This window comes from Tursiops truncatus, chromosome 17, assembly GCF_011762595.2.
Source record: "Tursiops truncatus isolate mTurTru1 chromosome 17, mTurTru1.mat.Y, whole genome shotgun sequence".
In the NCBI taxonomy this organism is placed as follows: Eukaryota; Metazoa; Chordata; class Mammalia; order Artiodactyla; family Delphinidae; genus Tursiops; species Tursiops truncatus.
This window is the reverse complement of record NC_047050.1, coordinates 21,112,799-21,184,887: the sequence shown is the minus strand read 5'-3', so window position 1 is coordinate 21,184,887 and position 72,089 is coordinate 21,112,799.

Here is a 72,089-nt window from a genome sequence, read left to right as displayed (position 1 = left end):
TGGTGGTGCACACATCTCTTAGCCAAGATGGATTCCAGTGTGAAGGATTCTGGGAGGGTAGTCATCTCCTTTCTCCTTCTGGCCCCTCCCAAATTCTCCCAGTTAGTTTTCAGTGGCAGCACCATGTTCCTTATTGGGACTGTCAACTACAAATTGGCATTGGTCCTCCAGTAGTTAGATACTTTCAGGGTAAATTTTATGAACTCAGTTTTTACATCATTCCATACTTAGTAAACACTAAAACCATTAACTAAGATACATGTTTCTTGTGACTAGCAGTAACCTTCACATGACTAGAAGAAACCTTCTACAAAAAAATATGTGCTTGACTGCATATATTCCCCCTACACCAAGATCACACATATACTGACCTTCCACCCTGCCTCTCTGGAGCAGTTTCTCAGAGGTATCTGGGATACTGTCTCTGGGGCTGCAGTCCTCATTTTGTCCAAAATAAAACTTAACTCACAGGTCTCATGTTGTGCATTTTTTTTTTTTTGTCAACAGTTATGGCGACCACGAAGGGACCTAGAGTGGACTTCTCTCCTTCACCTGAACTCTACAAGGAACAAGAACCTTGGTACTAGCAGAGGCCCCTTGCACCCAACTGCCTCCTCAGAGAGTCCAGACAAATTTGGTTAAGTTTCTCCTGGTTCTCGGATCTCTCATATTAGTTGATGATCCTGAGTTTTATTTGGTGGTATAGCAGGTACCTGCCTCCTTCCAGTTGAAAGATACTCAGGAGGGGCCTGGTTGAAAGATACCAGGGAAGTACTCACCCAGTGGAAAGATACTGAGTGAGGCTTGGTTGAAAGATACCGGGGAATACCCGGTGAAAGATACTGAGAGGTCCTGGTTGAAAGACACCAGGGTTTGCTCAGTTGTAGGTGACTGAGTGGTCTGCACTGAGTGGTTAAAGTAAGAGGCTGATCTGATGCTTTTCCTCAATTTGGCTGCCTTAATAGAATTTGTCGGGATAAAAGTGAAGATATTACATGAGAGCTTTGCTCCGAAGAAAAGGGACAAGACTCCTCCCAGCTTTCTCAGGTGACTGATAAATTTACGTGAGTGGTGGAGGCAGAGTCCTCATATTGTGCAATGGTCCCGTAGGGAAACCCATTCATTAATTAAAACACTTGCTCGTCCAGGGGTCGTGGATAAGAATTGGCCATTCAGCGATCCGAGCACCTGTGGTGGTCTTAGACTACCGAAGGGAGAAACTGACACATAAGAAGGCTGAAATGACTCTAGTGTGATGCCTAGAGGAGTTAAGCTCACAAGCAGCACACTGGCCTGCCACACAATTTCACTAGTAAATTTTATCCCTGACAAATTCAACTTTAAAATGGGAAATAGAGCCTCTCAAACACAGAAACAAGGGGCATCAGAAAGCCAGACTCTGTCTAAAATTCCAGTCAGGTTCACGTACGTACAAAAACTCATACCAGCAAGTACCTAATCGGGGAAATTATACTAAAGGAGATCTCAACCTAAAATGACCAAATTGGGGTTCTTTTTATATTCCAAAATTGATATTTTTGCACACACAGTTAAAAAAAAAAATCTGACCGTAATATCAAACAGACTGAATGGAATGCTTACTTTGATTGGTATCTAGAAGCTTCTAAAACAGGAAATGATAGAGTAAATTCTTTGCAGGAAACCAGTAATTAATTACTTGAAACTATATTAGACAAACTTTTCAAAACCATTGAAAAGAAAGAAAAAGGGGTATCTATGAAAATTATGAACCTTCATTTGTACCAATTAAGTACACAATGCCAGTCAAAGGTTAACCAATGCCCATTTAATTCCCAACCAGTAGAGAAACCTAGCTTGAAAAAAGCAAACAATCTCTTTAGAAATCTGACCTTAAGGGAATAAGTCCTACTAGGAGAACCTGATTTTCTTTCCCTGTGCCTTGAGACTAGAGCTCTCAGGAACACTTATCTTATTTAGACCATCTCTAATTATTGATATTGAGAAGGGAAAAAAAAAAAAAAGCTGCAACAAGCCTTTTAAAATAGTTTCTTATTCCAACTGTCATTTATAAACTAGTGAATTTGTATTATGATATCTGATTTGTGACTAAGTTTAGAAAATGCAGCTAGATCTTTTGTTGTGTCTGTCTGGATATAAGTATGTTTCAGTATGTGTCTTTGTCTTTGGATAATATTGCTGTGGTTAATTTGTAAATGAGCTCTATTTAATTGGCTTAAAGAAAAGTAAGTGCTTACAAATTAAACAATTCTAAATACAAGAGAAGTTAAGCTAAATAAATTTCAGTTTCACATGAACTGGGAAATATTCAGTATTAAATTAATATCTGGTAATAATGTTTAAGTTTGTTGATCTAATTAATGTAGACATGTTTTTAGAGTCATCAACATTAGGTATAATACTTTTATTGTGCCTAGGTATAATATAAGCTAAATACAATCTTTTTATATCAGTTACAAATTTGTCAGCAAGGAAAGTAACTTGACGTGTAGAAACTTTTAAGGAAAGAAAATGTAAATGAGATAAGAGCGTTCGGATAAACTCTATAAGAATAATTATGTTTTAGGAATGTCCATCTAAGATAGTCTCTCCAGATTCTGGTAACTTGAAATTCTAAAGTTGTGCTAAATAGTTAAGTGATGGAAGCTTATTGAATAGCTAGTTCATTCCCAAATAAAATAAGATACTGAAACATTAATTACTGAACTTTGGCTTCCTTTTTACAGAGAAACAAAAGATATTTAGGACTATTAATGAATATTTTTGGTGCCACATTCTCTAAAGAAAGCAAACGGTTTTTTAAAAAAATATCACTGGTGGACTTCCCTGGTGGCACAGTGGTTGAGAGTCCGCCTGCCGACGCAGGGGACACGGGTTCATGCCCCGATCCGGGAAGATCCCACATGCCGTGGAGCGGCTGGGCCCGTGAGCCATGGCCGTTGAGACTGTGCGTCCGGAGCCTGTGCTCTGCAACGGGAGAAAAGGGTTGTGGAAAGTGGACACCAAGAAAAGAGTTTTGTGCATGGTCAGGACTGACTAAGTTTAAAATAAATTTAATTGAATAAATGAATTTTAAAAGTAAGAGGGTGCAAAACTTGAATTTGGCTTCTCTCTCTCTTAAGAGGACAAGATTTCTTAAAATGTTGAACTGCCTGTGATAACAGATTTCAAGTTTCTTTACCTTTTAAGTGATCTGTTCTGTATTTGCTGTTGAAATCTTTTATTGTTACCTTGGCTAAGTGAATAACAATTGTTTCACAGTGACCTATGATCCTATCTGACTCAGTGTTTTAAACCCTTTTGATATTTTTAACCAAACTTCCTAAATCAAATTCTAATGAAGTCCTTTTGACCTCTAGCTAGCTTTGGGATGCTTCAAAGTGCCACTGAAATATCCCAAAGAGAGATATAAACTAGGTTCATTTGGTACATTAAGTTACATGAGGAATATTGTCAATTGAGTAATAAATCTTCTTAGGTTTTAGTGTATGGTAAATGTTATTAATACAGATATTCTAGAAGTTACATGGAGTTCCTAAAATTCTGATATGTCCTGGTAAAATGTTATCAGTCATAATTCTAGGTATTTTCTTAAAGTGTTGTATGTCAGAGCAGTAACCAAGTTTCTTTGTCGATTGCATTGTAATCAGATTTTGAATGTGCCTTCTTAAGTCTTTTGTCATTATGGACACTTATGGTTTCATCCTAATGCCTTTGTAAAAATGCTTCCTCTTCAAGAAGATTTATAAAAAGGACTTTTGGATAAATGCAAGTTTCTGACTTTCAGACTGTAATGCCAAACTGGGTAAGAATTAAAGAATCCTAATGAGAAAACTGATGGTTTCATAAACTGTTAACAAAAAAGAGTTAGGTATATAAGACTGAGTGAACTGGTGAATATGATTACACTTTTTATGGTTTCTATCTGAAAAAATTGCTAGTTTAAATCTGTGTTTTCGCGGTGTAAATAAAACCTTCCCCTCAAACTAATTATGACTTACAGTAATTTGATAAATTATACCTTTATAAGCAGGATTGAAACATTTATCTTTTCTCTCGATCTGCTCCCTCTAGAGATTTGAAACTCTTAGGTTCTCAGCAGCTTTAATAGATAAATTAGGAAGGCACTCACTAACAGGTACAGGAATCTCAAGGTATTTTGGGAACCTTGAAAAGGGAGGAATTCACCTACATCTGTTAGGCAAAATCTGCGGTAAGCCCTTGGCATGATTTTCCTGGCCCTGAGAGGTCTTTTAAAAGTCTTGTCTGAGACGCCTTATAAAAGTTTCAGCAAGCAAAAAGCCTAGATGATCAATTATAGTTATATCAATCACCAGGCCAAGTTTACTGACACCAGATTTATTTTGCAAACAAATTAGTCTTAATTTGGTTATATTTCGTAGAAGTGAGGGTAATTTTAGAGAAAAAGATGTTTCAATGAATGTTAAATCCCGGTTTTGTTAATGGAGGTCTGTATTTACTAACTTCCCAGCTAGTTCCTTGCTATTACATTATATTACTGCAAAGTTAAATTGAATTATTAAAAGGACAATCTAAATTTATTCCTGAAGCTTATCTCAGCAATCTATCTTTGGATGAAGATTAGATGCCTCACAACCTGCAAGCAAGGGACTATGTATATTGGAAAAGACATCATTTAAAGGATTCACTACAACCTAGATGGAAAGGCCCTCACCAGGTATCTTAACTTGCTCATGTGTAGTAAAATTAAAGGGAACTCACTCTTAGATTCATATTTCCCATTTAAAAGGGTCCCTGCACTTGACTGGTCTGTGGAGAGGACTGCTGACCTCAAACTCACCTTAAAACTACGCTCATGGGCTTCCCTGGTGGCGCAGTGGTTGAGAGTCCTCCTGCCAATGCAGGGGACACGGGTTCGTGCCCCGGTCCGAGAAGATTCCACATGCCGCGGGGCAGCTGGGCCCGTGAGTCATGGCCGCTGAGCCTGCGCATCCGGAGCCTGTGCTCCGCAACACGAGAGGCCACAGCAGTGAGAGGCCCGCATATCGCCAAAAAAAAAAAACAAAAAAACTACGCCCAAACAAAGGAAACTACACTCACACCGGGATGAGAAGATGACATCAGAAGTAGACAGCTTACCAAGATGCTGGACCTGACTCGTATGGTCATTTATGTTTACTTGACTTCTTGGACCTCTGCATATAAATCAAATATTTTTCTATCATGGACACGATCCTATGCTAGTTTTAAAAATCAATCCAATTGTTGGGTATGTGGCCAATTACCTGTGTCTAGTACTTCTGGATTACCTTGGTGGACTTCTCCTCTCCAAGGTTTTAATTGGATGGCCCTTAGGAAATTTATTTTAGAAGAACGAAATTATAGTCCTGTTCAGGGGATCCCCTCACCTAGACAATTAATAATACCTGCTCTAATCCTGGCCATAAAAACTGAATTTTCCTCTAAAGTTACTCAAGCTCAATAGAGCAACAAGCAAAATTTCAGCCAAGGAATAAAACCCCCCACAATTACGGGATGGATTTATTTGGTTAACATCAGGCTATGGTCATTTAAGCTTTAAGGTACCCCTTTATCTTGGGAACAATTAAATTACACTAAGGATAACCAGCCTAGTAACTAGGAAATTAGGCTGGGAGCCTTATGGACAAAGTCAATATATCATTTCCCTGAAAGATAAGGACTGGTACAGAACAGACTAAGTCAGATGACCTGAGGATATACTGGACTGCACCTAATGGAATTTCTTGGCTTAAATATTTACTTATAGCTCTATTAATGTTATTAGTTTTATTATTTGTATTTTGCTTGTTTTACAAGATTATCATTTCTTGTATTGCCAAATGTGTGACTGAGCTGCCGATGAAAATAATGATGACTAAGTGACTTGAAGCAGTTGATCAAATATATAATTCTGTATGAGACCAATGATTACGATAGTGTAACTCTAGATATGGGAAGATGCAACAAGAGGGAAATTTTTCCTGGACTATAACAGACTAGGAATACAGGTGGTCCAGAGACCTTTGTTGATAAGATCTAGCCCAGTAATAGCACACTGAGTTGCCTATCAGCGAAATCTTTGCCAGACCTAGGAATGAGCCTTCTTAGCACCATGAGACGAAATGGTCATGAAATGCCTCCCAAAGCATGGTCGAATTTATGGCCATGAGAGGGCCTTGTCAACTTCAAATTGACATTTTCCATTGGCACTTGCCATCTACCTCTACAAGGTTTAAATCATGTGCTGCTGCAGCTGCTGACTTTCAACACCCCCCAAAAGGAGTTCAGGCGGAGAGCAGAAATGAGGCACTCTATGCTCTGGGGAAAACTGGCAGAACAGGTCTTCAGATAGTTAGATATTTTCAGGAGCCGATTTTATGAGCCCAATTCTTGTATCTCCTCGTATCTAGAAAAGCACTAAAATCCTTCATGGTGACGACTGCTCCTCGTGACTAGCAGTAACCTTCACAAGAATAGCAGAAAACTTCTACAAAAAATATGTGTTTCATTGCATGTATTCCCCCTTCACCAAAATCACATATATATTGACCTTCCTCCCTGCCTCTTTGGAGCAGTTTCTCAGAGCTATCTGGGATGCTATCTCCCGGGCTGTCCTCATTTTGCTCCAAATAAAACTTAACTCATAACTCTTATGTTGTGCTTCCTTTTTCTTAAGTCGACAGGACCTCCACTTGTGAGACAGCTCATGCAAGTGGTTATCATTGTGCCCGTGGTTTTGGTCAATGGTTCTCTAACAGAAAGAGAAAAGTATTCATAAAAAGATTAAAGAAGTTGTCTGAGGTTTGGTGAAAGGGTGACCTACGTGTCCCCAGGATTTGAGCACAGCTATTCTTATTTCTTCTTCAATAACCTGAGATTTCTCAAGTTCATTGAAAATTACTTGAACCTGTGACTAAAGTTAACTAGTTAACTTGCCTAATTGTCTAACTTAGCTCTTCAATTTATGGAAGTATTTCTATGTTTGCTTGCAAAAGGATTGGGCACTTTGCCTCTAGGAAGTATTTTTCTCTGGGCTTCTAATAATTATATCTGAATCTGCATTGCTTCTGTGGGGACTAGGGTGGAAAGTAGAGGGTGAGACCACAATTTCCTGTTAGGGTTTCAGAATTCCATACTGGAATTTCTGCTATCTACTGGGAAAAAAAATTAAAAAATAAAATTAAAACACATAATGTAAGAGCTGTGAGTCAAGTTTTTCAGTATCTTACTGATGACTATAGCCTGGGACCCAGGCTCTCAGATAGCCCTGAGAATCTGTTCCAAAGAGGTAGGGGAGGAGCTAGTATATATATTATATATGTGCAGTCAAGACTTTGGTGAAAGGTTACCACTAGTAAAGATTGTCACATATCTCAACTAATGATTTTAATGCTTTTCTATGTATAGGAAGATGCAAGAATCTGGAGTCATTGAAATTCTTTCTTATATATGCATTTTAACTCTCTTGTGGCCCATATATCAAAAACACAGACTGCTTCATCCTGAATTTCTTTCAGGGTGTACTTGTAGGTCAGCAACTGCAGTGGCTAATAACTCAATCCTTGTAGAACAGGAACAGTGAAAATATTCCTTGTTTACAATGCCCCCTGCTAGTCATATATTTAACCAAGGTTTGGAAAGTATTTCATAACCAATTTGTACTACTGTGCTAGGAAGGCTTATTCCTAGGTCAGGCGACCATTCTCTTGATAGAACTCTCCATGTGCTATTTCTGGATTAGGGCCTGTTAATACTTAAACATTCTCTGGATCGTCTGTCCTACTAGTCTATCGTGATTCAGGAAGTGTTTTCCCTTGTTGCTTCTTCCTATATCTAGAGTTGCACTATTACAATTGATTTTATATAGAACTATATATGTGATCAATTGCCTCAAGACATTTAACCATCATTACTTTGTCAGAGTCTGGGTTGCACACTGGATAGTATAAAAAAAAATTATACAATATACAGGATATAAATAATATAGCTAATAACATTAATAAGGTCATAGTAAATATTTAAGCCAAAAACATCCATTAAGTAAGTACTTACAAATATAAGTTCTGTATGTAAATAACCTCCAGCTGGGGTATTATCTGGAGGCTGGCTTTCTGATATTGCTCATATCTTGTTTCCTTGCTTGAGGAAATCTATTTCTATTTTAAAGTTGAATTTGTTGGAATACATTTTACTAATGAAATTGCATGGTGGACCAATGTGTTGCTTGTGAGCTTAACTCCTTTAGGAGTCATTCTAGAGTCATTTCAGCTCTTTTACATGTCTTGGTTTCTCCTTCTGACAGTCAAAAACCACCCTAGATGCTTAGAGAACTGAGTAACCAACTTTTATATGTGGTCCCCAAATGAACACATTTCTAAAATAATGAATGTGTTTCCCTATGGAACAGTTACACAGTATGAGGACTCTTGTCTCCACCAATCCTGTAAATTTCTTAGAAAGCCATAACTGCCTGGGAGGAGCCTTGTCCTTTTGTTTCAGAGTAGAGTGCTCATGTGATAGCTTCACTTTCATCGTGCCAAATTGTTTTAAGGTAGCCGAATTGAGGAAAGATGTTAGATCAGCCTCCTACCTAATCACCCAAAGTCTCCTCAGTATCTTTAAACTAAGAAAAATCCTCCCAGTGTTTTTCAACTGGAGGTAACGACAATGTCTCTCAACTAAGCAAATAAAGGTGCCTCATCTCCAACCTAAGTTCAAGGATAACCTACTCCTCACAATGAAGAGTTTAATGACCTCTGAATAAACTCAAGATCTTCAACCAAGAGTGAGACATATGGTACCAGGAGAGACTCATCCAATTTATCTGGACTCATTGAGGAGGAAGAGAAAAGGGGTCCCTGTTGTTACCAAAGCTCTGAATCCTTGTAGAGTTCAGGCAAAGGAGAGAAGTCTGCTCTGGGTTCCTTTGTGGTTGCCAAAGTTGTAGACTGGAAAACACACACACACACACACACACACACACATACACACACACACACACACACACACACAAGCACAATGTAAGAGCTATGAGTTGAGTTGAGTTTATTCAGTGTCTTACTGAGGACTATAGCCCAGGAGACCGTCACTCAGATAGCTCTAAAACAGCATCTCCAACCTTTTTGGCACCAGGGACCAGTTTTGTGGAAGACATTCTTCCACGGGCCGGGTAGGGGGAATGGTTTCAGGATGATTCCAGTACATTACATTTATTGTGTGCACTTTATTTCTATTATTATTACATTGTAATATATAATGAAATAATTATACAACTCACCATAATGCAGAAACCGTGAGAGCTCTGAGCTTGTTTTCCTGCAACCAGATGGTCCCATCTGGGGGTAATGGGAAACAGTGACACCCGAAGTGTGTTGCTTATGTCCAGTTATTCCATAAGATGCAGGTTAATTGTCACTTGCCACTGCCACATAGGGTTTTGATATGAGTCTGCAAGCAATTGCTTTATTTTGGTCTCTGTGCAGTCAAACCTCTCTGCTAATGATAATCTGTATTTGCAGCCACTCCCTAGTGCTAGCATTACTGCCTCAGCTCTACCTCAGATCATCAGGCATTAGATTCTCATAAGGAGCACACAACATATATCCCTCACATTCACAGTTCACAGTAGGTCTTGCACTCCTATGAGAATCTAATGCTGTCTCTGATCTGACAGGAATCGGAACTCAGATGGTACGGTGAGTGATGCGGAGCGGCTGTAAATACAGATGAAGCTTCGCTCACTCACTTGCCTCTCACCTCCTGCTGTGCGGCCCAGTTCCTGACAGGTCACAAGCCAGTACCAGTACATGGCCCAGGGGTTGGAGATTCCTGCTCTAAAAAACTGTTTCAAAGAGATAGAGGAGGTGCTAATATATATATATATATATATATATATATATATATATATATATATATATATGTATATATGTATATGTGTATATATATACGTATATATATATATACACACACACACACACACATATATATATATATATATATATATATATATATATATATATATATATATATATATATATATGCCTTCAAGGTTTTGGTGAAAGATTACTGCTAGTCACAAGGATCAGATATCTCAACTCATGATTTTAGTGCTTTTTTATGTATGGGAAGATGCAAGAATTTGGGGTCATTGAAATTCTTTCTTATATATGCATTTTAACTATCTAGGGTTCTGTATATCCAAAACACAGAATACTTCATCCTGAATTCCTTTTGGGGTGTACTTGTTGGTGAGCAACTGCAGTGGCTAATGCCTTAATCCTTGTAGAACGATAATGGCAGGCAACATTCTTTGCTTACACTGCATACGAATCAGCACCAATAATTTTCAAACTTTCTCTAAAACATATGTGAGTGCTTGCACACACACACAGGTCTCAACTTTTCTTTGCCTTTAAAACTAATGTAGGACACTAATTTATTTGTCTTGCACAGTCACACATAACTGCAGGCAAGATCAACCCTGCCCTATTTTTCCCCTTCAGATTTCAGAGTCCTTTCCACCTTCAAATTGTTCATGCCATTTAAGATAGGGGTTAAAATGCTGGAACAACATCCCTTAAGAGCATAGACCTAGCAGAAACTTTCCCAGTTTACTTATGATAAAAAGGAAGAACTTGCTCCAAGGGACTTGATCAACCACTCTATTGTTTGACATATTTAAACTTAATGCCCTTTTGCTGCAGTTTAGCTTGTGTCTTCTAGTCTTTGCTTGAGGGCAAATTGCAAACATCTGGTTAGTGTTTTAGAGTAGGAAGATTTGATGTTGTTGGAGGTTGGATAGTAAAATGAGAAATTCTTCATCTAGGTGTCAATATATTTTCAAAGACGGCGTTGGATGTATTGTTGTAACTTGTCTAAAAGGTTTAACTAGAAATTTAGAAACATAATTGTTCTCTATTGTGGATTTTATAACTAATTATTTAATTAATTCTTTTAAGCAAATTTCACAGCAAAAGAATTTCCTCAAGGAACAGCAATAAGAGAGAAGAGCAGGGTAGGCAATGGAGGACGAAAAGCAAGAGGTGGAGGGGTGGGACCAAACATTGGGTCATTAGTAGACAAAGATAAATAAGAGGATGCCTACTGAATAAGCTTCTGGAGATGGCAGTTTAATAATAATCTACATTTTAACAGAATTAGCATATATAAATAAATTGAAAAAAATTTAATAGTAAAAAAGAGCCAGCTTTGTTCAAGCTCTATTTTAGCTAATGTGTAATTCTCTTTTATAATTCTTGGATTCCTAGTGCTTGCTTTTCAATTAGGTTCCTTTTGTAGAATCATGGTGGTCTTGCAAAAACACAAATGAACAAGCAAACAAGATCTACAATTCTTGCCTCTTTAGGTAAATATGTATATATGATACATATTTATAAACTATATTTGTATTTATAAACTATATTTATCTGATAAATATAGTTTCATAGACTCCAGTCACATAAATATATGTAAATGTAAACTTTTGAATATAAACTGTGGGAAATATATGATATGATATGTTTTTTAATTTCTTCAGCAGATGGGAAGTTCTAAAGGAAATACATGTGAACCTATTTTAAACTACGCTTTGATTTGAATTCTCTGGGGTGAAAGAAGTTTAGGTAGGTCCATATCAAATCAAACTATGCAAATGGGTATTTAAAATTATTTCTTTGGCTTTGATATTTCTATCAACCTGAAAGTGGGGTAGGATATTAGAAATATAAAATAAAATATTGTTAAAACTTTGTAGTAAGAATAGTCAATTTGGCAGCAAAATTGGATATGGATATCTTTCATATCAAGACATATGGTATGACAAAGAGATTTTCTGCTCTGTAAATATGTTTATATATAAAAATATATGCATGGAAAAATTTTAGTGTTATGTAAATTTCCTTGGAACCTAAATCCATTGTTTCTGGTGGCATAATATATTGGGTGATACCAATCTACAAGGAAACAAAATCAAACCAAATGGAAAGAAAGACAATTACTAATAGATGATAGGGATTTGAGCTAAGGAGATGGTTTAGGAGAAGGGCACAATTCAGATGTGAGTATCTTGACTTCCTCCTCAAGCCTTTTTTGCTTTTTCATTAAAGTACAGTTGCTTTACAAAGTTGTATTAGTGTCAGATGTACAGCAAAGTGATTCAGTTTTATATTTATATGTATATATATATTTCAGATTATTTTCCATTATAAGTTATTATGAGATATTGAATCTAGCTCCCTGTGCTGTACAGTAAATCCTTGTTGCTCATCTATTTTATGTATAGAAGTTCATAAATATCTATTAATCCCATACTCCTAATTTATCCTCCCCCTTACTCTTTTGGAAACCGTAAGTTTGCTTTCCATATCTGTGAATCTATTTCTGTTTTGTATATAGATTCATTTGTATCATTTTTTTAGATTCCACATATAAGTGATATATTTTCTTTCTCTGACTTACTTCACTTAGTATGATAATCTCTAGATCCATCTATGTTGCTGCAAATGGCAATATTTTGTTCTTTTAATGGCTGAGTAATATTCCATTGTATATATGTACCACATCTTTATCCATTCATCTGTTGATGGGAACTTGGGTTCTTTCAATTTCTTGGCTATTGTGAATAGTGCTGCTATGAACATTGGGGTTCAAGTATCTTTTCGAATTAGAGTTTTCATCTTTTCCACATATATGCCCAGTAGTGGGATTGCTGGATCATATGGTAGGTCAATTTTTAGTTTTTTAAGGAACCTCCATACTGTTTTCCATAGTGGCTGCACAAATTTACATTCCCATCAACAGTGTAGGAGGGCTCCCTTTTCTCCATACCCTCTCCAGCATTTATTATTTGTAGACTATTTGATGATAGCCATTCTGACAGGTGTGAGGTGATACTTCATTGTGGTTTTGAGTTGCATTTCTCTAATAACTAGCAATGTTGAGCATCTTTCAAGTGCCTGTTGGCCAACTGTATGTCTCCTTTGGAGAAATGTCTATATAGGTCTTTTGCCCATTTTTTGATTGGGTTGTTTATTTTTTTGATATTGAGTTGTATGAGCTATTTATATATTTTGGATATCAGGCCCTTGTTGGTTGTATTATTTGCAAATGTTTTCTCTCATTCTGTAGGTTGTCTTGTCATTTTGTTGATGGTTTCCTTTGCTGTGCAAAAACTTTTAAGTTTAATTAGTTCCAATTTGTTCATTTTTCCTTTTATTTCTTTTGCCTTGGGAGACCGATGTTAGAAAATATTGCTACAATCTATGTCAAAAAATGTTTTTCCTTTGTCCTCTACTAGGAGTTCTATGGTGTCATGTCTTATACTTAGGTCTTTAAACAATTTTGAGTTTATTTCTGTATATGGTGTGAGTGAGTGTTCTAACTTCATTGATTTATAAGTAGCTGTCCCGTTATCTCAACACCAATTGTTGAAAAGACTGCCTTTTCTCCTTTGTATATTCTTGCCTCTTTTTTAGTAGATTAATTGACCATAGGTGTGTGGGTTTATTTCTAGGTTCCCTATTCTGTTCCACTGATCTATGTGCCTGTTTTTGTGCCAGTATCATGCTGTTCTAATTATTGTAGCTTTGTAGTATTGTTTGGCACATGAAAGGGTTATGCCTCCAGCTTTGTTCTTTTTCCTCAGGATTGTTTTGGCAATTATGGGTCTTTTATGGATTATTTGTTCTACTTCTGTGAAAAATGTCATGGATATTTTGATAGGGATTGCATTAAATCTGTAGGTTGCTTTGGGTAGTATGGTCATTGTACAATATTAATTCTTCCAATCCAAGAGCATATGATATTTTTCCATTTCTTTTCCATCTTCAATTTCCTTTACCAATGTTTTATATTTTTCCATGTATAGGTCTTTCACCTCCTTGGTTAAGTTTATTCCTAGATATTTTATTTATTTATTTATTTAATGCAACTTTAAATGGTATTTGTTTTTTGCTTTCTCTTTCTGATATTTCATTATTTGTGTAAATAAATGCAACAGATTTCTGTATATTACTCTTGTATCCTGCTACCTTTCTGAATTCATTTATTAGTTCTAATAGTTTTTGTGTGAAGTCGTTTTAGTGTTCTCTCTATAGAGTATCATATCATCTGCAAATAGTGATGCTTTTACCTCTTCCCTTCCAATTTAGATACCTCTTATTTCTTTTTCTTCTCTGAATGCTATGAATAGGATTTCCAGTACTATGCTGAATAGAAATGGTTAGAGTGGGCATCATTGTCTTGCTCCTGAATTCAGCAGGAAGGCTTTCACCTTTTCACAGTTGAGTATTATGTTGGCTGTTGGTTTGTTATAAATGGCTTTTATTATGGTGAGATATGTTCCCTCTATACCCACGTTGGTGAGAGTTTTTATCATGAATGGATGTTGAATTTTATCAAAATTTTTTCCTGCATCTATTAAAATGATCATGAAGTTTTTGTGTTTCCTCTTCTTAATGTGGTGTGTTACATTGTTTGATTTGTGTATGTTGAACAATCCTTACCACTCTGGAAAGAAACCAACTTGATCATGGTATATGATCCTTTTTATACATCATTGGATTCAGTTGGCTAATACTTTTTTGAGGATTTTTTCATCTATACTTATTGAAAAAATTGCCTGTAATTTTCTTTTTTTGTAGTGTTTTGTCTGCTTTTGGTATTAGAGTGATGGTGACTTCATAGAATGAATTTGGGAGTGTTCCCTCCTCTTCAGTCTTTTGGAATAATTTGAGAAAGATTGTTATAAGTTCTTCTTTGTATTTTTAGTAGAATTCTCCAATGAAGTCACTTGTTCCTGGACTTTTATTTGGTGGGAATTTTGTTGCTGTTGTTGTTACGGAGTGTACTTCACTTCTAGTGATCAGTTCATTCAAATGATCTGTTTCTTTTTTTTTTCTTTTTAATTTTTTTTTAATTGGCCATGCAGCCTGTGAGACTCTGACAAGGGATTGAATCTGGCCCCTGACAGTGGAAGTGCAGAATCCTAACCACTGCACCAACAGGGACTTCCCAGTTGTTCTTTTTTTTTTTTTTTTTTAATATTTATTTGGCTGTGTTGGGTCTTTGTTACCACATGTGGGATCTTCATCGCGGCATGCAGAATCTTTCATTGTGGTGCGTGGGCTTCTCTTTAGTTGTGGCATGTGGGCTCAGTAGTTGCAGCATGTGGGCTTAGTTGCCCTGTGGCATGTGGAATCTTAGTCCCCCAACCAGGGATCAAAACTGTGTCCCCTGCACTGGAAGGTGGATTCTCAACCACTGGACCACCAGGGAAGTCCCGTGATCTGTTTCTTCTTGACTCACGTTTGGCAGGCTGTTTGTTTCTAGAAACTTGTCCATTTCTTCTAGATTGTCCAATTTGTTGACATATAACTGGATATAGTATTCTCTTATGATATTTTTGTATTTTTGCAGTATCATTTGGTGTTTCTCCTCTTTCATTTCTTATTTCATTTATTTGGGTCCTCTCTTTTCTTGGTGAGCCTGGCTAGAGATTTGTTGATTTTGTTTATATTTTCTGTTTACCTTGGTTTTATTGATCTTTTCTATTGTTTTCTGATCTCTATTTTATTTATTTTCTCTCTGATCTCTATCATTTCCTTCCTTCTACTGACTTTGTGTTTTGTTTGTTCTTTTTTTCAAATTATTTTAGGTGGTAAGTTAGGTCATTTGAGATTTTTTTTCTTTCTTGAGGAAGACCTGTAGTGCTTTAAACTTCTCTCTTAGAACAGCTTTTGCTGCATCCCATAGATTTTGTAAGGTTGTGTTTTAATTTTCATTTGTCTCAAAGTATTTTCTGATTTCTTCTTTGATTTCATCATTGACCCACTCTTTTTTTAGTAGCATGTTTTTCAGCCTCCATATGTTCATCTTTTCCCCATTTTTCTATCTGTGGTTGATTTCTGATTTTATACCATTGTGGTCAGAAAAGATGCTTGAAATAATTTCTATCCTCTTAAATTTTTTGAAGTTTGTTTATTAATACCAAACCTAGTATTTGGTTTATCCTAGAGAATGTTTCGTGTGTGCTTGAAAAAAATGTGTATTCTAGTTTTTCTTTTCTTTCTTTTTTTTTCAATGTAGTGTCCTGTAGACATTAATTAAGTCCAACTGGTCTGTTGCATCATTTAGGACCTCTGTTGCCTTATTGACTTTATGTCTTGAAGACCTGTTCACTGATGTTAGTGGGGTGTTAAAGTCTTCAACCATTATTGTTTTCCTGTCAGTTTCTCCCTTTATGTCTGTTAGTATTTTTTTTTAATATATTTATGTGCCCCTATATTGGGTGCATATATGTTAACAAGTGTAATATTTCTTCTTGTATTGACCCCTTTATCATTATATAATATCTTTCTTTGTCTTTGTTCATGGACTTTGTTTTAAAGTTAATTTTGTCTGATATACATATTGTTATCCCCACTTTACTGTCATCTCCATTTGCATGAAATATCTTTTCCATCCTTTCATTTTCACTCTGTATGTCCTTTACCCTGAAGTGAGTCTCTTGTAAGCAGCATATTGTAGGTTCTTGTTTTTAAATCCAGTCTTTCCTCTCTATGTCTTTTGATCAGAGTATTTATTTCATTGACATTTAAAGTAATTATTAATAGGTATGTACTTATTGCCATTTTAAACCCTGTTTTCCATTTGATTTTGTAGTTCTTCTTTGTTCATATTTTCTCTTTGTTTTTCCTTTTTCGGTTTGATGATTTTGTATTTTATTATGCTTGAGTTCCTTTCTTTTTGATTTTTGTGACTCTATTGTATGGTTTTGAATTCTGCTTACTTTGGTTTTCAAGCATGTTGACCCATAATTGTATCTACTTTCTTTAGACTGATAGTCATATAAGTTCAAGCACATTTTAAAATATCTACAATTTTTACTCTTCTCCTCCACATTTTGTGATTTTGATGTTCTATTTTACATCTTCATGTTTATTCTTTTGCTACTGATTGTACTTATAATAGGTTTTACAAAATGTTTGATTGTTTTTTAATCTATGTACTGGCTTATTTAAGTTATCTTCAATCCTTTTATATATTTGCCCTTCCTAGTGTGATTTTCCCTTTCCTATATATTCTTGCTTCTCTTCTATTTAGAGAAGACCTTTCAATATTTCTTTGAGGTTAGGTTAATATTGTTGCATTCTTTAGTTTTTGCTTGTCTGAGAAATTCTTTATCTTCCTTCTATTTTAAATGATAATCTTGCTGGGCAGAGTATCCTAGGTCACAGGTTTTTCCCCATCAGGACTTTGAATATATGTTGCCACTCACTTCTGGCCTGCATTGAAGTCAGCTAATAGCCTTAAGGGGGTTCCCTTGTAACTGACTCTTTGTTTTTCTCTTGCTGTCTTTAGAATCCTCTCTTTGTCTTTAACATTAGTCATTTTAATTATGATATAATTTGGTGTGAGTCTGTTTGAGTTCATCTTGTTTGATACCCTCTGTGTTTCCTGTACCTGGATATCCATTTCCTTCTTTAGGTTTGGGAGTTTTTCAGCCACAATTTCTTCAAATACATTTTCCATCCCCTTCTCCTTCTCTTTGCTTTCTGGAACCCATATTATGTGTATATTCACATGATTTGTATTATCTCATAGATCTTATATGTTGTTTTCATTTTTTTAAATTTGTCTTTCTGTTTGCTGTACTGATCAGATGATTTCCATTATTCTATCTTCCAGATCACATATTCATTCTTCTGCATTATTTAATCTGCTATTCATTTCTTCTAGATTAGTTTTTGTCTCAGCCATTGAGTTGTCTAGTTTGGAATAGTTCGTCTTTATAATTTCTAGTTCCTTTTTACAGTGATTTGCACTTCTATTTGCAATCTTAGTTACTTTTACATTTTTATTACTTATTTTTTGAACTTGGAGTCCAGTAGATTGATAAGATCTGTTTCATTATTTGTTCTTTCAGGGGATTTCTCATGTTATTTTAATCGGGAGCAGTTCCTCTGCTTTTATCTTTTACTTAACTTTCTCTGTCTCTATGAATTTAAGAGAAACAATTATCTACTGTGTTCTTGAAGGGGTGTTTTTATGTGGGAGCACTGTGTGTAGATTATGTGAATCCATTATTTTTGGTGTGAGTGCTGGTTTTTGTATGAAGGCCAGCCATGTCTTTCTTCAGAATGTGCTGGCTGCTATTCCCTTGATAGGGAGTATGATTGATGTTGTGGTGTCCAGAGACTACAATGGATATAGTTGAGGCCTCCTCTTTGCTCTGCGGCTGTCGGAGGTGGGGTCTACTCTCCAGTTGTTTGATTAGATGCCTTGAGGGTTCGATAAAGCTCCACTGCCCTTGAGTGTGTGCCCTGTCCCAAAGGAGGTTACCACTGAAGCATGTGAGACCCGTGTGGTCACAGTGAATGTATGCACCACCTGTGCAGGCATCCATGTTTCTGCCTAGAAGCAGCTGAAAGTTACAACACTTTCTCTGTTGTGCTCATCCCAGACCTAGTGCTAGGCTGTGGTGTAGAATGGGCTGGTGCTGGGGGCTAGGGCACTGTTCCTACAAGAAGGTTGTGTTGCAGCTTGGGATGTGGTCTGCCTCTGTGGCAGATCTCTCTCAGGACCTGTTGTTGCCCCAGATTCAGCTCCAAGCTGTGGTGTGGGGTGGATGGAGCCAGAGTGCTCCCACTGGGAAATGAGCCTCTGCATACTCCTCCCCAGAAAGACATGCATTTCTGTGGTGCTCCCTGGTGTGCACACTGACAAAATTTTCCAAGGCCAGACCCACCCCATCCTGCAAGTGTTCACAGTGGGCACTGCCGTTTGGCTTGGACCTTACCTGGGCTGTCACAGGGCAGCTAGACTGAGTCCTCTCCCAGGGCCTGTCCTCCCAAGATTCAGTGTCTAGCTGCTGTGTGCACTAGCAGGTCCACCCACTGTGCCTTTTTAACCGGGAAGTGTGGTGATGTGGCAGCCACCAACACAGGTCTCTCTCCTCCCTGACTGCTAGCAAACCAGCACATGCACAGTCCTCTTGAGCAGAGTCCAAGCCCCTCGAGCCCCTCTATTATTCCAGGGGACCTCCCAGCAGGCAAGGAGGTCCCCCAAGATAATGGTCTGCCAGTGTGAACCTTTCCTCCTTCACATATCCCTCCAAGAGTAGCCAGTCCCATCCTGATGACTCCTTTTTCCCTGTCCTACCCAGTTATGTGGAGATCTTTCTCTCAGCTTTGGTTGTATAGGAAATCTGCCAGTTTCCAGTTGGTTTTCTGTGAGAATTGTACCACATGTAGATGTATTTTTGATGTGTTTGTGGGAGAGGTGAGATCAACATCCTTGTACTACACCATCTGTGCCCTCCTCCATCCTCAAGTCCTAATGAAATGTATGTTCACATATCCAAGCTTAAAGTTATAATCTGTATGTAGAACTTGAAGCTTTGCTTTTGATAAGTAGAGACAATTTTGAATTTTTTAGCAGCTTTATTGAGATATTCTTCACATTCCATGTATTTCATCCATTTAAATGGTAAAGTTTAATGACTTTTACTATATTTACAGAGTTGTATTACTATCACCAGAATCAATTTGGGAACATTTTCATTAGCTCAAAAAGAAACTCCATTCTGATTAGCAGTCACTCTCCTTCCCTACACTCCACAAGCCCCTTAGACCACCATTAATGTACATTCTGTCTTTAAAGATTTGCCCACTCTGGAAATATGTAAATCAAAGCATGCAACTTGTGGTGTTTTCTGATTAGCTTCTTACATTCATCATCATATCTTCAAGGCTCATACATGTTGCAGTATGCATCAATACTTTATTCCTTCTTTTGAAGAATAATATTCCAGAGTTTGAATACATCACATTTTATTTGTTCATTCAGAGGTTGATGAACATTTCAGTCATTTTCAATTTTTGATGGATAATGTCAACATAAACTTTTATGTTCAAGTTTTTACATGGACATATGTTTTCATTTTTCTTTAATAAATCTAGATATAAAATTGCTGGATCATATAGTTATTGCAGGTTTAACACTTGATTAACTGTCAGACTGTTTTCTAAAGTAGCTAACCAGCAATTTATGTGGCTTCCAATTTCTCCATGTTCTCACCAAGTTTGTAATTATCTTTGTGATTATATCCAATCAACTGAATGGGAAATAATATCATTGTGCTTTTAATTTCCTTAATGACTAATAATGTTGAATACTTTTTCATGTGCTTACTAACCATAGTTGGGGATGGAGATCTCAGCCTACTTTTCTTGGAATAACCCTCCTGCTTTTAAGTGCGGTGTTGGTCAGGGGAAATAGCCTCTGGTTTTATTTGGACTGCCTCTCCTGCTATGGAACTTCCACCTTATGAATAACCTGAAGCAAGGGAGATTGGGACCCAGTATTCTTGGTAGAGCTCCTAGGTTAAGGATGAGGATTCAAGACCTCCCAGCCTCTTTTTCTTGTAATAGAGTTTTTCCAAGGTAGAGGTAGAGGGGTTGAGATGTGGTAGCAGCCTGCACCTATTAAGAAACGTTCCATAGCCCTACACTGAGATCTGAAAGGAGACTTGCTTTCTTGGATGCACCCTAAATGGATAGAGATACTGTCTCCTTGTGTGGGGAGCAGGGAAGGGAATGCATTATGGCTTAAATACCATAGATTCTTGTACTTATCAAGAATTAGTAGACTTTCTTGAACAATTGTTTCTCAATTGCTATACGATCCTAGGACTATTTCAAGAAATGTGAGTGGTTAGTTTTTAAAATAATTTTAAACAATTGTGGTTATTTTATTAGGGAGAGGATCCTAGAACTCTTCATGATGCCATTCCAAAAATATGTCTCCCTGAATATTTTGAATTTTGAAAGTGTTCTTCTGCCTTGAAAAATATTGATTTTCAAAATGATTTTCTAAAATAAAGGTCTAATTTGAAACACAATCTAGTGCAACAAATCCTACAATCTCAACTGTATCCATCTTTTTCCTGAGTGCAATGAGTGCAAATTACATAATGGTAGAGGAAAGCCAAGGATCATCTAGGAATGGGTGATTTTAGAGTTGAAAACATTGTCCCCAGATATTGGCCTGACTATATATATGATATATATATGACATCTGAGCCATAACTGTGGTAAAGGTTTTTTGTCGTTATTGTGGTCACTGTTGTTTTGTTTGTTTGTTTTTATTGTTTTCCCAGGAAATAAAATTGCTTTTGTAAATTTAATCTATTATGTGTGTTTGTTTTATCCTGAAGTATTTCCATTAATTTCATTATACTATATTCTGTGGCATTTTCCATTCACTGATAATCCCTATTCTGGAGTCTTTCTTCCACACTCTGGAGTCCTTATTCCTCTTGTCCCAGTCTAGACTATTTTGTCTCTAATGCTACTGTGTAGGTGTTATCCAGGAATATCACGTCTCAGGTTTTTGGTTTTGTTCTACTGCTTTCTGAATCCAATGTCTTTGTATTTCTTGATGAATTTCATCTTTAACCAGAGTATATCCTTAAGCTACTTTATAATAAATAGTGTTTTCTGCATCCTTGCATCATTGAAAATGTCTTTCTTTTGCCTTATTTTGATTAATATATTAGATAGATTGAAACTAAATCTTCTTCAGTGAGCTGATAAGTACATTGGCAGTCAAATTTTGATTTTTTTTTAAAGTGACACTTTTTTTCTTTTCCATCTATGGAATCTTTAGGTATTTTCCTTTATCCTTTTTCCAGAATGTGAACCCACTCCTTGCTACAGCCCAGGTCTTACTTAAAGGTCTTCACTCATCAAACCATCATGGCCCCTCCCATCCTGCTTATAAATCCCTAATTACATAAAATGTTCCTCTCTAAATGTTCCTTTTACTTTCTCCTTTATGCTTATCACTGCTTGAAGTTCATCTATTTCCAAATGCTTATCTTGTTTCCTGATATCATTCATTAAACCTTTTTTATTCCTTTATTTTTATTATTTTTTATTATTTATTTATTTTTAGCTGTGTTGGGTCTTCGTTTCTGTGCAAGGGCTTTCTCTAGTTGTGGCAAGTGGGGGCCACTCTTCATCACGGTGTGCGGGCCTCTCATTATCGCGACCTCTCTTGTTGCGGAGCACAGGCTCCAGATGCGCAGGCTCAGTAGTTGTGGCTCACGGGCCTAGTTGCTCCGCGGCATGTGGGATCTTCCCAGACCAGGGTTCGAACCCGTGTCACCTGCATTGGCAGGCAGATTCTCAACCACTGCGCCACCAGGGAAGCCCAGTAAACCCTTTTTAATAAATACTGACCATTACTATTAGAAGGTAATGTCTTTATAGAAATCTACTGGTTTCAGAAACCTATGCCTATGCCTGTCTTACTTTTTAGTCTGCCTGGTTGCCTGTATTCACCTCCTGTTAACTGCACAGTTCAAGCTATTCAGCCAATTCAGGTATACTTAACTTGGCCTTAAACTTGGGGATCAATCAATCCCTGTAGTTAGCAGGAATCAACAGAAAACATATCAGTAGGTTGTGGCACACAATCAGATTTGTTTCATTACATATAAATTGGCAAGGCAAATGTAATCTATATGAGGCAATTAATTCTAAAGTGTGTCACACTGATTATTAGTTCAAAGTAAGTTCATAAAAAATAGAGGATGGAAGTAACTACTTTGTTGTAAAAGTTAGAACTTGAAATAGCTCTAAATAGCTACCATTTATTGAAAACCTACTATGTGCTATAGTTTTTATTTCTCTTATTTGTAATCTTTGCAACCATTTTTCAAGATGCCATTTTTTAAAAATTTTATAGATGAGTATATCAAACTTTAGAAACAAGTACTGGTCAAGTTTACTTGCATATTATTCACATTGTTCCATCAGGATACAAATTCAAGTCTCTGCCAAAGCCATTGAAATTTCACTGGGTTACTCTGCCTTTAAGAAAGTAGGTTTTAGAGCATAGACGTTTAAGTGGAAGAAACAATAAGAGCACAAAGGAACACATGTTAATATGACCTACAGAAGCCAGGTTGTGCTTGCACTAGACACTCTTCCAGGCTTTGAGGTTAGAGCAAGGAGGCAAAAGGAAATAGGAAAAGCAGAAGTGGCAACAGCAGTAACATTAATAGCAGCAATTTATGATCCTGTTTTGTCTCTAGAAGTTGCAACCGAACACTATTCCTTCTGAGCTCATCTCAATTCTAGGTGCTCTACAACTTCTAAGGTAAGTTTAATTTCTGAGTCTCCACAAGATTCTTGCAGCATTGTATCAATTACTTAAGTCCAATCATACCATACATACTTTGCTGAGGCATGAAATTCCTAAAACAAGACACAAATGCTTTCATTCTACCATTTCAGACACAAGTGTAAAATGCAAATACTACTGAGAGGTAAGTCGTGTGAAATCAATAACAGATGTTTTTCTGTTTTGAAAAGGAAGATAGAAAAGAAGGCAGCAATAGATCCTTAAGAGGGAAGAAGAGTTTAGCAATTGTGAAGAGGCCAGAGATATATACAAAAAAATCAGTCCTATTTCACTTATGGCCTTATACTACACTTTTTTATCTGTTCTTAGGTAACCTGTGCAATAACTATGTACATTTGACTATGTACCTTAATATAGATGTCACTCTTTGAGGGTGAAATTTTACCTTTTCTACCTTCCCTGCACAGCTAAATTTTACTACTATAGTGATCAATTGGGTAGTGACCCAATAATTCTAAAAGAATTATGATAATTTTATATTTTAATGATCATGACAGAGGGCCTTATTTTAGAAAATTGACAATATGTACCAGGGAGAAAGGGAGGGGAAAGATAAATTGGGAGATTGGGATTGGCATATACATACTACTATATATAAAATTGATAACTAATAAGGACCTGCTGTGTAGCACAGGGAACTCTATTCAATACTCTGTAATGGCCTATATGGGAAAAGAATCTAAAAAAGAATGGATATATGATATATGTATAACTGATTCACTTTGCTGTACACCTGAAACTAACACAACATTGTAAATCAACTATACTCTAATAAAAATTTAAAGAAAAGAAAATTGAACATATAGAGTGTGTTATGTATATTATAGTAATTTATGTGCATTTCTGTATGCTAAAGAACTACAAAAACACAACTGCAATGAGATTTTTTCTGTTAGTTTATAATTATTATTTCCTAAAAGAATTGGTGAAGCACTCTGTCTAGCGTTGTTAAGAACAATCTATTTTTTTTTGCCTCTTTTTGTGTCATCCACTGCTCCATCTAGACATAAAGGTGATGTTTCTGGGGAAAGATGTTATCCCCTAATGCTCTTTTATAGAGCTGGTAATTAGAACACATAATCCATAAGGACAAAATAAATGGAAAGCCATTGAGTGTATTGCAAAATATATTCAATCAAAAGAAATCAAGGATAGAAATTACTTCAACAAAGATTCATGGACCCTTGCCTGGTTTCAGAACTTGAGTTTCTTTCCAATCCAGAACCCATTAACTGGAGGTAAAACTGGATCATGAGAAGGAAGGACTGTGCAATACCCCAACAAGTATATACAGCAATGATTCCCCCAAACCTCACTCAAAGGCTCCAGTAGCTATACACTAGGGCAATATTTACAATAGTACACAGGGACCCAAAGTGTTATCATGGAATTCCTATTAGAGAAAAACATGCATGAATGAAGTCATAAATAGAGTCCAGGACCAAGTGTGACTCACAGTGAGTACACTGGGTTCACCGACATACCAGCTATCATTTTCAGTATAAATGAAATACTTATACTTGGTAATTGGAAGAACATCCACATCAGTCACTCAGCCTATGGAGAGGGATCATTATAGTAGGGAAGGCAAAGCCATATGAATCCTAGAAGATGTCAGCTAGCTACCACAAATTCACCTAGACGGTGTCAGCTGGCTACTACAAATGAGAAGCCTCATTTTCAGGTGTTGCGTTAATGAGGTAGCTTTGCTAGAGAAAATTAACATGATTTTCAGTACATGGCATGTGGCTTTTGAGCTGATAGAAGCTTAATTTTCTATGCTTATCAGGCTGGAGTGCAAGAAGTAGTTCCCATTCATATGCAATGTGCCATACAATGGTTTTATGGTTTTGTCCCAAAGCTAGATTAACCTTCTCCCCTTCTGTCATAATATAGTTTGAAAAGATTTGGGCCATCTGGATATTCTGCAGAATATCACTTTGGTCCACTATATCAAAGCTATTATGTTAATCCAAATAGATGACAAGATATGGGAACCATATTTGAAGCCTTGATAAGACACATATGTTCTAGACAGTGGAAGAAAAACTATATGAGGATTCAGGGTCTTGCCACATCAATGTAGTTTTGTCATAAATTCAGTGATCTGATGCATGACAGGACTTGCTCTCCAAAAAATGATAAATTATTGCATCTTTCATAGTCCACCGCTATCAAAGGAGCTCAATATCTAGAAGGCTTCTTCAGTTACTAAAGGCAACATATTTCAAAAGTGGGAATAGAGCTCTGATTCTCTGTTGAATAACAACGAAGGCTGCTAGCTGGGAGTGCAGCCCAGTGCAAAAAGAATTCTTAGCAGGTGTAGGCTGTGTTGTAAGCAGCACTGTTGCTTTGACATATAACTCAACAGAACCTATGGAATTAGATGTTTCACAGTAGAAAAAATACCACATGGTGTTTAGGGTACACCCCTGTGAGAAAATTATAACATATACCATAGATCTTAAAAATCTGGCATAAAGCCTTGCTACTTGCATCAAAACTTTTTATTCCATTTAAAAAATGGATTCTGAAGTACTACTAAACTTTGCTAGATATAGATAATATAAGTATGCTCATGTGGCGAGAGCTGCCCACTATAAGCTGTTTTTTTTCACAGCAACCAAGGCATAAGTTTAAATAAGCCTAGCAGAAATCCATCATATGATTGAAGTGGTGTCTCCTGGACTGGACAAGAGCAGGGCCAATGAGCACGAGTAAGTTTCATGAGTAGGTAGCCTAGTCCCCCATGTGATCCACCACTATCAATACACTGGTGCCTCTCTCTAAGATCATCCCTATGTCATCATAGGATTGTGTACCTTATGACCAACATACAGAGAAGGAAACAGACCAATCTTGGTACATGTGTGCATTGGCTCAGTTTTGGGATTGAAACTGAAAATGGACTGCTGCTGTACTGCAGCTAAACTCAAGGGTGATTTGAAAGACGCTGGTGCGGGGATATCCTTCTAATGGGCAATCCACATTGCATGGCCCTGACCTTCCATGCTGCATAGAAAGAAAAGTGGCCTGAATTAAGGATGCACATGGGTTCATGAATATCTTGGATATGTCAAGGAAGAACACATTTGATACCCAGGTGATCTACTGGTATATCACTTGGCAATCCCCTGCTTAATTTAATACACAAGTTCAGCAATTATAACTTGAAAAGAGCATGATGATCAGGGGCTTACTTTTCTCTACTAAACTTAATTTTATAATTTTCCCCAAGAAAAGGCTGACCATAATACTGGAGGAGTTTTCCCAGATAGGGCAAACTTACACAATTAAATCCAAGTGACACATGGGCTAGACTATAGTGAATGTGATGGTACACCACTGAGATCCTCCTTTAGGACCAAGGTACTCATTCTCCCAACAACTGGAAGTGTTGACTGCTGGTAGCTCACAGCTGGGCTCTTCTCCTGGGATTACCCTCAGCCTAAAAATCTGCCTCACCAGGGTTATTCCTCTTCCTCAGGGACAGTTTGCATCAAATGACTAGTCAGTGTTAGTGTTCAAGGCCTGGGTCAATTTGGGACAACTTTAAAAGGCCATCCCAACTTCATTGCAATATGTGGTTTTGGTTGGGGTATTGATCTGTTGTAACTGCATAACAGTTCAATTTCCCACTCTGCCCAATCCTCTTATCCTTAGGGCTTTAGTGGTGTCTTTGCAAAGTACATCCTTCCAAATAAACCTCCTGCATGCAACGTTTGTCTTGGAATCTGCTATGGTCTGAATGCTTGTATATTCTGAAAATTCATGGATGAAAATCCCAATGCACAATGTGATGGTATTATGAAGTGGGGCCTTTGGGAGGTAATTCAGTTATGAGGGTAGAACCCTCATGAATGATATTAGTGCTCTTATAATAAAAGGCTGCACAGAGATCTTTCACCTCCTTCTCCCTGTGAGTATATAAAGAGAAGGCACTTGTGTATGAATCAGGAAGTGGGCCCCCAGGAGCCACCACACTGGATCTGCTGTTGCCATGATTTTTGAATTCCCAGCCTCTAGAACTGTGAGAAAGAAATCTCTGTTGTTTACCAACTACCTAGTTTGTGACATTTTTTATAGCAGCCTACATGGACTGAGACAAAATCTGTTTCTGGGGAAATCAACTTCTTGCTTCAGTAGTATTTTACTTTTTCCTACACTCTAGACAAATTTTCCACCTATCATCAGAATATCACATGCAGCCAATTCCAAGATATCACCCACCACCACTCAGAAATATCTACTATTTAGATAGCTCTCATCTATTTCCTGCCCTCAATTATTGTTCATAACATTTCCTTTCCCTGTAAAGTCTTCCTTTCTTTCCTACCTGTCCAGGTATTCATTTTACTTCAAAGAATTATTTTAGTCTTAACTCTCTGTAATGACCACTTTCATTTTCCAAGCAATGCTCCCTCTCTATGCTCTTAAAAATACTTGCATCATAAATATGACCATTAACATATTCTATTTTATATTATTTCTGTTTTGTCTACATATAGGGCTAAGGGAACAGTGCTCTGTGGATTAAGAACTTGAGGAAATAGTCCTAAAATGCAATTTCCTACATCCAAATTAATGGAGCCATGAAATATATATTATATGTTGGATATAAGTTAAAAGTGTGTTTTGGAGTCAGAAAAATCTAATTGCAAATCACAAGTCTCCCGCTTTATGTGAGCAAGTTATTTAATCTCACCAAGCCCAAATTTCCTCTCTCATCTATAAACACAACACCTTATTTTAGAATAGCATTATAAAGATTAAATAATTCACTGAAAGAGCGTAGCATTGTTCCAAACACATGGGTTCAGTAAGTGATGAGTAGTTTTATTAATGAAGGAACACCTTTTTATCTCCTTAGATCCTTAAGCTTGATCTTTTTTTTTTTTAAGTGTGTTTCAACATGAAATATTTATTTCTCGTTTTAAGCTTGATCTTTGAATAAGGTAGTGCATGCTTTTGACATGACTCTTAAAGAATAGTCTGTAATATTTTTCATAAAGAAAACAGTCAGGATATTAATAATAGGTTTCTACAATGGTATTGAATTTTAAACCCCTGATGAAAAGGATAACAGCAAGGCAAATACTGGGTATGTCCCTGGTGATTTTCTGGAGCAACTGCTGTAGAAATATAAAATCTGGAAATATAGGGCTCTCCATACTATAATCATGGGATAGTATTTACATTACCCAAACCTAATCCTGCTTAATGTTGGCAGGTGATTTTAAAATTTATATTAATCCAAACAAGTACTATGGAAAAACTATCTCCTCAACTTCATTTCTTTGAAAATCTGCCACCAATATATATCATTTTCTTTATATAAAAAAAGAAAGTCCACAGAGATACACATAATCTTCTTATGAATTCAATATTAGTACAATGCTTACAAAAGGACTGTGTCTAATTCTGGACAGTGATAATAAACCACAACATAAATATATACATATATATATATTGGAAAGGTTTCAAGAAGAACATACAAAAGATTTAATATGTTTTATGTGGAAAACTGTATCTGCTAGGAAATTTTGGAAATCTGTGCTAATTTAGATAAAAAGCCAGCTCAGAACCTTTAAACATATGAAAGTTTGAAGAAAATAATGTGCTGCTTTTATAATTACAAATATACAGTCATTATAAAACAGTTAAATAACACAGAAGTATTCACACTAAATTATAAAAGTCCTTTTTCATTTTTACAATCCCCTCCCCAGAAGTAACCACTGTTTACAGTTTGTGTATATATTTTATATCTTTCCCATGCTTTTAACATATCCATGTTAACTGTATTTGATTCATTTTTATACAGGACAATGATGAGCATCTTTATTTCCATTGAGGAATAGTTAAATAAACAAATTAAAGTATAGAGGAAAATGTTCCCTGCTTAATAAATTCTTTCCTAGGACTTTGAATATGGTTAAAATATGGTTTGTAGTAATTGCAGGACGGAAGACATGTGTCTAGGAGTGAGAACTCTCTTTCTAGCTTGGTTTTGACACTTCATTATCATCACTCTTTAAGTTGACCACCTTTTCTTTAATCTTGTCAAGGTTTCAAGGAGATAAAATGTGAATTTTCCTTCTAAAAAGTCTGAAGACATGTATTTTTTCTAGAGTTATACAGTTGAAATCTGTATCCTGGCTATGAAAAGGACTTATTTTGAGTTCTCATATGTTTAAAATATGGATCTCTCAAAGTCCTTTTCAAATTCTAGTAATGTATAATACTGTGGTTAACTGAAAGCAAATGAAAAATTAAGAAAACAACAACAATAAACTATTTTAGTTAGTTCAATTTCTTTTGCCATTCTATTTCTTTCTTGGCCATTTCTGTCAATCAAGTATAATTGTGAAATTGCGTTGTAGATGGATATAAATGGAGACTAGTTTGAAACTCATTTTCTCTTTTAGTCCAGTCTGACAATCCAACTCCATGCCATTTCTTGGACATACAATGGATAACAACCCTTTATTTAAAGGACATCTGGTCATAAATATAATTTGATTTTCATCTACAGAAGGCTAGCTCTGTGTGTGTGTATGTATCTGTGTGTGTGTGTGTGTGTGTGTGTGTGTGTGTGTGTGTGCGTGTGTATGTTCAGACTAATATTGAAGACCTAAGCATATGAATGATCATCAGCAGGAATAGTAAAGGAAGTTAAATGAGGAGATTATAATCAGAAAATGCAATAATAGGAAACTTGCTTAATGAGGACATTGGTGCCAAACTACATTATTCATAGGACATTCTGATTAGAGACAAATGCAAAATGAAACATGCATTCCTTGGTGGAAGTCTTCATTTACATTTCAAATAAATACTATTACTCTAACCTTTGGCTGAGAAGATGAGCCTTCATACTGAATAACTAAAGACTCCCCCAAAGATAATGGTGTACCAAATATACTGTTAAGGAATAAATGGAGGAGTCAAATATATTGTATATCCAGTGCAAGGCACATTTTTCATCCCACTAATAAACATACTAAATTCAGGACCTCTGTGTATGAAATAAAACATGGCTATAAATGGATTTATACATTTACCATTTTATTATATTCTAATAGCTACCCTGCTCTTTTAAAGAGTCAATCAGCTCAACTGATTAAAGCAAAGTGATAATGTGACTTGTTTATGGATCGCAGCTTTTCTTATTATTAGATTTCTTGGCCATGAAATAGAGTCCTGGCCTTAAGCTGGCAATATCACAAATACTACAAAGTGAAGATGAATTATCTCAGAATAAACATTCCTAATGAGTGTGTGTTTGTGTATGTGTGTGTGTATAGAGCAGTATGCTTATCCCAATCACCTGTGAAAATTTTGTGCATTACAGAGTCTCTTTTGGACATAGAATATGAACTGACAATGATCACTGTAGGTTGAGACTTTCCTGCAGAGCTCTTGTAAGCCAGATTTGAGAACAGCTGGTAGCAAAGAAGCATCCAAGTAAAACTCCAAGCACTGATTATACTTTCATACAACTCTACTACTGAAGAGAATCCATAAAATGAAAAGATACTTTTTGAATGGAGCATAAACTGATAGACTTTTGAGTGGAGAGTGACTAATTTGTTTTGTGTGGAGAAAAAGTAAAGACTGGAAATCATTCTTTGATGGGATACAGAGAAAGAAACAGATAAAATACATTTTAAAGTTAAGAAAAAATAGACTCTGTTAGTTTAAACTCTTTGGTACTTGATTTCCTTTGGTCTATCAATAATCATTGCAAAACTTTCTCCAGGAGAAAAAAATAAGATGTATACACTTGAGAAAGAAAACACACAAGCAAACCAAAAAAACAAAAACAAAAATCTTAAGGAATTTATAACTGTCTACCAATGATTAGTGATATTGACACTAGACATTGAGAAAAACAAGCTTAGGAGAATTTGGGCTCATAGTCTTGTGCTAGGAAGACTTCCATGAGACTTATGTGGGCAGTCTGAAAAACATGTCAATGCCACCCTTGCCCTCTTACCCAATCCTTGACCTTTGGTGGGTAGATGTAGGGGGGTAACAAAAAAGTTAGTCTTCACATAAACCACATAGCTTACACAGCATTAAATTTCACTAAGGAAGCATGCAATCATGAGATACAGACAAAGCAGGAGGATGTGTGGAGTACCCCACATGGCTCTTTGGGTCCTTCTTTCCTGTAAGGGTCTCATACTTTCTGACTGGATGTAGATTGCATTGCTAAAGAGGTTTCCAGTTTAGCTCACAAGGAAGTTAGAATGAATTTGGGTTATGAAGTGCCTCCATTTCATACACCAGAGATTTGTATAGCTTACATGACATTCTCCAGAGAGTCATGCCTCATAAATCCATAGAGCATAGAGTTGTTTATTGTAAGCAATCCCACACCAGGGTCAAGTTGCACAAAGCAGTTCATTTATTCTCCTAGCAAATACCATTGGTTTACAAACTAGGAGGTCAGTTATCAGCATGTTTACAAGGAGTTAAGTTATTTGCCTCTTTCTTTCTCCAGAAATACCTTACCAGTAATCAAGAGAGGAATATTTCATAGGACAGCTATTTTTAATTCTTTCCTCCCAGTAGGTTACATTTCCACTGAATTAATTTTTGGCTTTAATCACAGAGTAATTGATATATTAGCATTTTCTAATATATAAGTAGTGCCAATTACTGTGCTACTAAACTTGTTTTATATTGTGGCATGTTATATACTATTACACTGGAAAACTCAGAGGACTCTAATTTAGGTAGGATATTGCAAAGAAGTTGAGATATTTCCAAAAGAGCAACTAGTTGCTGTCCTTCTGAGTTTGAAGGTGGTGAACTGGTGCAATATATTTAGATTTCTCACAAACGCTAAAGGCAGCAGAGTCAGGGGTCTGGCTATCTTTGAAGCTTTCAGAATTGGCATGCTTTTGGCGGTAAGACTAGAAAAAACCTAAATATATCTCTGGATTGTAAAGTGTTTGTCACATTTGTTAATAAATATACTGTTTCTTCCTGCCCGACCATCAAAACATGCCTCTTTTGTGCCACAACCCTTAGTCAGTAACTCCCATAACAAAGTAATTTGGTTTATTAATATGTAATGACAGAAGCAGCTTAATGTTTACATCTCCCAGATAACAACATCTAGAATGTTAGATTACTTAACCTGAGTAATTTAATAAAATTTTTATTTTAGACTGTGGAGGATAGGTCTATTTTATCCAATAACCTGTTTTTTTTTGTTTTTTTTTTTTGTAGATTACTCATTCTAACTGGCTACAAACTGCATTTCTCTCTCAGTAAACAAATACTAAATGTTTTCTTGACAAAACAAACTATCAAAAATGAGGCATTTGTCTTCATCTATGCATTTTTAGATTTTCTTTAAGAAAAAACATTTCTTTCTCAATCACCCAGCAGATGAGACAGCTGCTTTCTTATGTTGAGAATGATGCATGTATTTCATGCAAATTACATTTTAATACTTCAGAGCAAGATATAAATGAAATTGAAACGAACATTTATTCCTACAGTCATTTCCTAGAACACACGATGCCAACAGCCATAACTTGATATGAATAACGGTGCTATTAATTATTAGTGCTGTTGTTTTAATTGAGTACAGGGTATGATGGCATTTATTCAAATGTTCATCAGCTGCACATAATAATTGTTTGGCAACATGTTATAGTAAGTGACACAATCACTATTAATTCCTATGGTACTCATTGTTAACATATGAGTCATACTGAATTGTTTCAGTATATATGTGGATATAAATTGTAATTCCACAGGAATCCTATTGTAATTTGCCAGAACATTAATTAGTACTACTATGCAAATATGAACAGGTAAGATACATACAGAAATGAAGAAAGGAAAGCCATGAATTTAAAGCTCCGAATGATACTACTTTCTATTATGATCACTAGTATTTTTTAGGTATGTGAAAGAACTGCCACGTATAGGAGGTGGCCCAACTAATCAACTCACATCTCTCATACCCAGTAGGTTGTTGGAGAATCTTAAACTTAGGATCGTCAAAATTAATGCTAATTTCAGGAAGTTCATCTCATCAGAAGGCCCTTGCCTTACCAACATTCAAAGCTCCTCTGTATTTTAAATACCTCAGGGAAAGAGCCACCTTTGTAATATTCCATCTATAGGGAGATTTCTTGAGGATAGCAGTCAATGTTTTGCATGCACTCAGGTAAATATTGTAAGGTCATATAACTAGTACTGACATATAAAGTTACAACTACATAAAAAAGACAGTGTCTAGTTCAGGATGTTAAGTTTTATTGAGTTCAGCATGGTGTTGCAGGGGTGCAAAAGATGACTGTGGACCTGACTTACCCATCTACTGGTTATGGCTATATAAACCTGGTCAACTTAATTAAACTCACTGTGTTTCTCACTGGGGATCATATCATTTCTACCTGAGAAGGGGGCTGCATCAGATGATCTCTTTTGAGAGCTATCAGCTAAGTCATCCAGCTAAAATCTATGACCTTAGACTAATTTGCCCAGACTACAGCCTACTAGTCTTTCCTTTGTCTGTCAGCCTGACACTTCTCTTGTTCCAGGGTGCATGTAAGCATCTGTATGTGTGTGTCTTCTTTTCTTTTTTTTCTCTGTATGTATGTATACATGTATACTCAGTCCAAATGCCTAATCTAATGTCACATTGCATTTATCTTCTCCATGTTTGCTTTATCCTCCCAAAAGTATTATAACAATCATGAAGACTACTTGGGCTCCTCATGGTGAAAGTTAAGGTCTTAGTTAAATTTCTTTGGCCAGGTATGCAGAATATAGTCTATGATTCATATTAACAATTGATTAATGTTTTTTTAAAACTTCTATTCCAAATCCTAGCTTTTTGGTTTGCCTTTTTATACATTGTTTTCTGACACCCACAGCCAAGAACCAACTGTGACCTCTTTCTACTGCCATTTTTCTTTTATATTATTGACATTCTTCCCAAAGGGTAATCTGCAGTCACTTCTTTCATTCACTTTAAGCCTAATGAGCTCTTCTATGTCTCCCATCACTCAACTACGACCATGTTCAGAAAGCTATCTAGTGACCAGCTTTATACCAAACCTAGATTTTAAAACTCTATTGTCGTTCTCCTTAGTATCTTTGTAGCATTTCACTCTATTTTTTCTATCACTCATACATATACTATCTGTAGTACATGTATATTACATACATACAGCACGCACATAAACACACTCTTCTTTTTGTAAATATTTTTCTTTGGCTTCTGATACTATCATTTGCCCTTACCTCCCTTTTTCTGTTAATAAACATCAAATAGAGGTTCAGCACTTGACTTTCTGTTTTATTCCTTCTCAATTAGTTCAGGACCTAGATGGGAAAAAAGAACTACTATTTCTTGAATTCCCTTAAAGACTTAGTTAATAACATGACTCGAGAACACCTGGTTGCCACAGACATTCCCAGTCACTGCCTTTCCATTCTTATCACTAATGCCCTAATTTGCACTGCCATCACTTCACGCTTGGGCTATTGTAAAAGTATTTTGATTCCTCAAGGCCTTTAGGTAATTCACCTCCTATTATTCCATTTACTTATTACTTACTTCTTTTCTTTTCCCCTTCGCTTTCTGCCACATTTTCTTCACACATACTGACACTCCAGACCTGGTTAACAACATCCTGTGTGTCCTTCCATACTTTTCACCATGAATATAATTCATATTAAAATGAAATTATACACACAAAGGAATTTACTTGTGTTAGTTTTAAAAATGAGAATATCTTATATTGTTTTTGCATCTTAACATTCTCATCCAAAAATACCACACTCTTTTTAATGGTTGTACAATTACCCACAATATGGGTGTACCATAAATTATTTAACCATTCTCCTCTTAATGAACATTAAGTGTTTCCATTTTTTTTACCACTATGTACAATTCTACAATGCATGCACTTATATAATTAATGTCTATTTATTTATTTAAAAAATATTATGGAACAAATTGCCATGGGATTGAAAATTCTGAACCAGTGATGTATGCATATTTTAATTTAATAGATGCACAGTGACTGTAACAATTTATATGTCTACCAGCCATGTATGAGAGTATCATGTTTCCTAAATTCCTGCCAGCATAAAATGTTATCACATTTTTCCTTTAGAAACCTAATAGTTATAAAGCAATACTTCCTTGCTTTTTAATTTTTCTTACCCTATCTGATGAGTTTGAACATATTTTCATGTAGTTGTTAAATTTGCAGGTCATGAATTACTTATTTCTCTTTGGACACTGAATTGAATGGTCTGGCTATTACCTAGCTTTTTCTATAACAGAGATAATTTTACTTCTTCCTTCCCAATTTGAATGCCTTTTTTTTTTTATTGCCTGATTGCTCCGGCTAGGACTTCCAGTATATATGTTAAATAGAAGTGGTGAAACTAGGCATCTTTGACTTATTCCTGATCTTTAATAAGGAAAAGTTTTCAATCTTTCACCATTGTATATGATGTTTGAGATTTGGTTGTAAAGTTATGTTGAATTCAGAAAAATGAATTTGAGAGCTCTGTATCTTTAACAACCTGAAAGGCAGTATTTAAAAAGGAGTAGACTCCAACTGTGAAATGATTGGGTCCTGATTACTTTTTCATTGGTAGATACATAATCACATTTCTCTCTTATGGTAATTGGTATATGTATGCTTTGGGCTTCATTTTTGGTTAATTTTGATGTTGACATTGAGTAGGAAATTGTCTATTTCCTCTAGTGTTTCTATTTATTTCCATATAGTTGCATACATTCCTTATAATTAATTTGATCATATTTTATATTGGTTTGTCTCCTATCTCATTCTAAATATTATGCAGTTTAATATGTTTATACTCTATCTCATTTGATGATTATGTAAATATTAAAAATGTATTTATAATTTTTATTATATTTTTATTTCAGCTTAAATATTGATAAATTTCCACTTCATACATTTTTTTGGTTTAATTTCTTAAGATGAATTCAATTTTTTTTAAAAAAATGTTTGCTTCTCTTTATAATTAAACCATTTATAGATATGAAACTCTTCAAAGTATAGCTTTTCTAGTGTGTCATACAGACTATGGTTTAAAAAGTTCTTCTTTGTATTGTTTTCTACATAGTTCATATTATCAGTATTGATTTTCATATGATCCAAGGTTTGTCCAGAAATGTTAGCTTCTAGGTAGTTAAGATTTGGTGGGGGAAATCACCTTGCTATTACCTACAGCTAAATTGATTGGTTTAAGATTATGTAAAATGTTGGTAAAATCTCCCATAGTAAATTTGTTAAGGTTTTTCTTGGAAGCAAGTACATGATTAGTATGCTTTAAGAGTATTTTTTAAAGTGCAGTTTTATATTCACAGTAAAATTAAGAGAAAAGTAAAGAGATTTCCCATATATGAAAATCTCCCTTTCCTTCCCTTACCCATTCATAGCCTCTGTATTATCAACATGTCCAACCTGAATGGAACATGTGTTACAATTAATGAACCTACATTGTGACACAGCATAATCACCCAAAGTCCACAGTTTATATTAAGGGTCACTCCTGGTGAACAAATACATCATGGCATGTACAATACAGAGTGTATTCCCTGACTTAAAAATGTTCTGTGCTCTACCTATTCATTCCTTTCCCCCGCACACACTTTGAGAATTACTGATCTTTTTATTGCTTCACATTCTTATCAGCATTTGGTGTAGTCATTATGTTGGATTTTGGCCATTCTGATAGGTGTGTAATGCTATCTCATTATTTACATTTGAATTTCTTCCATGACATATGATGTGGAACATCTTTTCATGTGTTTATTTGCCATAACACATGAATTATATTTTGCTGAGGTGTCTGTTAAGGACTTAGACCCAATTTTTAATTGTTATTTGTTTTCTTACTGTTGAGTTTTATAAGTTCTTTGAATATTGTGGTTAAATGTTCTTTATCAGATGCATCTTCTGCAAATATTTTTTCCCAGTTTGTGAGTTCTTTTCTAATACTCTTGACATTACCTTTCACAAAACAAGAGTTTTAAGTTTTAATGAAATCTAACTTTTATTTCTTTCATGGAGTGTGCCTTTGGTGTTGTATGTACTAATCCATTGACATAACCAAGGTTATTTAGTTTTTCTCCTATGCTATTTTCTAACAGTTTTATAGTTTTGTATGTTAATACATTTAGGTTTATGATCCATTATGAGTTAATTTTTGAGAAAAGTGTAAAGTGTATGTCAAGATTCATTTTTTTAATTTTTCTTTTTGTATGTAGAGGACCAGTTGCTCCAGCCCAATTGTTGAAAAGACTATCTTTGTTCCATTTTATTACCTTTGCTCCTTTGTTAGTGATCAACTGACTATATTTATATAGGTCTATTTCTGGGCTCTCTAATCTGTTTCATTGCTGTATGTGTATAGTTTTTCAAATAACACACTTTTTCCAACTTTATTGAGGAATAATAGACAAATATAATTGTATATATTCAAAATGTATAATGTGATTATTTGATACACATATATATTGTGCAATGATTACCAAGATCAACATAATTAACATATCCATTACCTCACACAATAAGACACTGACTTGATCACTGTAGCTATACAGCGAGTCTTGAAGTTGGGTAGTGTCAGACCTCCAACTTTGTTCTTTTCCTTCAATATTATGTTGGCTATTTGGGGTCTTTTGCCTCTCCACATAAGCTTTAGAATCAGTTTCTTAAATCCACAAAATAACTCTTGGGATTTTGATTGTCATTACTTTGAATATATAGATGAAGTAGGAAAGAACTGACATCATGAAAATATTGAGTCTTCCTATCCATGAATAAGGAATATCTCTCCATTTATTTAGTTAAACTTTGATTTGTTCACCAGAGTTCTATAGTTTTCCTCATATGGATCTTGGACCTATTTTGTAAAATTAAACCAAAGTATTTCAATCTTGGGGGTGATAAAGAAAATTGAATTGTGTTTTTTATTCCAATGCCACTTTTTCGTTACTGACACATAGGAAAATGATTAATTTTTGTGCATTATCATTACATACTGCAAATTTTCTATACTTGTTTATTACTTCCAGGAGGTGTTTTGTTGTTGTTGTTGATTCTTTTGGATTTTCTACATGTACAATCATGTTATCTACAAACTATTTTATTTCTTCCCTCCCAATTTGTATACCTTTTATTTCCTTTTCCTTTCATATTGCAATATCTAGAATTTTCATGTTGAAAAGCAGTGCTGAGAGGGGATATTTTTGCCTTGTTTCTGATTTTAGTGAGAAAACTTCAAATTTCTCACCATTAAATATAACGTTAGCTACAGTTTCTTGTCAATATTCTTAATCAAGTTGAGGAACTCCCCCTCTATTCCCAGTTTACTGAAAAATTTTAGTTTGCATAGATACTGAATTTTGTCAACTTTTCTACATTTATTGATATGATCATGTGAGTTTTTTTAACCTGTTGATGTCATGAGTACACTAATTGATTTTCAAATGTTGGATTAGCTTTGCCTACCTGGGAGAACACATTTGGGCTTAATGCTTTCAGTTTGGGAAAATTATTAACAATTGATTAAATTTCTTTAATATATATTGGCCTTATAAAATTTCTATTTCTTCTCATGTGAGTTTTGGAAAGTTGTATTGTTCATGGAAATGGTTCATTTCATCCACATAATCAAATTTGTGGGCATAGAGTTGCTCATAGTATTCCATTATAACCCTTTTAATGTCCATGGGATGTATAGTGATGCCCCTTCTTTTATTACTGTTAATAGTGATATGTGCCTCCTCTCTTTTATTTTTATCTTTGTTACCCTGACTAGATGCTTATTGATTCTATTCATCTTTCAAAGAACCAGCTCTGGGTTTCACTGATTTTATTTCAAATTTATTTAGTTTCTATTCTAAATTTGATTATTTTTTTTCTACACACATTGGGTTTAATTTGCTTTTCTTTTTCTAGTTTCATAATTATTGATTTTAGATTGTTGATTTTAGATTTTTTGTCTCTTCTAATATATGCCTATGATGCTATAAATTTCCCTCTTGGCACTGGTTCTGCTGCATCTCACAAATTTTGATAAATAGTTTTAATTTTCATTTAGTTCAAAAAATTTTTTTAATCTCTTGAGATTTTTTCTTTGATTTATGTGATTTTTAGAAATTTCTTGTTTAATCTCCATGTATTTTAGGAGTTTTTCAATCATCTTTCTCTTATTGATTTTCATTCCACTGTTGTCTGAAAGCAGACGTTGAGTGATTTACATTTTTTTTAACTTTTCTTAAGTTTTAAGTTTTAAAGTCTTTTAAAAATCTTTTAAAGTCTTTTAAAGTTTTAAGTCTTAAGTTTTGTTAAGGTATGGTTCATGTCCCAGAATGTGGTATATCTTGGTTAATGCTTCACGTGAGCTTGAGAAGAATGCGTATACTGCTGTTGCTGGATGAGGTAGCTAGATGTCCATTATATCCAGGTGACTAATGAAGTTGCTGAGTTCAACTTTGTCCTTACTGATTTTCTAGCTGCTAGATATATCCATTTCTGATAGAGGGGTATTGAAGTCCCCAAATATGATAGGAGGTTCAACTATTTCTCCTTGAAATTCTATGACTTTTTGCCTTGAGTAGTTTGACATTCTGTTATTAGGCTTACACACAAAAAGAATTGTTACGTCTTCATGGAGAACTGCCCTTTAATAATGAAGTATTGACCTTCTTTATTGTTTTGATGTCTGTTTTCATTGAAATTAATATAGCTATTTCTGCTTTTTTTTTTTCTTTTTTTTTTTTGTGGTATGCAGGCCTCTCACTGTCGTGGCCTCTCCCATTGCAGAGCACAGGCTCCAGACACGCAGGCTCAGCAGCCATGGCTCACGGGCCTAGCCACTCCATGATATGTGGGATCTTCCTGGACTGGGGCACAAACCCATGTTCCCTGCATCGGCAGGTGAACTCTCAACCACTGCGCCACCAGGGAAGCCCGCTATTTCTGCATTCTTTTGATTAGTGTTAGCGTGGTTTATTTTTCTCCATCTATTTATTTTAATCTACACATATTTCTATATGTAAAGTAGGTCTTTTGTATTTAGCATGTAGCTATTGTGTTTTGCTTCATCTTGACAATTTGTCTTTTATTGCTGCTTTTATTAATGTTCAAAGTGATGATTGATATAATTGGATTAATATCTACTATATTTGTTACTGTTTTCTATTTGTTATCCTCATTCTTTGTTTCTGTTTTTGTCTTTCACTTTTTTCTGCTTTTTGTGTTTTTATTTTATTTATTTAATTTTTTTAACATCTTTATTGGAGTATAATTGCTTTACAATGGTGTGTTAGTTTCTGCTTTATAACAAAGTGAATGAGTCATATATATACATATGTTCCCATATCTCTTCCCTCTTGAGTCTCCCTCTCTCCAACCCTACCTACGCCACCCCTCTAGGTGGTCACAAAGCACCGAGCTGATCTCCTGGTGCTATGCGGCTGCTTCCCACTATCTATTTTACGTTTGGTAGTGTATATATGTCCATACCACTCTCTCACTTTGTCACAGATCACCATTCCCCCTCCTCATATCCTCAGTTCCATTCTCTAGTAGGTCTGTGTCTTTATTCCCATCTTGCCCCTAGGTACTTCATGACCTTTTTCTTTTTTTTTGTCTTATATTCCATATATATGTGTTAGCATGCAGTATTTGTTTTTCTCTTTCTGACTTACTTCACTCTGTAGGACAGACTCTAGGTCCATCCACCTCACTAAAAATAACTCAATTTTGTTTCTTTTCATGGCTGGGTAATATTCCACTGTATATATGTACCACATCTTCTTTATCCATTAATCTGTCGATGGACACCTAGGTTCCTTCCATGTCTAGCTATTGTAAATAGAGCTGCGATGAATATTTTGGTACATGACTCTTTTCCAATTATGGTTTTCTCAGGGTATATGTGCAGTAGTGGGATAGCTGGGTCATATGGGAGTTCTATTTTTAGTTTTTTAAGGAACTTCCATAGTGTTCTCCATAGTGGCTGTATCAATTTACATTCCCACCAACAGGGCAAGAGTGTTCCCTTTTCTCCATACCCTCTCCAGCATTTATTGTTTGTAGATTTTTTGATGATGGCCATTCTGACCAGTGTGAGATGATATCTCATTGTAGTTTTCATTTGTGTTTCTCTAATGATTAATGATGTTGAGCATTCTTTCATGTGTTTGTTGGAAATCTGTATATCTTCTTGGGAGAAATGTCTATTTAAGTCTTCTGCCCATTTCTGGATTGGGTTTTTTGTTTATTTGATATTGAGCTACATGAGCTGCTTGTAAATTTTGGAAATTAATCCTTTGTCAGTTGCTTCATTAGCAAATATTTTCTCCCATTCTGAAGGTTGTCTTTTCGTCTTGTTTATGGTTTCCTTTGCTGTGCAAAAGCTTTGAAGTTTCATTAGGTCCCATTTGTTCATTTTTGTTTCCATTTCTCTAGGAGGTGGGTCAAAAAGTATCATGCTGTGATTTATGTCATAGAGTGTTCAGCCTCTGGTTTCCTCTAAGAGTTTGATAGCATCTGGCCTTACATTTAGTTCTTTAATCCATTTTGAGTTTATTTTGGTGTATGGTGTTAGGGAGTGTTCTAATTTCATACTTTTTCATGTACCTGTCTTGTTTTATCAGCACCACTTATTGAAGAGGCTGTCTTTTTCCACTGTATACTGTTGACTCCTTTATGAAAGATAAGGTGACCATATATGCATGGGTTTATCTCTGGGCTTTCTATCCTGTTCCACTGATCTATCTTTCTGTTTTTTGTGCCAGTACCATACTGTCTTGATTACTGTAGCTTTGTAGTATAGTCTGAAGTCAGGGAGCCTGATTCCTCCAGCTCCGTTTTTCTTTCGCAACATTGCTTTGGCTATTCGGGTTCTTTTGTGTTTTCATACAAATTGTGAAATTTTTTGTTCTAGTTCGGTGAAAAATGCCAGTGGTAGTTTGATAGGGATTGCATTGAATCTGTAGATTGCTATGGGTAGTATAGTCATTTTCACAATGTTGATTCTTCCAATCCAGCAACATGGTATATCTCTCCATCTATTGTATCATATTTAATTTCTTTCATCAGTGTCTTATTACTTTCTGCATATAGCTCTTTTGTCTCCTTAGGTAGGTTTCTTCCTTGGTATTTTATTCTTTCTGTTGCAATGGTAAATGGGAGTGTGTTCTTAAATTCTCTTTCAGGATTTTCATCATTAGTGTAAAGGAGTGCTAGAAATTTCTGTGCATTTATTTTCTATACTGCTACTTTACCAAATTCATTGATTAGCTCCAGTAGTTTTCTGGTAGCATTTTTAGGATTCTCTATGTTTAGTATCATGTCATCTACAAACAGTGACAGCTTTACTTCTTTTTTTCCAATTTGGATTCCTTTTTTTTTCTTTTTCTTCTCTGATTGCTGTGGTTAAAACTTCCAAAACTATGTTGAATAATTGTGGTGAGAGTGGGCAACCTTGTCTTGTTCCTGATCTTAGTGGAAATAATTTCTGTTTCTCACCATTGAGGATGATGTTGGCTGTGGGTTTGTCATATATGGTGTTTATTATGTTGAGGAAATTTCCCTCAATGCCTAGTTTCTGTAGTACTTTTATTATGAATTGGTGTAGAGTTTTGTCAAATGCTTTCTCTGCATCTATTGTGATGATCATATGTTCTTTCTCCTTCAATTTGTTAATATGGTATATCACATTGATTGATATCCTTGCATTCCTGGGATGAACCCCACTTGATCATGGTGTATGATCATTTTAATGTGCTGTTAGTTTCTGTTTGCTAGTATTTTGTTGAGGATATTTGCATCTATGTTCATCAGTGATATTGGCCGGTAGTTTTCTTTCTTTGTGACATCTTTGTCTGGTTTTGGTATCAGGGTGATGGTAGCCCCCAAGAATGATTTTGGGAGTAATCCTCCCTGTGCTATATTCTGGAAGAGTTTGAGAAGTATAGGTGTTAGCTCTTCTCAAAATGTTTCATAGAATTCGCCTGTGAAGCCTTCTCGTCCTGATCTTTTGTTTTTTGGAAGAATTTAATCACAGTTTAAATTTCAGTGCTTGTGATTGGTCTATTCATATTTTCTATTTCTTCCTGGTTCAGACTTGGAAGGTTGTGTATTTCTAAGAATTTGTCCATTTCTTCCAGGTTGTCCATTTTATTGGCATAGAGTTGCTTGTAGTAGTCTCTCATGATCCTTTGTTTTTCTGCAGTGTCAGCTGTTACTTCTCCCTTTTCATTTCTAATTCTATTGATTTCAGTCTTCTCCCTTTTTTTTCTTGATGAGTCTGGCTAATTGCTTATCAATTTTGTTTATCTTCTCAAAGAATCAGGTTTTAGTTTTATTGATGTTTGCTATCATTTCTTTTGTTTCCTTTTCATTTATTTCTGATCTGATCTTTATGATTTCTTTCCTTCTGGTAACTTTGGGGTTTTCCTGTTCTTCTTTCTCTAATTGCTTTAGGTGTAAGGTTAGGTTGTTTATTTGAGATGTTTCTCATTTCTTAAAGTAAGATTGTATTGCTATAAACTTCCCTCTTATAACTGCTTTGCTGCATCCGATAGTGTTTGGGTCATTGTGTTTTCATTGTTATTTGTTTCTGGGTGTTTTTTTTGATTTCCTCTTTGATTTCTTCAGTGATCTCTTGGTTAGTAAGTAGTGTATTGTTTAACCTCCATGTGTTTGAATTTTTTACAGATTTTTTCCTGTAATTGATATCTAGTCTCATAGCACTGTGAGCAGAAAAGATACTTGATATGATTTCAATTTTCTTAAATTTACCAAGGCTTGATTTGTGAACCAAGATATATGATCTATCCTGGAGGATGTTCCATGAGCACTTGAGAAAAAAGTGTATTCTGTTTTTTTTTTAGATGGAATGTCCTATAAATATCAATTAAATCCATCTTGTTTAATGTGTCATTTAAAGCTTGTGTTTCCTTATTTATTTTCATTTTGATGACCTGTCCATTGGTGAAAGTGTGGTGTTAAAGTCCCCTACTGTGATTGTGTTACTGTCAATTTCCCCTCTTATGGCTGTGAGCATTTGCTCCTATGTTGGATGCATAAGTATTTACAACTGCTATATCTTCTTCTTGGATTGATCCCTTGATCATTACATAGTGCCCTTCTTTGTCTCTTGTAATAGTCTTTATTTTAAAGTCTATTTTGTCTGGTGTGAGAATTGCTACTCCAGCTTTCTCTTTATTTCCTTTTGTATGGAATATCTTTTTCCATCCCCTCACTTTCAGTCTGTATGTGTCCCTAGGTTTGAAGTGGGTCTCTTGTAGACAGCATATGTATGGGTCTTGTTTTTGTATCCATTCAGCCAGTCTATGTCTTTTGGTTTGAGCATTGAATCCATTTACATTTAAGGTAATTATCGATATGTATGTTCCTATTTCCATTTTTTTAAATTCTTTTGGGTTTGTTATTGTAGGTCTTTTCCTTCTCTTGTCATTTCTGCCTAGAGAAGTTCTTTTAGCACTTGTTGTAAAGCTGGCTTGTTGGTGCTGAATTCTCTTAGCTTTTGCTTGTCTGTAATTTCTCCATCAAATCTGAATGAGATCCTTGCTGGGCAGAGTAATCTTGGTTGTAGGTTTTTCTCCTTCATCACTTTAAATACGTCCTGCCACTCCCTTCTGGCTTGCAGAGTTTCTGCTCAAATATCAACTGTTAACCTTATGGGGATTTCCTTGTGTTATTTGTTGTTTTTCCCTTGCTGCTTTTAACATTTTTTCTTTGTATTTAATTTTTTATAGTTTGATTAATATGTGTCTTGGCGTGTTTCTCCTTGGATTTATCCTGTATGGGACTCTCTGTGCTTCCTGGTTTTGATTAAATGTTTCCTTTACCATATTAGGGAAGTTTTCAACTATAATCTCTTCAAATATATTCTCAGTCCCTTTCTTTTTCTCTTCTTCTTCTGGGACCCCTATAATTCGAATGTTGGTGCTTTTAATTTTGTCCCAGATGTCTCTGAGACTGTCTGCAATTCTTTTCATTTTTTTTCTTTATTTTGCTCTGTGGTAGTTACTTCTACTGTTTTACCTTCCAGGTCACTTATCCTTTCTTCTGCCTCAGTTATTCTGCTATTGATCCCTTCTAGAGAATTTTTAATTTCATTTATTGTGTTATTCATCACGGTTTGTTTGCTCTTTAGATCTTCTAGGTCCTTGTTAAACGTTTCTTGTGTTTATTCTATTTTGAAGATTTTGGATCATCTTTACTATCATTATTCTGAATTGTTTTTCAGGTAGACTGCCTATTTCCTCTTCATTTGTTAGGTCTGGCAGTTTTCTGCCTTGCTCCTTCAACTGCTGTGTGTTTTTTTGTCTTCTCATTTTGCTTAACTTACTGTTTTTCAGGTCTCCTTTTCACAGGCTGCTGGTTCATAGTTCCCGTTGTTTATGGTGTCTGTCTGCAGTGGCTAAGATTTGTTCAGTGGGTTGTGTAGGCTTCCTGGTGGAGGGGACTAATGCCTCTGTTCTGGTGGATGAGTCTGGTTCTTGTCTTTCTGGTGGGCAGGTCCATGTCTGGTGGTGTCTTTTAGGGTGTCTGTGGCCTTATTATAATTTTAGGCAGCCTCTCTGCTAATGGATGGGTGTATGTTCCTATCTTGCTAGTTGTTTGGCATAGGGTGTCCAGCACTGTAGCTTGCTGGTCGTTGAGTGAAGCTGGGTCTTGGCGTTGAGATGGAGGTCTCTGGGAGATTTTTGCCATTTGATATTATGTGGAGCTGGGAGGTCTCTTGTGGACTAGTGTCCTCAGCTTGGCTCTCTCCCCTCAGAGGCACAGCCCTGATGCCTGGCTGGAGTATCAAGAGCAGACTTTCATCCACACAACTCAGAATAAAAGGGAGAAAGAAAAGAAAGAAAGAAAGAAAGAAAGAAAGAAAGAAAGAAAGAAAGAAAGAAAGAAAGAAAGAAAGAAAGAAAGAAAGAAAGAAAGAAAGAAAGAAGATAAAGTAAAATAAAATAAAGTTATTAAAATAAAAAATAATTATTATGAAAAATATTTTTAAAGTAATAAAAAAATCAAAAAATGGACAGACAGAACCCTAGGACAAATGGTAAAAGAAAGCTATACAGACAAAATCACACACAGAAGCATATACATACACACTCACAAAAAGAGAAAAAGGGATAAAAAATATATATCTTTGCTCCCAAAGTCCACCTCCTCAATTTGGGATGAATCGTTGTCTATTCAGTTATTCCACAGATGCAGGGTACATCAAGTTGATTGTGGAGATTTAATCCTCTGCTCCTGAGGCTACTGGGAGAAATTTCCCTTTCTCTTCTTTTTTCCGCACAACTCCTGGGTTTCAGCTTTGGATTTGGATCTGCGTCTGCATGTAGATCGCCTGAGGGCTTCTTTTCTTCGCTCAGACAGGACGGGGTTAAAGGAGCAGCTGATTCAGGGACTCTGGCTCATTCAGGCCGGGGGGAGGAAGGGGTACAGATGTGGGGTGAGCCTGCAGCAGCAGAGGTCAGAGTGACGTTGCACCAGCATGAGGCACCCCCTGCGTTCTCTTGGGGAAGATGTCCCTGGATCACGGGACCCTGGCGGTGGCGGGCTGCACAGGCTCCCATGAGAGGAGGTGTGGATAGTAACCTGTGCTTGCACACAGGCTTCTTGGTGGCTGCAACAGCAGCCTTAGCATCCCATGCCCGTCTCTGGGTTCTGCGCTGATAGCCGTGGCTCACACCCATCTCTGGAGCTCTTTTAAGTAGCCTTGTTAATCTCCTCTCCTCGCGCACCAGGAACAAAAGAGGCAAGAAAAAGTCTCTTGCTTCTTTGGCAGGTCCAGACTTGTTCCCGGACTCCCACCCGGCTAGCCATGGCGCACTAGCGCCTTCAGGCTGTGATCACGCCGCCAACACCAGTGCTCTCTCTGGGATCTGACTGAAGCCCAAGCCTCATTTCCCAGACCGCACCCGTCCCGGCGGGTGAGCAGACAAGCCTCTCGGGCTGGTGAGTGCTGGTCGGCACCAATCCTTTATGCGGGAAGCTCTCGGCTTTGCCCTCCGCACCCCTGTGGCTGCGCTCTCCTCTGTGGCTCCGAAGCTCCCCGCTCCGCCACCCACAGTCTCCGCCCACGAAGGGGCTTCCTAGTGAGTGGAAGCATTTCCTCCTTCACGGCTCCCTCCCACTGGTGCAGGTCCCATCCCTATTCTTTTGTCTCTGTTTTTTCTTTTGCCCTACTCAGGTACGTGGGGAGTTTCTTGACTTTTGGGAGGTCTGAGGTCTTCTGCCAGCGTTCAGTTGGTGTTCTGTAGGAGCTGTTCCACATTTAGATGTATTTCTGATGATTTGTGGAGAGGAAGGTGATCTCCACGTCTTACTTTTCTGCCATCTTGAAGCTCCTCCCCTGTGCTTTTAATTAAGCCTTTTATATGATTCCATTTTCTTCCCTTTCTTAGCATTTAAATTATATTTCTTTTAACAATGTTTTAGTGGTTGCCCTAAAGTCTGAAGTATATATTTATAACTAATACAAGTCCACCTTCAAATAACACTATATGCTTCACAGATAGAGTGAACACCTTATAATGCAAAATAATCGTAATTCCTTCCCCTTTGACACAACTTGTATCATATCATTGCTGTCATATATTTCACTTACATATAATCATGTAAATATGAAATGGACTACATTGTTTTTATCATTTTGAATAACTTTTATCTGTTAGATCAATCAAGAATGAGAAAAAAATTAAGATTTTTTATTTTTACTTACTTTGTAATTTTCTGCCTTTCTTTATGTAGATCAAAGTTTCTGATCCATATTATTTTCCTTTTCTCTAAAGAACTTCTGTTAACATTTCTTGTATGGCAAAAAATTCTCTCAAATTCTGTTTGAGAAAGTCTTAATTTCTCCTTCACCTTTGAAGGATAAATTTTCCTTAAAATAGTATCCTTTGAGGGATAATTTCCCAGGGTAAAATTTTCTAAGTTGGTGTTTTTATTCTCTCAACACTAAATATTTTACTCCATTCTCTTTTAGCTTACATAGTTTTTGAGATGTTTTATGTAAATCATACCTTTGTTCCTCTGTAGGTAAGATTTTTTTCCCTCCAGCTTCTTTCAAAACTTTTTCTTTATCTTGGTTTTCTGTAGTCGGAAAATAATATACCTAGGTATAATTTGTGGCCGGGGGAGGGGATGTTATGGTCATTTGTCCTGTTCGATGTTTGCTGATCTTCCTGGATCTGCTGTTTGGCATCTGACATGAATTTGGGGAAAATCTCAGTCATTTTTTTTTTTTGTTTCAAATATTTCTTCTGTTCCTCTCTTTCTTCTCCTTCTAGTATTTTCATTACACATATGTTACACCTTTTGGAGTTGGCACACTGTCATTAAATATGTTATTTTTTGTCTTTGTTCTCTTTGCCTTTCAGTTTTAGTGGTTTCTATTGAGATATCATTTAGCTCAGATTCTTTCCTCACCTGGGTCCAGTCTATGAATAAACCCATCAAAGGTATGCTTCATTTCTATTTTGATGTTTTTGATCTCTAGCATTTCTTTTTGGTTCTTCTTTAGCATTTCTATCTCCCTGCTTACATTGCCTGTTTGTTCTTGCATGCTGTCTACTTTAGCCATTAGAGCCCATAGCATATTAATCACTGTTCTAAATTTGCATTCTGATAATTCCAACATCTCTGCCATGTCTGGATTTGAGGTTTGTTGTCTCTTCACATTCTGTCTTTACCCTTTTGGTATATCTTGTAATCTTTTTCTCTGGGTAACCAGACGTGATGTACTGTGTAAAATAAACTGTTGTAAGTAGGCCTTTAGAAATGTGGTGGTGAGGTATGGGGGAGGGGAAGTTTTCAATAGCCTTATGATTGTCAGACTTTCAGTGAAATTTTGCCTCTGGACTGTGAACTTCACATGTGTTTTCCATTTTTATCACCCCTCTTAGGTGGGACAGGATGGGTAGGGTGAGCTGGAGGTAGGTATTTTCCTTCTCACAAATGGGTGACTATAACTGACTGGAGTTGGGTATTTTCCTTTCTTCTAGTCAATCAGAATGTGATAATATCCCAGCAGTTTAAACTCTGGTTACCTAGTTTACTCTGTGGGCAGGTCTTCTTAAGAGAAACTGAGTTATCCTGTCATAATTTAAAATACTTACTTTTCCTCCACATATTGGAAGGATGAGGTGGTTTTTTTTTCTCTGATACTTATGGGGAGCACCTAATAGTAATTTGGAACTAAACTCACAAAAGTATGTGTGTCCCCTTTTGGCTGGGTCCTGAAGTATTTTACTCTCAGAGTCGTCCGCATTGAGCCTCCAGGAATTCATCAATTATAGGCAAGTTTTCATACCCTGATGTTGATTCCTGTGGTAGTTTCTGCTCCTGAATCTGTGCTCTGGTAAGACATGATTCCCTTTATTCACCTGACTCTCCAATCTTGGGTGCAGTGGTCTGCCACGTGTCCTCAACTCTCTTATGGATCTGAGAAGAGTTGAATTTTTACTCTGCTCAGCTTTTTACCTGTTTTACAGACAGAGTTTCTACTTCCAAAATCCTTATATGTGGAACCAGAAACCAGAAGCAGCAGTATTCTAATTTCTATATATATATATTTTTTAATGTTCAGGACTCTGTTGATTGAATAAAATGTTCTGTATTCTTACTATGTTTTTCTTTCAGAAACATACATTATGTTTTGAAAGAGACATATGGAAATATTCTATTAATATTATATATATTAAATTAAGTGTTCTTTGAAATTCTAATAGTAATATATCAGATACTTTAGTGCATACAAGTTAATGATTTCTTCATACATTATGCCTTTTATACAGTATATTTATACTACTTTTATACAATATTCCTGTCTGTCTTGACAAATAGTTTTACCCTTATATTACTTTTTTAAATAAATTTATTTATTTTATTATTTATTTATTTAGGCTGTGTTGGGTCTTTTGTTGCTGTGCACGGGCTTTCTCTAGTTGTGGTGAGTGGGGGCTACTCTTCGTTGCAGTGCACGGGCTTCTCATTGCGATGGCTTCTCTTGTTGCGGAGCACGGGCTCTAGGCACATGGGCTTCAGTAGCTGTGGCACACGGGCTCTAGAGCACAGGCTCAGTAGTTGTGGTGTACGGACTTAGCTGCTCCGCAGCATGTGGGATCTTCCCAGACCAGGGCTTGAACTCGTGTCCCTTGCATTGGCAGGCGGATTCTTAACCACTGCACCACCAGGGAAGCCCCAATTCCACTTTTTAATGTTATATTGGCCTCCCTGGTTTCTTTATGATTGCATTTACTTTGTGTCTCCCTGCCCAAGCCTTTATTTCTAACTTTCTTTAAATGTGTGTGTGTGTGTAATTTTAATGTCTTTTAAACATCTTTATGCTTTCTATTTGCAGAATAATGTGTCATAATAAGAACCACAAAACCTTAGAGCTTTTTACAACAATAATCGCTTATTTATAACTCACTAATTTTGTGGCAGAATTCAGCTATTCTGACCTATGGTTGGCTGATCTCAGCTGGATTTGTTTATGCGTCTGTAGTCAACTGCACATGAGTGGGAGTTCTTTAGATTTTTTCTGTTTTTTTTTTTTTTTTCCTCATATACCTAGGGATCTGCTCTGTTGGGTGATCTAGGATTGTCTCTCCTGGAACTACCTGGAGCAACTCAGCTTGTCTTATGTGTTTCATCCTCCAACAGGCTGTCCCAAGCATGTTGTCTTGTCTGTAGCTGATATGTGATAGCAATCAGGGGCAACATGCAACACCTTTTGTGACCTAGCCTCAGATACTGGTACACTGGTATATGTAAATGAAGTTACAGATTCACGCAAGGGGGAAATAAACATGCCTTTTTGGTATGGACATAGAAAAAAGTAAATAACTCAAATGATTTTTGCAATCTATAGTAAACATACAGTAGGATTTTGTATCTTACTTAAATATGACAATATATTTCTTTTAATGGGAGCATTCAGCTTGATTTTATATCTAATTTTTATTTTTAAAATTTCTTTTCCTTTTCATTCTTATTATATTATTTTATTGAACATGATAGCATCTGTTATTTGCTTTCCATTTTATAATTTGTAAATTCGACTGTATTTTTCTACTGTATTAGTTTAGTGGTCATAATCAAGCGCTTGTCTTGTATATGAAATTAAAATACTAATTTCCCCATCAAAACTTTCTGTTCCCCAGCACTTACCTTTGTCATCTCACTTCCAGTTTCCCCCATCTTGCTTCTCACCTTTTTCTTTCTTTTTTATATTAACTGATTTAGTTTAGTACTCTCATTTCTGACCCCTACAGTTTTCTCTGCAACTTGGCCCTTTGATTTCAAGAATCTGTATTAACACATTTTACACATTAAATTCAGCTTATAGTTATATTTGTTTAACTGTATAGATATCTGGTTGGAAAAGAGTAAGAGAAAACAATAGAGGAACTGCAACAGAAGGACATTTTGAATAAGAAAATGCTTCAAGGCTCACCCCTATTCCTTTTTTCTGCTTTCTGTATCCTGTGGTCTGTTCTGTGATCCATTTTTTTGTTTGTTTGGATAGCACACTTTGGTAAGTATATTTTTCTCAGTAGTTAATATATATTCTTATATAATGCATTTCTACTTATAATTTCATGATAGTTGAAAGGTATCATTATTTTCAGCTTGACAATTATTCTCTCCATAGTTTATAGATGTCATCCCCGCCATCTTCAGTCCTAAGAGTTGCAGATGGAACTTCTATGCTGATCTAATTATTTTTCTTGAACAAGTAATTTTCATTTTATTTTGAAAGCTTGTGAGTTTTTTTCTTGGTTTTGGGGTTTGAGAACTTTACTACTAAATGCCTAAGAGTGTGTTTTCTCATCAAAACCTATGCAGTTTGTTAAGATTATTCAGTCTGAAGTTGAGTACTTTCTTTAGAGTAATTTTTTTTTCATTGCTTCCCTTTTTAAATTGATCTTCCAAAACACTAAGGATCTTAATGATGGTCATTTCTTTCAATTTCTTATTAACATTTTTAACTTGAAAATACTTTTTTAAGTTCCACAAAGATTTTTTTTTTCCTTATGTGTACTAGACTTAAATCTCTTAAATACTAGTATCACTTTTGTTATTTAGGTTTACATTTGCCTCTTCTAGTAGGTCTCCTTTTTATGGAACTGTCCTAATTTTTACTTGTTCTTCCTCTCTCTAGCTTATGGCCCTTTTTTTTTTTTTTGAGTTCTTATTTTTCTCATTGGTTCATTGATGTCTGATCTAGCTGTTAGGGAACACTAAGTAAAATCTCTGTCAAGGTTGGGGGAACCAAGATGACCTACACTATTGTATACTGGGATATGATAGCAGACTGGTCATTTGCCCCCTCTTCAGACACCAGGAATGATCTTCTTGTCTTCTTTTAGATTAAAAGACTGAGATCATCTATTCTGACTGTCCTTGATTCCCTGGACAGTGAAGAGAACAGTTAAGATGTCCTATATCAGCATTTCTTCGGAAAATCCAATGGTGTCCATTGGTCAAAGTCTCACCAAAATTTACCTCAAGAAGATCCTTGCCACTGGGTTCCCTTTAATTAGCTTCCAAAGATTCAAAGATTTCAGAGTAGAGAAAACCAGAAATTATTTTCTCTATTGTACTCTTTATGACCCAGCTACCTGTCTGTTCCAGTGACTGCTTGGTTTACAGGAGGGAAATAGCTTGTAGTTGAAATAGGAAAGGGAGAATAAAGAAGCTTTCAGATGTCTTCTTAGAATCTCCATCACTGGAGCTAGCCACCTGTCATAATAACTCCAAAAACTATTCATGCCCCATGGTACAAATGCAAGTAGCATTTGAGGAACACCCTGAAAATTCATTTATTTTAGTGTTTCTGCCTTCTTGGCTTAAATTTTGGTTCCCTCCTTTTGGGATCTATTGTCCTTAGGTGTAAGTCTATAATATATCCCTCAAAGGATTGTTATAATAATTAATTAATGCAAGAAAAATTCTCACATCAGTACCTGTCATAAAATATGTGCTCAAAGTGTTATTATTATTATTATTCTATTTACCCAAAATATGAATGTATTTATTACACACTTGAAAGGCATTGAATAAGTGCAAATATTGAACAACATTATTTCTGTGTTTTCTGTACAAACATATATATATATATATATGTATATTGATATATACACAAAATAAAAATTATTGAAAGTGCAGCAATGTATGGAGTTGGCATGCATGGCATGCATGGAGTTGGAATATCTTATATTCCAACAGTTGTCACAATTACATGACTTCAAAGCCATCTTCATAATCACCATAACTGAAAGAAAATGGCTATTGTGTGACTTGCCTATAGAGAGTAATATGCTATAAAAGTATAATAGTGGAGCTGAAAGTTGTAAAGAGTCATAGATTTTTTTGTGAGAAGACACAGGTAAGCATGGTTGGATATCACTGTTGCTTCACACACACACACACACACACACACACACACACACACACACACACACACGCATGCATGTACATACCCCATCAGTAATGCCCAGAATTGTAATGGGTAGGGGATTGGTAGTAAACCATTCCCTTAGGACCATGGCTACATTAGCAGTGAAATCCTGATTTGAATTTGTAAGTACAGCCTTCAAATCTATTAACTTTCATTTCTAATATCAAATTTTTAAAGAAGACAAGAAAAGATCAGCTGAGTGTAAAAAAGGTCAAATGAAGAATTATCTTAAAATGACATTTTTATGATTATAGCCATGTTTAATAACTTCAAATGAAGAATTATCCTCCATTTGATGTTTTTAAGACCAAGGCAGTGTAAAAACATCATTTTAAAATGACGTTTTTACAATCAAAGCAATCTGTAAAAATGTCAGGTGAACAACTCAATGAATTAAATGTATCTAAGGATATAAAAATAGGTTAAAATGTCCAGTGGCACATTTCATTGACATTTGATGTATTTTTTTCATAAAATATTAATCATAAAAATGCAGTACTTAGCATGTTACTATCTTTAATTTTGTTAGTTGTCTTGTCTGTAGAAATGATGAATAAGTCAATGTTCTTCTGATCTAATATCAAAAGGATGGAAGATAATTTGACCAGCATCTAAATATTGAAATATGTGGAATAATTTAAAATTACCTTTTCAAGATAGAATTAAATGATAAAAAGAAGATATATAGAAATATGCAATTTTGCTATTTAAAATATATTTTATAATTTTTTATATTATTATATATGTGAGAACAAAGAATGAGACAGATATTGTCATATCTTTCTTACACAAATTGTATTTGAAAAATTCCCAGTAAACTAAAAATTATACACAATCCTCTCTTTCTTTTCTTAAACTTGAACTTTCGTGGGGATATGCAAATTCAATATGCATTCTGTATACTTGTTGCCCAATATCAATTTCAAATATCTGTCTATAGCATCAATCTTTAGTAAAACTTTTGGCATTGATTGAAATTTCTATATCTGTGGTAACCTCTAGCCTCACGTGGCTACTGTGCACATGAAATATGCCCTATATAACCGAGGAACTGAATTCTTATTCAATTTCATTTTAATTCTAAGTTACATTTAAATATCCACATGTGCAGACTTATAGGAACTAATTTTTAGTCTGTCAAGTGATGTTAATTTGGGATACAGTCCAATTCTACACTCAAACTCTCTGATTATGGAGTCTCTAGTAATGTGTGAAGTCAGGGAAAACTTCTACCATATGAAACAGCAAATGTTGTTTTGTTGGTATAGTTTGGTCTAAAAGTAGGACCATTAAAGTAGATTGAACACCTAAACATAAGTTGTCAGGATTAAGTCTGTACAACACAGTGTTTCCCAAAGTGATTTCAATGACATATCCATATATTTTTCATTTAAAAAAACGTTCTACAGGTTTATTTACAGTGTCAAGAAAAAATTTAAATTTATCATAAATAGCTTTAACCAGATTTTTGATGGGCAAATGTATGCATGTGTATGTGCACACACACACGAGTGCAAAACTAGGGTTACCATTTAAGCCTCCTGCATTAGAAATTATTATTACTCGAAAGTGTTCTTTATTTTTTTCAGTATCAATGGCATGTTTCCATTAAAGTTCTTGAAATATTGCCACTAGCAATGTTCACTTACCTAAAATGTTTTACATTTTAGGAAATCTTTCTTCATATTTTACTGTATTTGAAACTTAGAATAATGAAAAGGGCAGATTTTAAAACTTTTTTTTTTTCAGATGAAGACATCAAAGTCTGAAGAAATGAAGGCAAAGATACCATGAAGAAAAAGTCACCAATGGATGATGATAATGGTAACAACTGACATAAATAAGGCTTTCCAATCTGTAATTATACCTAATACTTATGTTCTTCCAGGAGATTGAGCTCTCTTGTTTACTACTCCTATTTAATAGCTATGAAGCAGACACGTTCCATTCCAAGTCGCTACTGGTTGAGGTTAGAATCCAGATGTCACAACTCCCTGCCTAGTGGTGATTCTAAGAAGTGGACAAAGACCACGTGCAGATATGAAATATTAGAAAACAGAAAAAGTAGGTTTGGCTGATTGATTGCAAATGAGTTGTAAAGGATTACTATATATCAAATATGACTGAAAGATCGATGCTTCGTTAAGGGGAGAAGATGAGAGGAATGTCAGTGATAATGGGAAATCTAGCATAGGGAAGTAGTTAGAGAGCATATAAGAATCCTGCCTGCCTATGTCATCTTGAATTGTAGTTATGCCCCCTCATCAGTTTTTTTATTTCTTTTATTTTAATGCCCCACCGAATGCCTCATGACCCTTATTCTATCCACCTTGCGGAGAGGCTGGACAACCATAGAGAAGACTGAGCCATCTTTTGCCTGATACTGACTTTTATTTGCTTTCTCCTCTACCCTTTCTCCGTTATTACCCCTCTTTATAGTTCTCTGACACAGTAGGTCATATACCATTATTTTGAATTCTTACTTCTCACCAAGCATTTTGTCTCAAGCACTTTGTACTCAATATTTAATTTACTACTTCCAACAAACTTGTGAAAATAAACATTCACATTTTTATAAAATTTATAAAAATAAAAACCTTGCAAAAATAACATTTTATTGCTCAAATTATACAGATGAATAAGCTAAGGTAAAGGATATATACTGCCCTTCCTAGAGATAAGTAAATGATGAATTTTGAAATCAGAACGTAAATATATATATGACTATTTACAAAGTCCCTGCCCATAAAAATTATTTTCTAAATGACATGCTAATAAGCAATTGCTCTTTGATTCTCCCATAAGTCCATGTCCTTAAGATTGACTCAGCAGAAAACTATCAGATTTCTTAAAAACTGTAAATAATTCATGTAAACTCTGCCAGTGCATTGAGTATATATCAAGACAGGGGTTTTCAAACAGGTTGAATCGAAGGCATTATGTCCACTGCAGAACATTTACTGAAAACAAACAAATATCAGGTAATTGTAACCTATACCTAAGAAAGTGTCCTTCCCTCTCTGGCATTTTTACAAGTGCCAGTTAAAATCTGCTCCCTTACTGATGTGCACTCACCAACGCAGAAGAGAGCATACCACAGGAAATATTCTCCAGAGAAAATTCTTCTTAAGTTTATATTTGATGGAAAAAAATTGTGTCTATCAAAAAGGGATTTTTCTTAACCTTTGTGATGCAAGAAGCTATAATTTAATGGTCTTCCAAGTTAAGTTGGAAAGAACAGTTAGTGCTGTATGGACATCAGCATTTTAACTGATTATGCAAAGATTTGTAACTTGTGCAATTTATGAAGGAACAAATAACTTTGAAATTTTGGATAAAAATCAATGGGTGCTACCAATTCTCCACATTTATTTCACTGGGTTAATCAATCAGAACAAGTCTGGGATGTTCTTAGTGCTCAATGATTATCAAAAAAATTTTTTAACATCTTTATTGGAGTATAATTGCTTTACAATGGTATGTTAGTTTCTGCTCTATAACAAAGTGAATCAGCTATACATATACATATATACCCATATCTCCTCCATCTTGCATCTCCCTCCCACCCTCCCTATCCCACCCTAATACGTGGTCACAAAGCACTGAGCTGATCTCCCTTTACTATGCTGCTGCTTCCCACTAGCTATCTATTTTGTATTTGGTAGGATATATAAGTCCATGCCACTATCTCACTTTGTCCCAGCTTATCCTCCCCCCTCCCCATGTCCTCAAGTCCATTCTCTAAGTCTGTGTCTTTATTCCTTTCCTGCCCCTAGGTTCTTCAGGACCAAATTATTTCTTTTATATTTTTTAGATTCCATATATATGTGTTAGCGTACAGTATTTGTTTTTCTCTTTCTGACATACTTAACTCTATATGACAGACTATAGGTCTACATATAACTCAATTTTATGGCTGAGTAATATTCCATTGTATATATGTGCCACATCTTCTTTACCCATTCATCTGTTGATGGACATTTAGGTTGCGTCCATGTCCTAGCTATAGTAAATAGTGCTACAGTGAATACTGTGGTACGTGACTCTATTTGAATTATGGTTTTCTCAGGGTATATGCCCAGTAAGGGATTGCTGGGTCATATGGTAGTTCTATTTTTAGTTTTTTAAAGAACCTTCATACTGTTTTCCATAGTGGGTGTATCAATTTACATTCCCACCAACAGTGCAAGAGGGTTCCCTTTTCTCCACACTCTCTCCAGCATTTATTGTTTCTAGACTTTTTGATTATAGCCATTCTGACTGGTGTGAGGTGATACCTCATTGTAATTTTGATTTGCATTTCTCTAATGATTAGTGACGCTGAGCATTCTTTCATGTGTTTGTTGGCAATCTGTATATCTTATTAGGAGAAATGTCTATTTAGGTCTTCTGCTCATTTTTGGATTGGGTTTTTTGTTTTTTTTGATATTGAGCTGCATGAGTTGCTTGTATGTTTTGGAGATTAATCCTTTGTCAGTTGCTTCATTTTCAAATATTTTCTCCCATTCTGAGGGTTGTCTTTTCATCTTGTTTATGGTTTCCTTTGCTGTGCAAAAGCTTTGAAGTTTCATTAGGTCCCATTTGTTTATTTTTGTTTTTATTTCCATTTCTCTAGGACGTGGGTCAAAAAGGATCTTGCTGTGATTTATGTCGTGGAGTGTTCTATGTTTTCCTCTAAGAGTTCAATAGTGTCTGGCCTTACATTTAGGTCTTTGATCCATTTTAAGTTTACTTTTGTGTATGGTGTTAGGGAGTGTTCTAATTTCATTCTTTTACATGTAGCTGTCCAGTTTTCCCAGCACCACTTAGATGCTGTCTTTTCTCCACTGTATATTCTTGCCTTCTTTATCAAAGATAAGGTGACCATATGTGCGTGGGTTTATCTCTGGTGGGTTTATCTCTGCTGTCTTTTCTCCACTGTATATTCTTGCCTTCTTTATCAAAGATAAGGTGACCATATGTGCGTGGGTTTATCTCTGGGCTTTCTATCCTGTTCCATTGATCTATATTTCTGATTTTGTGCCAGTACCATACTGTCTTGATTACTATAGCTTTGTAGTGTAGTCTGAAGTCAGGGAGCCTGATTCCTCCAGCTCTGTTTTTCTTTCTCAAGATTGCTTTGGCTATTCGGTGTCTTTTGTGTTTCCATACAAATTGTGATTTTTTTTGTTCTAATTCTGTGAAAAATGCCATTGGTAGTTTGATTGGGATTGCATTGAATCTGTAGATTGCTTTGGGTAGTATAGTCATTTTCACAATACTGATTCTTCCAATCCAAGAACATGGTATATCTCTCCATCTATTTGTATCATCTTTTTTTTTTTTTTTTTTTTTTTTCAGTACGTGGGCCTCTCACTGTTGTGGCCTCTCCCGTTGCGGAGCACAGGCTCCAGATGCGCAGGTTCAGTGGCCATGGCTCATGGGCCCAGCCACTCTGTGGAATGTGGGATCTTCCCTGAGTGGGGCATGAACCCCTGTCCCCTGCATTGGCAGGTGGACTCTGAACCACTGTGCCACCAGGGAAGCCTTGTATTGTCTTTAATTTCTTTCATTAGTGTCTTATAATTTTCTGCATACAGGTCTTTTGTTTCCTTAGGTAGGTTTATTCCTAGATATTTTATTCTTTTTGTTGCAATGTTAAATGGGAGTGTTTTCTTAATTTCACTTTCAGATTTTTCATCATTAGTGTGTAGGAATTCAAGAGATTTGAGAGAATTATTGATTTAAGGCACCTAACCAAATTTCTGTCCAAAGAGTCAGTGACCACTAAGCTACTTTTCTTTAGTGGACCTCATGTGGTGAAGAACAAAGACTTTAAATAATCAGTATAGTAAAATCTTATTAGTCAGAAAAGTTAAAAAAAAGAAAAAAAAAAAAACAGCAGCAACAACCACAATAACAACAAGATAAATAACAACACAAAACCCTTGGGGGGAATCTACGTTCTGGAATGGGAACATTATATTATCTAAGTACCAATACAAAAATGAATCAAGCCATGTAAATAAACATAAAAGTGTGACCAATACACATTAAGAAAATCAAGTAAAAATCTTCCTAAGAAAGCACAGGTGTTGAATTTACTCTACAAGGCTTTAAATCAGTTATTATAAATATGTTTAAGAACTATGTTTAAATATAATACTGGGCTACCCTGTGGCACAGTGGTTAAGAATCCTCCTGCCAATGCAGGGGACATGTTTTCAAGCCCTGGTCTGGGAAGATCCCACATACTGCGGAGTAACTAAGTCCGTGCACCACAAGTACTGAGCCTGTGCTCTAGAACCTGTGAGCCACAGCTCTTGAAGCCCGCACACCACAACGACTGAAGCCCTCTCACCTAAAGCCCATGCTCCACAAAAAGAGAAGCCACTGCAATAAGAAGCCCAACACTGCAATGAAGAGTAGACCCCAATTTCTGGAAATAAAGAAAGCCCGTGCACAGCAATGAAGAACCAATGGAGCCAAAAATAAATAAATAAATAAATAAATAAATAAATAAATAAATTTATATTAAAAACATATAATATTAGAATGATATTTCAGCAAATCTAGAATATCAAGTAAGGATACAGAAATTATATTTTTAAAGAATCTAACACAATTAGTGTATAGGAATGCCAGAGATTTCTGTGCATTAATTTTGTATCCTACTACTTTACCAAATTCATTGATTAGCTCTAGTAGTTTTCTGCGGGCATCTTTAGGATTCTCTAAGTATAGTATCATGTCATCTGCAAACAGTGACAGCTTTACTTCTTCTTTTCTGATTTGGATTCATTTTATTTCCTTTTCTTCTCTGATTGCTGTGACTAAAACTTTGAAAACTATGTTGAATAAGAGTTGTGAATAGGCAACCTTGTCTTGTTCCTGATCTTAGTGGAAATGCTTTCAGTTTTTCACCATTGAGGACGATGTTGGCTGTGGGTTTGTTATATATGGCCTTTATTATGTTGAGGAAAGTTCCCTCTATGCCTACTTCTGCAGGGATTTTACCATAAATCGGTGTTGAATTTTGTTAAAATTGCAACAAAAAGAATAAAATATCTAGGAATAAACCTACCTAGGGAGACAAAAGACCTGTATGCAGAAAATTATAAGACACTGATGAAAGAAATTAAAGATGATACAAATAGGCGGAGAGATATACCATGTTCTTGGATTGGAAGAATCAACATTGTGAAAATGACTCTACTACCCAAAGCAATCTACAGATTCAGTGCAATCCCTATCAAATTACCACTGGCATTTTTCACAGAACTAGAACAAACTATTTCATAATTTGTATGGAAACACAAAAGAACCCGAATAGCCAAAGCAATCTTGAGAACGAAACACGGAGCTGGAGGAATCAGGCTCCCTGACTTCAGATTATACTACAAAGCTACCATAATCAAGACAGTACGGTACTGGCACAAAAACAGAAAGATAGATCAATGGAACAGGATAGAAAGCCCAGAGATAAGCCCACACACATATGGTCACCTTATCTTTGATAAAGGAGGCAGAAATGTACAGTGGAGAAAGGACAGCCTCTTCAATAAGTGGTGCTGGGAAAACTGGACAGGTACATGTCAAAGTATGAGATTAGATCACTCCCTAACACCATACACAAAAATAAGCTCAAAATGGATTAAAGACCTAAATGTAAGGCCAGAAACTATCAAATTCTTAGAGGAAAACACAGGCAGAACACTCTATGACATAAATCGCAGCAAGATCTTTTTTGACCCATGTCCTAGAGAAATGGAAATAAAAACAAAAATAAACAAATGGGACCTAATGAAACTTCAAAGGTTTTGCACAGCAAAGGAAACCATAAACAAGATGAAAAGACAACCCTCAGAATGGGAGAAAATATTTGCATATGAAGCAACTGACTAAGGAGTAATCTCCAAAATTTACAAGCAGCTCATGTAGCTCAGTATCAAAACAACAAACAACCCAATCTAAAAATGGGCAGAAGACCTAAATAGACATTTCTGCAAAGAAGATATACAGATTGCTAACAAACACATGAAAGAATGTTCAGCATCATTAATCATTAGAGAAATGCAAATCAAAACTACAATGAGGTATCACCTCACACCAGTCAGAATGGCCATCATCAAAAAATCTAGAAACAATAAATGCTGGAGAGGGTGTGGAGAAAAGGGAACACTCTTGCACTGCTGGTTGGAATGTGAATTGTTACAGCCACTATGAAGAACAGTATGGAGGTTCCTTAAAAAACTACAAATAGAACTACCATATGACTCAGCAATCCCACTACTGGGCATATACCCTGAGAAAACCATATTCAAAAAGAGTCATGTACCAAAATGTTCATTGCAGCTCTATTTACAATAGCCTGGAGATGGAAACAACCTAAGTGTCCATCATCGGATGAATGGATAAAGAAGATGTGGCACATATATACAATGGAATATTACTCAGCCATAAAAAGAAATGAAATTGACCTATTTGTAATGAGGTGGATAGACCTAGAGTCTGTCATACAGAGTGAAGTAAGTCAGAAAGAGAAAGAGAAATACCGTATGCTAACACATATATATGGAATTTAAGAAAAAAAATGTCATGAAGAACCTAGGGGTAAGACAGGAATAAAGACACAGACCTACCAAATGTGAAATAGGGAGATCAGCTAGGTGCGTTGTGATCGCCTGGGGGAGTGAGATAGGGAGGGTGGGAGGGCGGGAGATGCAAGAGGGAAGAGATATGAGAACATATGTATAACTGATTCACTTTGTTATGAAGCAGAAACTAACACACCATTGTAAAGCAATTATATGCCAATAAAGATGTTAAAAAAAAAAAAAGCTTAACCAAAAAAAAAGAAAAAAAGAATCTAACACAAATTCAGATGTTGAAATGTAACCACAATGAAAAATTCACTAGACTGTCTAACAGAAGATTTGAGCTAGCAGAAGGCAGAATCTTCAAACTTGAAGAAAGGACTCTTGAGATTATCCAACATGAAAAATTCAGAAATATTAAAAGATTCTCAGAGATCTGTGGGACGCCATCAAGAATGCCAATGTATGTGTGATATCAATCCTAGAAATAGAGGAGGGAAAGAGGAAGAAAGAATATATGAAGAAATAGTGACCAAATTTCCCATATTTGATGTGAAATGTTAGTACACACATCTAAGAAGCTCAACAAATTACAAGTAGAATAAACACAGAGCTTTGTACCTAGACACATTATAATCAAAATCTTTAATAATGGGTAGAATAATAATGCAGGAGATCAACAATTAAATAGAAGATTTGAACAACACTATAAACTAGGTAATCCAAACAAACATCTGTATAACACTCTACCCAACAGCAGAAGGATATACATTTTTTATGAAGTACACAAGACCATTTTCTAGTAGAGATCATTTACTAGATATGCTAACCCATAAAAAGACACAATCAATAAAATCTGATTGAAATCATCCAAAATATATTCTCTGATTACAATGGAATTAAATTAGAAAGCAATAATAGAAGTAAATTTGGGAAATTCTCCAAAATGTCCAAAATAAAGAATGCATTCCTTTTTGACCAATAGGCCAAAGAATAAATCACAAGGGAAATTAGTAAATACTTTGTGATGAATGAAGGAAAAACACAACACACCAAAACAAATGCTATACTGTGAAAGCAATTATCAGCAGGACGTTTCCACATGTAAATACCTAAATCAGAAAAAGAAAAAAAAGGAAATATCTCAAATCAGTAATCTAACCTTCCACCTGAGGAACATAGAAAAAGAGGAGAAGCTAAACACAAAGGAAACAAGAGGTATGCAATAGTTAAAAAATATTAGAGTGGAAATAAATGAAACAGATTAATAGATGATATATTTAAAATACAAAAATTAATTATTTAAAAGAATAAACAAAATTTTTAAAAGCTTCAGCTAGACTGTCCAAAAAAAGGAGAGAATATTCAAATTACTTAAATCAAGAATGTAAGAGGAAACATCACTAGTACTCTTACAGAAATGAAAAAGATTACAGGAGATACTCTGAAAAGTTGTATGTCAAAATACTAGATAACCTAGATAAAATTAAGGTTTCTACAGAAGTAAACCACAGACACTGATTTAAGAAGAAATATAATCTTAGAGCCCTGCAACACTGGAGAGATTGAATTAGTATTCAATACTAATACCTCAGAGAAATCATGGGTTCAGTTCTAGACTGCTCCAATAAAGTATCACAATAAAGCAAGTCACATAGATTTCTTGGTTTCCTAGTGCATGTAAAAGTTACGTTTACACTATATTTTAGTTTACTAACTGTGCAATAGCATATGGCTGATAAAACTATGTCTATATCTTAATTTTAAAATATTTTATTGCTAAAAAATGTAAATCTTCATTTGAGCCTTTGAGTCCTGATCTTTTTGCAATAGGAACATCAAAGATCCCTGCTCACAAATCACCCTAACAAATATAATAGTAATGAAAAAGTTTAAGATATTATGAGAATTACAAAGATGTAACACAGAGACACAAAGTGAGTGAATGTTGTTGAAAAATACTGCCTATAGACTTGCTCAATGCAGGGTTACCAGAAACCTTCAACTTACCAAAAACGCAGTATCTGCAAAGCACAATAAAACAAAGTATGCCTGTACTTCCTACAGTGAAAACACCAGACTTGATAATTTCATTGGTGATTCCTATAGAACATTTAAAGAAGAATTAATACTAAATCTCAATAATAAAGTTTTATTAAAATAAAAAAAGAATGGAACAAATCCCAAATCATTCTATAAAGCTGGTATTATACTAATAGCAATACTAGAAAAGATTTCACTACAGATTTTAAACATTTTGAAAGGATAATAAAGAAATATTATAAAATTTTTTTTGCCATATAAATTTTATATACTTAAGTAAAATGAATAAGTTTTTTAAGGACACAAAGTGTGAGAGATCATTCAAGAGTAAATTAATAAGTCAAATGGCCTTGTATCTATTAAATACATTGGGTCTGTAGAAAGCCAAACCAAAACAAAACTTCCCACAAAAAATCTCTGGCCCAGATGACTTTATTGGTGAATTCTACAAATAATATCAGTTATAAACAACCTCTTCCATAATATGAAGAGTAGAAAATACTTCCTAACTCATTTTATAGGCCAGAGTTACAATGATACCAAAACCAAAGACACTGCAAAAAAGAAAATACAGAATGATATGCTTTGTGAAAATAGATACAAAGCTTCTAACAAAATTTACTAAATTCAATCCAGCAATGTATGAAAATGATGATACACTATGACCAAATAAAGTATATCTCAGTAATGCAAGGTTGATTTAACATTCAAAGATCAGCTTAATATAATCTACCATATTCATAAATAAAAAAGAAAAACCATCATCTTTCATAATATGTGCAGAAAAAACATTTGTTAAATTCCAACATTCATTCTTCAAAAATACTATGAGTAGATGGCGCTTCCTCAACCTAATAATGGGCATCTATAAAAACAAAGCCTAGATAACATTAAGATATTTTAATAGACACTTCACCAAAAAGATAACCAACTGGCAAATAGCACATGAAAATATTTTTAGTCATTAGAAAAATTCAAATTAAAACTGCAATGAAATACTAGGGCACATCTATTTGAGTGACTATTGTTGAAAAGACTGACCAAGCCAAGCATTGGCAAGGATACGAAAGAACTGAGACTCTCATATACTACTACTGGGATTGTAAAATTGAACCGTGGACATACACAATGTGTATGGCTTCCCAAATAATTATGTTGAATGAGAGAAGCCAGGTACACATTTTACCATTGCATTTATACTTAACCATATAGAAAATACAAATTAATTTATATCAGAAAGCAGAGCAGTGGTTGTCTGGAGCTGGAGTGCAGGATTTCAAGGAAAAGTAAAAGGGAGGGATTACTAAGAGACACATGGAATCTTTGGGGGATAAGGGCTGTACTCATCTTAATTGTGGTGATGTTTCAGGAATATATACTTATTTAAAAACTTATCTAAATTTTACATTTAGGGCTTCCCTGGTGGTGCAGTGGTTAAGAATCCGCCTGCCAATGCAGGGGAAATGGGTTCAAGCCCTGGTTCCAGAAGGTCCCATATGCCGCGGAGCACCTAAGCCCATGAGTCACAACTTCAGAGCCTGCGTGCCACAACTACTGAAGCCCGCGCGCCTGGAACCCGTGCTCTGCAACAAGAGAAGCCACCACAATTAGAAGTCTGTACACCGCAACGAAGAGTAGCCCCCACTCGCCGCAACTAGAGAAAGCCCGCGTGCAGCAACAAAGACCCAAAGCAGCCAAAGATAAAGAAAATAAATAAATTTATATATAAAAAAATACATTTAATATATGTGCAGTTTATTGTCTATCAACTACACCTCAAGGAAAACATTAAAATAACATGTGCTTTGATCTCACTAAAGGCTGTTCTCATGGCAATTATGCCAGATATTTGAGTAGACCAAAATCAACCAAATGCAATGGCATCATGAAAGTTTTCTCCTGAGAAAACATGAGTTTGAAAGATGAGAAGTTTTTGGAGAGGGGTAAAGTTCTGTGAGGCTGATAATTACTTAAACATAAATTAAAGTTTTGAAAGTTTGGGATTTTGATTTTTTTTTCTAATAACAAAGACATGGGTTCATCATGATAACTACCTGTGGATAGTTATTCTATATTTACAAAAGGGAATCAAGTTTGTGGCTTTTAAGTACTGTCTATGTAAAAAGTAAACTACTTTTTTAACTTTAGTTTTGTCCTCTGAGATTTTCAGAACCTACCAGTTTGCTGATTTTTTGGTATAAATCATAATATTGGAGCTGTTTGCATGTGTGGCTATGCATACAAAAGGTATGAACATATTTATATTACTCCTGAATACTGTATCATTATGTTTTGAATTCCCTTTCCCTGGAAGACCAGAAGATGTTGCATATTCCAAATCAAGAAATAAAACCATAAGAGATTGATTCCAGGAGGGTTCTCAGCTGAAGAAAGAACACCTAAAATTGCACCCTTCATTGTAATGGAAGTACATTAAACATAAACTCTGATGAGAGTTAAAACAGCAAGATTGCACTTACACTGTATAATCGCTACACAAAAGGCCAATAATCACTTTGTTCAAAAGAGATAATGAAGCATAATATAAGTAGTAGTTTAAGCAATTATCCAGTAGAACAGTTAATCATCACCCTCAGTTCATAGCCTTTTGTTTCTCACGAATACATGTCAGATTGTAATTAAAGGCACTCTCACTGTTCAGGGCAGAGTGAGCATCCTGGGTTGAAATGTTGGAACCAAGCTGAAAAACACAACGCAGACAAGTTTAGACACAGCTTTTTGACTCTATCTGCCTGGTATGGGGTCTTGCTTGACAAATTGGCTATATAAGGGTGAAACCACACTGGAGTAAATTATTTATAGAAAAGAATAATTTATGCCTGTAGAAAGTTATGCTTATAAAATTTACAGATTTTCCAAACATTAAGTTTCTGTGTGAATTATCTGTCAGATATAAATTTGTTCTAAATCAGATTTATAGGAAATGAAAGTTTTTAAATGCTCCGGCTTTTTAAAGTTGATAAAGATTTCAGAAATCTAAAAAAAAAATCTGTATCTGTACATCTTTTTCACTTCTAATAAAAACTACTATAGAGCTACCATTTTGCAGTTACAGTAGCAAAACATGCTTATATATAGCATGTTATATATTATGGGGACAGAAATACAATAATCAAAAAATAGAATTATACTTCTGATGAAATTGACTTTTTAAAACTATATTTTTAATAGGCAATTTGGAGTTATAAATATTGAAAATGAAAATGTTCTGTATAAAATGCAATCTTTCATAATATCATAATGGAAAAAACGGTCTAATTTTCATTCTTGAAGATAATACAATTTCATCATTACTTATGGATTTATTTATGTTAATGTCCTTAATCTCAACTCAAACTTCCCTACCTAACTCTGGACCTATACAGCAGTAGTCTATTAGAGCAATACCGCTCAAACAATAATGTGAATAAAAATCACTGGAGCTCTTTCTAAAAATACAGAATCTGACTCAGTTGTTCTGGAATGTGGTCTGAGATTCCACTTTTCTAAAACACCCCCAGGTTATTCGGTTACTTTTGGAACATACTTTGGTCCAAGGTCCTAGATAATCCCCACTTAAATTTCTGACAGGTATTTTAAACTCAAAAGGTAGATATCTGAATGAAACTTTTAGCCTTAACCCTAACTTTGTTCCTCTTTGGAGTTCTTTGTCAAGTTTATTTGATCCACTATTCATTTGGTGACAAGGCTAAAACCCATGAGTCATGTGAGATTTCTTCCTATTTCTCACCTGTTATATGCAACTTATCACCAAGCTCTGATTCAATCTCACTAACATTTCTTGACCACTTATTATCCTTTCCAGTTCCACTGCAATATCCTAATTCAGGCCACCATAATTTCTCATGTATTAGTACTGCAGCCTTCCAATTGACATACCTTCAGTTATGATCTAATCCATCCTTTACTTGAAGCCAAAATGATCTTAAATGCAATTCTGATTTCATCAGTCCTGTTCTTAGAATTCATCCATGTCTTTAATGTGGTCTCCAGGACACCACATTACCACTTTATTTTCATGTTAAACTACTTCCCACCATCTAATTTCCACACTCTGGATGCACCAGAATTCTTTAAGTTTCTGGATCTCTCTTAATTCTTTCTTCAGCCAATTTTACATTCCTTCACCCTCGCCCCACACTCTTATGCTCCCTCCAACTCAGTTTGTCCAAGGTGAATCTTGTAATAAAACTCCTAATTTATGCTTATGAATTTTTCTACTCCATTTTGTGACAATGTCTCTATAAAGAGGTATACTAGACTTTTCTATAACCACATTCTTCAGTTTAATTGAGAATATGTTCCTTTAGGTTCTGCACTCAAAATGTTTATGAAAACTACATTTTTCTCTCATTATTTTATATAGAGCTTTATTCACATATAAATTACATAGCATACAATTCAGACATTTAAAGTTTACAATTCAATGATTTTTCTTATATTCACAGAGTTGTATAACCATCACCACAATCAATTGTAGAACATTTGCTTTACACTAAAATAAAATCTTATACACAGCATCAGTCACTTCTGATTTCCTCCCAACTGCCCCCATATATATGCATATATATACACATATGTATATATACTTATAAAGTATACTATATATAAAATAAGCATGTGTGTATATATATATATACATATATATTCCACAAAGCGAAATACAATATACTCCTTATAAAATATTTTATACAATTGGTGTCCAAGGTTACCATGTGTCAAAAGCATAGATAGAAACTGAACTTACACCCTGACACCCTTGCCAATTAAAGAGAAGCACTAATTAGAATTTCAGCACTCTATTATAGAATAGTTTGGAAATGGAAAGTAATTTTAATCTGAAAAATTAATTTAGATTCTTTGTATATTTTAATGAATATAAAATGCAATATAGTTGAGTCCCTTTTTTCTTAATTATTGTATTAGTCAGGGTTCTCTAGAGAAATAGAACCAATAAGATATATATATATATATATATATATATATATATATATATATATATATATATATATATATATAATAAGGGATTGGCATATGTGATTACAGAGTCTGGGAAGTCCAAAATCTTCATTGTGGGCCAGTACTGTGGGTCTCTGCAATAGAGACCCGAAGAGCTGATGGTGCACTTCCAGTCCAAATGTTGCCTGGTGGAGACCCAGGAGATCCTGATAGTCCAGGTGAAGTCCCAAGGCAGTCTGCTGGAGAAATTCCTCTTGCTCATGGAGACTGGTCACTTTGCTCTATTCAGACTTTCAACTGATTAGATAAGGACCATTCCTTTTATAGAGGGCAATCTGCTTTATTCAAAGCACACATATTTAAATGCTAATCTCATTCAAAAACACCCTCCAAGTTGACACACAAAATTAACCATCCTATTATGTAGGACACAGAGTCAAGTTTTTCTTCCTTGCCAGCATCAAATTAAGAAACAAATCAATCTTCCATTAATATAGATCCTAAAGGAGAAGAACGAACACTCAACAATCATGCATAGAAAACAGGACATCATGTTGAATTCTTTCCCTTTGTCCTAAAAATGTAGTCAAGGTCCTAAATTGAGGAAAATAGACATCAAAGAAGGCAATCATCAGATGAGGCAAACCACTTCCCCACAAGGCTTGCAGAGAGCTATGAGTGAAAGAAGTCAGTCTATTATAGAGTATTTTATTCCAGGTGAGAATTGTTCTCTCCCTGAATCCAAGTGAGTAGAGACCCTGGAGTTAGTCCTAATAGCGGAGTTTGTAAAAAGGAGACAAGACACTCCACTCCCATCTGAGATGTAATACTATCAAACCCCTCTTGTACCTCCAGAACAACAGAGTATATAAGAAGGAATTTCTCTGGAGATTGTTCTGGAACATAAATCATTAGCATGAGTTTATTTTTAGTCCTACTTCCCAAAGATGGAAGATAAAAGGCATATTTAACATTTTTCTCTGAGATTTGAGGAAATTCCTAAATATATATTGGAACTCGTCTCTGGTAGCTGAAGGTAAGAAATCTACAGAGTAGCCAATCCCAGTAGGGCCTAAGGAGACTGTGTTGCAATATACCTGGGAACATGATGCGAGTTATTCCCCTTTCAGTCTACACATTTGCAGCCCCACAAGTAAGCAGAAGAGGACCACATGGGTTCTAGTGGTTACAGTTTCAAAAGTGTAGGCTAGAAAGAAGGCAGTATTAATGTTGTTCTGCAAATGGCTGCTGAGTCAAGTGAGGGGCATGGAACACCTAGAAAGGGTTGGGGTCATTTACTCCTAGCAGGGTGAAGGCAGTAGATATTGTCTCTTAAGTTTCTTTTGTGCAAGCCGGAGAGTACTGAATACAGTCTATCAAACACACACAGGTACTAGGGAAGAACAAATCTGACTCCATAATGGATCTGTTTCTTTTACTTTTACATTTGTATTCTATTGCTTTTGCTACAAGTTAAGAATGTTTCCTATAGCCTAAAATATACAAGATAGCCCATTCTCAAGGCTCTGATCTTTAAATGTATAATACTTTTCTATTCATATAGAGATAAAAAGTTGCAGAACAGAGAATAGCATTTGTCTTGTTGGAGGTTTACAGGAACACCGTGACCTGACCTACAGAACAATGGATTCTGACACCAAGAAGTTTGCAAAAACCAACCACTCCCCTTCCACCTTTAATATAAAATAAGCCTGAATTCTAACTTGGATAAGATGGTTCTTTGGGACACTAGTCCACTATCTTCTCAGACCGCTGGCTTTCTGAATAAAGTCACTATTCCTTGCCCCAACAAATCTCTAGATTTACTGGCCTGTTGTGCAGTGAGCAGTAGGATTTAGTAACACACACACACACACACACACACACACACACACACACATACACACACATACACACACATACACACACACACACAAAGTTACTTGGAACCACCAAATTAGCAGAGACCCACAGCCTCAAGAAAAGGAAAATAGACTGAACCAGAACCAGAACAAGGTCAATAATCCATCCTACCAGTGACACACAGACATTCAGATAAGGCTACCCATGTTTGTTTTATTCTTTTTTCTTATCCCTAACCCCTGAAAAGAATGCACCTGGAAAAAAAAGTGAGGGGTCAGGGGAGAGGTCTTAGAGCCAGAACACCAGTCCTCCTCTAATTCAAGCAATAGTAGTTCAGAGGAGGGCAATTTTGAATTGAGTTTAACTGATGAAACTTTAAAACAAACTAGAGTTAATTTCAACTAATGAAATGAGATTGTGTTAGTCACTTAACAATTGTGAAAACATTGCAATCACACCCAGATCCAGAGGAAAAATAGGATCCAGTATAGTTGAAAGTAGAGATTGTAGTAAAGTGGCAAAGAAAATTGATACTGTCTATCATGTTATAATACTCGCAATTTAGTTGACAAGACAGGTGACAAAAAAAATTATGTATAACTTAGAAGATACTTCTGAAAATTATCAGGCAGAATAAAAAGGAATGTGAATAGGATAGACAACAAGATTTTCCATGCTTATAATATACAAATCCCAATGAAAAACTCCAGAAACCTACCAAATTCAAATCACAGAATCATCTTAGGGTTTCCTTTTGCTCAAAGAGCTGCACCAGCTGCCCCACCTGCCCCACCTGCCCCACCTGCCCTGTAGGATGAGAGCAGTGGTCTTCAGTGGCCAGATGTGTGGGTTGGGGGTAAGTTGTGT